The sequence below is a fragment of the Muscardinus avellanarius genome (assembly GCF_963383645.1).
Source record: "Muscardinus avellanarius genome assembly, chromosome: 1".
NCBI classification, from domain to species: domain Eukaryota; kingdom Metazoa; phylum Chordata; class Mammalia; order Rodentia; family Gliridae; genus Muscardinus; species Muscardinus avellanarius.
In genome coordinates this window covers 201,541,751-201,613,839 of record NC_137786.1, presented here as the reverse complement: position 1 = coordinate 201,613,839, position 72,089 = coordinate 201,541,751, and the positions used below count along the sequence as shown (strand labels likewise).

General features: G+C 41.5%; 1 protein-coding gene across 1 annotated transcript; it reads right to left on the bottom strand.

Moving 5' to 3' along the window:
- Positions 1 to 27,247: 27,247 nt before the first annotated feature.
- LOC308259478 (COP9 signalosome complex subunit 6-like) lies at positions 27,248 to 54,239 on the bottom strand (the record flags this gene model as incomplete). Its single annotated transcript, XM_080690504.1, is given in 9 exon segments — positions 27,248 to 27,684; positions 27,688 to 27,905; positions 27,908 to 28,423; positions 36,213 to 36,291; positions 38,904 to 38,963; positions 42,548 to 42,610; positions 46,131 to 46,183; positions 48,097 to 48,228; positions 54,134 to 54,239. Coding segments are annotated over 9 exon segments (1,509 nt in total). The 3' UTR covers positions 27,248 to 27,402.
- Between the last annotated feature and the right edge of the window lie 17,850 nt (positions 54,240 to 72,089).

The following is a 72,089-nucleotide window of genomic DNA, read 5'->3' as shown; positions in this document are numbered from 1 at the left end:
TGTACCCATTCACTTATAACATTTTTATAGCTCCTACCATGTGCAAAATTGGGGTGGTGCACTCCTGGGTATTTTTGCAAAGGGGTTGAACTCAGAGAACTACGGTAACATATGCATACCCATGTTCATAGCAGCACAATTCGTAATAGCCAAAATATGGAACCAACCCAGGACTCCATCTACAGATGAATGGATTGCAAAATTATGGGAAATACATACAATGAAATTCTATTCAGCCTTAAAGAAGAACAAAATCATGGCATTCACAAGAAGATGAAAAGTCCTGGAGAGCATTATGTTAAGTGAGATCAGCCAAGCATAGAATGAGAAGGGACATATATATGTTTTCTCTAATATGCCCAAACTAGGGAGCATTGGGGATACCAGAGGGACTCTGGATAATGGAAGGGAAATCTCAGCAAAGTTTGAATGGAAAGAGAGGAAGAAGGCTGAAATTGATTAATGGAGGAGCTACATTCAAATATGTGTAAAAGTATGAATATAGCATGGTTACCCTGGACACTCATTGTTGGGAGGGGGGGTAAGGGAAAACTAGGGTCCAGGGGAGAGGGTACCAAGCACAGTTTAAATGTATACCATTTATTTTCAATTAAAAAATTAAGTTAGAAAAAATCGGGGTGGTACAAAATCATGCTTTATGTCAATAATTTTCAGACTGCCCCTGGAGTAATATTTTGGAAATTATGGGAATTTTTTGGTTATAACAATGATTTGCGAGAGTGATACTGGCATTTATTGGACAAGGGCCAAGCATGTTAGCTACCTTGATATATGTGAGTCTAGTCCTGCCTGAGGATGCACAGCTATCCATATTCCATGTTAATTTCTAATGTCCCACCCATTATTCATATATGTGAGACAAAAACCTGTTTATATTTGTCTGCTATCTAATTACATTTTGCATATGCACGACTCCTGTTTATTTACAGGTTTTAATGTACACTAAATTTTCCAGGAATACAATTTCCATGAAATTACAAGTAGTTTGTATCTTTAAAAATAGCTCCACTGAAAGTTGGTTGTCATTTTGAGGAAATGGCATGATAGAAAGTGACATCACACATGGCATTTGAGACTGGCACCTGCACTGGCTGGATATATGAGGTTCCTGGAAAGTCCTCGAGTCGGTGCAAGTATTTGACTCTTCTATAATGCGTTCTAATATGATTGTGCCCAAACAACCACAAAGTGCATGGTGCCATAAAATCTTATACTTTCCTTTTAATTAATTTAATTTTCTGTTCATCCTTCCCTCACATTTACATTGCAATTATTTTTTTTGAAAGTGGAAGTATAGGCAGAATTTCAGTTTACAGTAGAGAAGGGCATGTTACAAAATATTATAAGAAGAATATTTTGGGTTTCATTAGTTGACAACAGCTACCCTACATATCCCAAACTCTCTGATAATAGTTGAAGATACAGGGATAAACAAGACAAAGGCCTGTCTTTGCTGTGTTTATGGTCTAGCAATGAAGATAGACATGAGCATATACTTATGCCAATGAAAAATTTTCTTTCTTTCTTTTGTACTGAAGATTGAATTTAGGGATAGTCTACATCCAAGTGATACCCCCAGCCTTTTTTATTTTTATCTTTTTAAATTTGAAACAGCATCTTGCTAACTTTATGAGGCTAGCCTTGAACCAGCAATTTTTATTTCTCATTCTCCCAAGTACTGGAATTACACACATGGGCTACCACACCCAGTAGATAATTTGGATTTAAATATGGTATCATAAAGGCAGGTGCAGGTACAAAGAAAGCAGATTATTGAGGGGCCTTGACTGGTTTTCAAACATCTTCTTTATATATTAATTTCCTGAGGAAATGATTATTTTAGCTGAGGCTGAAAAGATAAAAGAACCAAAGCATACAGGTGGGATGGGGCCTTCCAAAATAAGGAGACAGGACACATGAAAGCCCTATGATGCTCAGAAAGCAGGTAGAAAGCTGTGTGACTAGAGCATAGAGATTTAGTGAGATAAGGACTAGCATCAGCTGAAAGAATGCATGGGTTTAAATCAATTGTGAGACAATGAATGAATTTTAGACTAGAGCTACTAGAAACCTATGGAAGGTTTGGAAAACCAACTAGCTGATAAGGTTTGTGTCTCACAAAGATCACTCTGCATGTGGCCTGGATGATGGAAGAGAGGTGGGTGAGAGGGGATGACCTGTAGATAGGCTCTTAGAATGTTCAACAGGAGAGATAATGGAGTCTAAGAAATGGTGCTGGCATGTGATGGAAAGAAATGTCCAGCTTTGAACACCACTCAGGAGGTGGAATCAATGCAAGGTTGAGACTGATTAGAAGTGGAAGTGGGGGAGAGGTAATCATCAAAAATGTTTTCTGGAGTTGGCCACGAGTGCCTGAATGGGTACCCATCATTGACTTGGCAAACTCAGGTGGGCGAGCCAGATTGGCAGAGGAGATAAGGAGTTACATAAGTGACCATATCTACTTTCACCACAGAACTTCAGATGAGAAAAGTGAGACTCAGAAAAAATAAGTGACTTACAGAGAATCACAATTAAGAATAATCCCCTCTGGGTTATGAATTCAGAACTCCTGATTATAAATTCCAAAATTTTTCTCCTTTTCTTTTCTTCCTTTTTGCCTTCCTTCCTTTCTTCCTCCTCCCTCCCTCCTTTCTTTCTTTCTTTCTTTCTTTCTTTCTTTCTTTCTTTCTTTCTTTCTTTCTTTCTCTTTCTTTTGTTCTACATTTGTTGTAAAAATTTTTCCTATCTTCCAGGAAGATAAAATTGATAGTGACTTGGAATAAAGAAGCCAAAGACATTTGAACAACCAAATAGCAACCAAAGTAGAACTAAAATAACAAATGTATGAGACTAGTCATCACTCAATAACTGTGAGACCTCGAGAGGCAGGACAGAAACTGGTGAGGAAGATCACTTCACCTTGGTGAAGGAGGGCTTCACCAAGAAGGGGGTTCTATAGATGAGTGATGGAGGATGGGCAAAATGGTAAGGCATCTATGTGGAGGGTGGTCTCATGGAGGAAAACAAAGGCATCAATGGGAAGCAGTATAGATAAAGCATTTTTGTCATTTCTTAGTCCCTAGAACCTGGTAGGTGCTCAATAAATGTTTGTGGAACAGATGATGAATTCAGAACAATTTACAACAAACAACAAACATCTTCTTTATACATTAGCCTCCTGGAAGCACCTCAAGCAAAAATGCTTCTTAGAATCAAGTATTTTCTAAATCAGTCATTCTTCGTCCTGTCTCTGTGCCTTTTATTGCAGCATCCCAGAGCTCATGCACTCTCCCACTACCTGCTCCCCATTGGATTCCTCTCCCCACCCCGTTCCTCTTGAATGCAATTCTAAAGTAGCCTGACTCCATTTTCCCGTTTCAATATTTGCTCTTGCTTCTGCTGTACACTCCTAGCCATTCTTTCTCCCTAGTTTATGTTCTCAATGACTCATTTAAAATTTTACCTAAGTGAATAAATGAACATTTATGCTTCTGAGAAAATGGTGTAGGATGGCGAGTGCATTTGCTCATTAGAGAAGTTCTCTCTCTACAGACCCATTTTTCTAAATCTTGTGGCAATGACATCTGAAACTGCCCTCCTCCCCTTTTTTTTTTTAGCTGTTTGGACAATTTTTTACTTCTACCACTTTGTGTATAGGAGGACACAAATTACTTCAAAGTATCAGGAAAAGGAATGAGATGTCCAGTTAACTTGAGATTCCAGTTATATTATGGAAAATTCCAAATGCATTTTTGTTTTAAAAAATGTTTAAACTTAAACTAATGCTAAAGTTTGGCTTTCTACCTTAAGAGTAACACATAGTTGCCCCAGCTGAGTCCTAGAAGCTCAGATGACTGTGCCTTTCTCAACACCCTCTTTTATCATTCTGAGCACCAATGCCCCTTGCTCAAGAATGCAGCAATTTAAGAGATGAGCTGCTTATATATTGGCCTTGAGCCTTGTTTGGAAACATTACTTATTATTAGCAATATTTCTCTCTCTCTCTCTCTCTCTCTCTCTCTCTCTCTCTCTCTCTCTCTCTCATATTTTTTTTTTTTTTTTTTTGGTGGTACTAGGGTTCCTGGAAACCCTTCTACCTCCGGGCTACACTCCCAGACACCTATCTTTTACATTTTTATTTGGAAACAGGGTTTCTTAAGCCAGCAAGGCTGGCTTTGAACCTGCGCAATCCTCCTGTCTCTGCCTCCCAAGCACGGGGATTACAAAGGTGTGCCACCAAGCCCAGCATGTCTAATTTTTTGATACTTATCAGAGAAAAAAAATGCCTACACCTTGAAATTCCTGGAGTTTTCCTTTTAAATCATCACTGCATTCTAGTATTAAGGAGTTTCATTATTGCAGCTACTAAATATCAGCCCACAGACTCTCACCCACTCTTGTCCTGAAATCCACACTGGGTTTACTTACCATCTCCCAATCTTTGCAGAGGTCCAGAGTGGCACCTGTTGTTTCTGTTACTGATAGACACACTCATATATATGTTTGCTGCCAACAAGTTTCTCTGCTACAAAAAAAAAAAAAAAAAAAGGAGGAGTAAAGCAACCTGGGACCATTTAATATGAAATCTAGTGATTTCAGCATATCTCAGAGCAAAGACAATGGCTTCACTGCTGTTCTTCAGCAAAGATAACAGAGCAAAAAGATTAAGACTTGCACAGTCAAATCCAAACTCTACCATAACCTAGGTGTGTGTCCTTGGGCCATCACCTTGGTTCTCTTTGAGTCACCCCTTACATCTGTAAAATGAGAGGGTTGGATTATATCACTTGTAAGGGCCCTTCCTCACTAGCAGAGTCTAAATCTGAACTGCCTTATTCCTAATTTGGGGAACAATTTCTCATTGCCTCTTCCATTCCCAGCACCATCTTCCAAGGCACCTATATAAAGACTGATAGTATTTTGTCGTTGTTATTTTTTCCTTGCTTCAGCGCTATTAAGTGGGGTGACTCACAGGGCCAGGTTTCAGCTGGGGGCTCAGAAGCTATCCACTTTCTAAGATGGGGTGGGGGGAGCGCTGAGACTGTGAAGGAAGGAGAAAAACAAAGAACATCAATTTGCCACTCCCAACTAGTTGCTTCCTTTCCTGATTCCAATGAAACCAAGCAAAAATAGAAAGACCCTCTGAGCAAAGCGTGCCCTCTCTCCAAGTCCTCAGATCTTCCTGAGAAATAAGGATTTTTACCCCCAGGGAGCCAAGTGACATAGTGACAGAGGGTTCTTCAGAGAAATATCTAATGGTATTTTCATGTCAGGCACATGTTGTGAATCCTCTCTCCCTTGCACTCTGCTAATGAATCTGGGCCATTTTTACCCTGGAGGGGTCACTCTGCACCAACTGTCTCCTAATCTTTATTTATAATGGTTTTTATGATTATATTGCCAATACATATTTAACATAGAAAACAGAGAAAAGTTTAAAACAAAATTTTAAAAATTACCCACAGTGTTACCACCAAGTGTTTTTGTGCATTTCACTCCATTTTTATATGCATAATTATAACATTGGCTATTCCTTCTCCCTTTTTTTTTAAATTTTTGAGCTTGCAATAGGTACACAAAATCTTGGAAAGGAACAAAGTAAGTTGCAAAGAATGCATATATTAACACCATTGTATGTATAATTTTTGAAGGATGTACATAAATATAGTTCACAAATACATATTTATCTAAAGTGGAAAATGGAGGATTGGAAGAAATAAGCACCAAACTGAGGAGGGTGGTACAGAGATCAGGAAGTGAAAAGAATGCTTTCATTATGTCGGTGGCATTCTATTTCTTAGGTTGGTGGTGAGCATCCATCCAGGCTTTTGTTATACTAATTCCATACATGTTTTTAAATATGAATAAGTTCATGATATACATATCTATGTACTGGGGATTGAAACAAGGGGGGGGGGCATTTTACCCCCAAGCTACAGCCCTAACACTTTTATTCTAAAACAGGATCTCCCTAAATTGCTGAGGCTCTCACTGAATTACTGGAGCTGGCTTCGAACTTGCAATCACCCTGTCTCAGTGTCCCAAGTACTGGAATTACAGGCCTATACTACTACATCCTGCTGAATTTGTGATATATATTTTTAAGATCCCCTTTCTACCACCACCACAGTCACACTTACATATCAGACTCCAGAAAGGATCCAGCAATAACTCCAGCATCTGGCAAGACTGAGGGGAAATAGGAACTCTCATACACTGTTAGTGGGATTGTAAATTAGTACAACTATGGAGAGCAGTGTGGGGATTTCTCAAAAGACTAGAAATGGAAATATCATGTAACCCAAACATACCACTCCTCTGTATCATTCCAAAAGAATTAAAGTCAGAATGTTGTCGTGATACATGCATATCCATGTTTATAGCAGCACAATTTACAATAGCCACTATATAGAACCAACCTAGATGTCTGTCAACAAATGAATGGGTAAAGAAAATGTGGTCTGTATACACAATGGAATTTTACTCAGCTGTAAGGAAGAATGAAATTATGTCATTTGTAGGAAAACAGATGGAACAAGAACATGTTATGCAACCAGGCATGGTGGTGCACACCTAAGAAAGGAGGATCACAGGTTTGAAGCCAGTCTCGGCAACTTAGCAAGGCTCTCAGCAACTTAGCAAGACCATGCTTCCAGATAATAAAATCAGGGTGGGGTGTATCTCACAGGTAGAATGCCCCTGGCTTCGATCCCCAGATCTACAAAAAGACAATAAGACAGAAATGAAATGAGAATATCATTTTCAGATTAGCCAGTCTCAGAAATTCAAGAGTCCTATCTTTTATATGTGAAAGCTAGAAAGAAATTAAGAAATAAAAGGTACTTCAGATAAATGAAGAAAAATACTAGTAGGATAATTGAAGGGAATTGGAAAAGAATGTATGGAGGGGAAATAAAGAGGGTTGAGGAATAAAACACTTCAAATGATGTTATGACCACATATGAAGGTATCACTACTAATCTCACTAGCATGTGTAGGGAGGGAGGGTCAGGGCAGGATACAGAGGGACGTGTGCATGTCTGTTTGTATCACTTTGAAATTCACTGTGGTGTATAATTACAATGCACCGATAGAAGTATAAAAATAAAGAAACCTCCAGTATTGAGTACAGCTAAATCTCAGTCTCAGTGTGTCTCTTAGCTCTGTCTTCTGGGTTAGCTCCATGCACAGGCAATCTCCCTCCTTCCAGTGGCCAAGAGTGGGCACATCAGCCTTAGACTGATATCCTTACAATGCTTGCTGATGAACATTTTCCCTCTCACAAATCCATGATGGAAGGAGGAGGAGAGAGCGAGGATGCCACTCTTTCAACAGTCCCAATGGGACGCCACAGTTGTGCTCCCTGGGCTCACAGGCCCTTCCCTGAACTGCTTTCTTGGGGGAGGGGATTGTGATGCTCTCACTGGTCTGGTTTGAGTCATGGGCCTACCCTTGGATTTGAGGCTGGGCAGGTGGGTCTATAATACCCAAACCACACGGACTAGAAGAAAGGGATGGGTAGTCTCCCAAAAGAAACTAAGGTGTCAGAGCAGAAGATGAAATAGAGTCTGGATAGTCATAAACAAGAGATGACCACTCTAAATAATTAAGGATAATTTAGTAAGGATACCTTAGAGGACCTGGAAGAGAAGATGCACAACAAAAATTCAACAGCAAACAACTGAGGACACCATGTAAATGCTCCACCAAAGCCCCCTCCCCAGGGTGCTGCCCCTTCCCCCACACCCCAGTCTCCTTCCCTCTCCCCTCTCTCTCCCTGACTTCCTAGCTGCCCTCTCTCACTTATGCAAAGCGATACTGCTCTATGAGAAGGCTTGAGTTATTTCTTTTTCTGCTCAGCAAAGTCTACAGTCAATAGCATGCACCTATTTAGAGAGCAGGAATGTTTAGGGATTATTGTTTATTACTTGAGTATACCCTTGGGGGTCTTACACCCACCCAAGCAACTTACTAAACCACAGCTTCCAAATGTTTGCAGCACTTTAGCACAGAAAAATTGTAATACCAGCTGCTAGGATGACACATTTTCTCCCTATTATCACTTATATGCTTGTTTACAGAATTGAAATCATAATCATAATCATTTTGATAGTTTTGTACTATGTTTCTGAATTTTTCTCCAGTCGTTAATTATTCTACTAAAATCTTATTTTTAATGGTTATATAATATAATATTATATGATTGTATCATAATTTTTAGAGTAATAATCTAAAGTCAGGCACTTATGATGTTTCCATTTGTTATCATATTATAAGTAATGTTGACATTAACATATGTTCATAATTATTATACTTTTCTCTAAGCATTGCCTTAGGATCTATTCCTAGAACTGGAATTTCTTAGTCAATGGAGTGTGAACATTTTTATGGCTCTGGATACAGTTTGCCAAATAGCTCTACAGAAATACTATAACCACATTCCCTCCCCTGCTAGTGTAAAAGAATGGAATAAGGTCTTTCTTATTTTCCAAACATTTCTTCCAGTGCCCTTTGATGAAATATCTACCAAGCTCTAATAAACCATAGAGTTCAATTGCAAAGCAAAGATGCTAATATGGTACTTCTTGTATTATAGTAAGTGTTAAATCTTTGTAGGCAAAAGCATAATGTTTATATAGTATTGTTTTCTTTTTAATTTTACTTTTTACCTTCCCAATTTCTTAACCCCCAGACTTACAAATTATTCTTGATTCCTCTTTTTTCCCTCACCACCTCTATATTTAATCATGAATCTGTTCCACCCCCTTCTAGCATATAACCTGAATTTTCATGTCTCTTCTTATCCCCTTGGCTACCAAGTTAGATCAAGCCACTGTCAGCTTTAGCTTGGAATATGAAGATAGCTTTTTAACTGATTTCCAGTCTAGTCTCCAAGAAGGAGCCAAAATAATCTGTTCAAAATGTGAATCAATGGAGGCATCGCTTATTAGAAAGCTAGAGTTTCATAGAATAACAGGACTAGACTGTTCTTCCTTCCTCAGCCCCATCTGTATCACCTTCCTTCCTCTGCCAAGGCTGCAGCCTGGATCCCTTCTGCTCTGGAAGCACTCTGATTGCTTCCCTCCTTAGGGCCTTTGACTCCCAAGGTCTTTGGCCATTTCTTGCATGCTATTCATATCTCAGCCCAAATATCCCACCCATCATGAAACTTCCCTGGCCATCCAATCGAGTCTCCCAGATTGCTTTATCATTTAACCTGGCTTTGTTGACTTCATTGCACTTATTTTTGTATTAATCCTAATCTTTTGTTGTTGCTGCTGTTTACTTATTTATTATTTGTATTACCTACTAAAATGTAAACTACATGAAAGCCAGAGAGTTTTTCACCTGCTAGGCTCACTACTATACCCCAGAGCTCAGAGCAATGCCAGACAGACACACGATAGAGATATACTAGATACATCTTCATTTTCTCACTTCTTTCCTCCTTTCTTTCCTTTTTTCCTACTGCCACTATTTTGATTTAGACTCTGATTGTCTATTATCTACAATTTTTAAAATTCTTGTACCTCTCCCTCCATTTTCCTTATCCTTTCTGCCTTTTCTGTGTTCTACTGCCAAAACTGTTATTCTAAAACGCACCTGATGAACTAGGGATGTAGCCCAGTGGAAGGGCAAATGCCTAGTATGTGCGAGGCCCTGGCTCAATCCTCAGCACCACAAAAATCAGTAAATAAACAAGAACAAAAGTACTTGAGCATGATACCATATGGACTGTGAAAGTATGGATATCTTAACAGAATTATTCGAGGCTCTCTGTACTGAACCCATTTTAATTTCCTAGTCTTTGTTTTTCCGGGTCTATTCCCCATTCCCCACTGCACACACAGTCACAGGAGGTTGCTCTCATATCTAACTTTCTCTACTCTCTCAGCCTCACTCAAGGTAGAGATGGCTGTGGAGCTTCTGGTGTTAGAGAAAAAGAGCAAGCTGGACAAATTCTCTTCAGAAAGGATGCACAACACAAACCCAAATGATAACCCACAGCTTGGAATCTCAGAGCCCAGATTTAGCAATAAAAGATGACATTTATTTGAGTTTATTTTCCATACCACCAGGCACCTTGTTCAATGGGCCTCCTCTTTTCATAGACTAAATAGGCCACTATGCTACCTCAGTACATTCAGTTCCTCAAGGAAATTCCCCACCTGCCCATGAACAAGGCTCACCTGAGGCTCTGCACAGCCAAGAAAGAAGGGAGAGAGTAAAAATAGCACACATGCCAATCCATTTCCTGAAACCTCACCTCTGGAGCTCACATTACCTCTGAATTAGTCATAACTCTGTCACGCTTCACTTTCTGATCATAAGAATAAAGCCATTTCCATTTCCCACCTCTCTGCTGGACTTCTAATTAAAAAGAGAATACACACATACACACACTTTTCCCAAAAAGTGTCTGTTCTTGAATCAAAGTTTTTTTTTTTTTTTTTTTAGCTCTTTTATGCCTCAGACACAGGCCCTCCCCAGCCCCATGACCCAGGTGGTTTATCCAAGAGAGAGGCAGAATGGAGAAGAAATCCCAGTGGAGAGATGGAGGGAGTCTACGGGAGAGTGGGGTTGGTCAGGGAAAATGAAGGAATGACTTTCATTGACCTTATGTAGGTATGTGAGGATACCAGTGCCAATCTCAACATCCTGTATGGAGAGGAGGAGAGAGAGGGGAGCGAGCCTGGGGGAAGCCCACCAAGTATATATCATTATCACCGTTGACTACTTTATGACGCAAGACTCCAGTGCACCAATAAAAGTATAAAAAAGAGAGACTGAGAAAAGAAGTAGCTCTTATACCTGAGCAGCATGTACAGCTGAGTCTAATCCTCCAGATATTATTCCCAACTGCTTGCACTGTTTTTGAAAATCTGAGGCATAAAATGTAAGTTAGAGAAGGACCATGATGAGGAAGATCCTCACCAAGGTGAGACAGGAAACACAATATCAGATGAGCTTTCAGGTTCATTTATTTTCTCTTACACCATACACATAATCACATATCTATACTGCCCATTTGCACATGACTCTGCCTCAGAAAGGCAAAAGATTTGCTACTGACGTGGTACCAGTGGGTAAGACTGCCTGACTGCTTGCTAGCACACCAGTTTGCTTTTTGTGGGCTCTTTAATTTGATCCTTTGTCATTATCTCCATTTTGTACATGAAAGAGCTGAAGGCTAGAAAGGGAAGATCGCTTGTCAAGGGCAGGTAACTCTTCAGCTATAGGGGTGAAGTGGGATGGAACCCAGAAAACTTAACTTCAGAGGCCTAGTGGCAAAATGCTACTTATTCCTTTTTCCTTACTAGAAGACATTTACCAGTGGCTTACCCTTTAGGACCCAGGGAATGACTAGGTCCAGTGGAAACCAGGTAGTCCTGGAAGTCAAGGCCAGTGAGCAAGCTAGTCAGTATGGTTGGCATATTACCCAGGGATGCTAGCAGGCGAGTGCCGTCACCATTAGGAGGAGCAGAAAAGCTAGGTCCATGGTACTGCCCTGCACTAGAGCTATTCTCTGATATATGAGAGCAGAGAGCTAACTCCAACATGAGCCTAATTCAGCCCCAGGGTTTCCTTTGGTCATCCAGGGTAGCTTCCATGGCTGTGCCCAAGATTGCAGAAACTGCATCACCAAGATGCCCAGGCATCTGTCTTCTTTGTTTCTATATATGCTTTCTAGGGGAAGAACTGTTTTATCCCATCCATCTTTAGTCCATCCTGCCAATGGGCCTCGTCTTTCTTCAAACCATTTCCCCTCCTCCCATTAGACAACAAAGGTGTTCTTCTGGATAAATATATGCAGGGAGACAGAGTCCTGATTTGGCCTTGACAGTGCAGACTGGTTTTGCTGGGTTGGTGATTTGGGAGCCTGTGCTTCCCTCTTCCCTCTCTATCCTGTAACTTTTTCTCTCTGGGCATCAACTTTCTGATCTGTTAAAGAACAAAACAAGACAACAACAAATGTTAGCTAGGAGTGGTGGCACATGCTTGGAATTCCAGTACCTGGGAGGCTGAGATAGGAGGATTGCAGGTTTGAAGCCAGCCTTGGCAACTTAGTGAGGACTTCAGCAACTCATTGGGACCCTGTTTCACAATAAAAAATAAAGTAGGGCTGGAGGTATGGTTCAGAGGTTAAATGCCCCTGAGTTCAATCTGAAGTGCCAAAAATGGAGGAGCAGGCAGTGAGCTTCAGCAATGCTGCATCCAAGTTAGACATGCCCAGTGGCCATGCTGTGTAAGCCTCAAACTCTGGGTTTTGAATACAGGCTAGAGTAGGGGACCCAGGTACTGTACCTGTGGTTAAGGGAGAAGTAGAAGAGAATAGGTGAAGCCTTGAGGAAAGGCCTTGGAGAGGGGAGGCCATGCACAGGCTGAGGAGGAGCGCTGAGGAGTGGATTCTGCCATGAGACATTTTCTCCCAGATGAACTTCAGGGAAGGTGTAGACAGGGCTGGCAGGTCTTGCTTTCTATCCCCTTCAACCCACTTACATCCTATTTTCTCAAAAGCACCAAGAACATTTCTTCATTGACTCCACTGAGAAGAGTGAACAGTGAATATAAAATCCAAAGCTAGAGTTGGTAGTTTTGAATTTTGAAACACACACACACACACACACACACACACACACACACACACACACTGTCCTTCATGATGCTGCAACAAGAATATTACCTAATATCTTCGTTGTCTAAAATCACCTCTCCCTGGAGCAGTCAGAACAATGATTCCTACCTTAAGGGTAAGAATGCAAGTGGTATGTGCATGTATGTTTTTATCACTCTGAATCTTGCTATGATTATAATTATAATGCACCAAGAAAAGCATTTAAAAAAGGAGAAAAGGGTTTCTCCCTCTCGGGGACCCCCTTCCCTTTGGGGTGCTTTTCTCTCTCTCGCAGGTTGTGTTAGCCTTGAAAGAAAGTGGAGTGCAATGAAGGCATTTGGCCCGGGATGCTCTCGGGTAGTGACCTGAAGGCTTCTGCTGGACATCAAGGCCGACCAGGACCCCTAGGGGTGACCTGATCCTCTTTTCTGACAGATTGCGTGGACTCTGGAAGAAAGCTGCCTGTAATTGAAGGCACTCAGCTTGGGCTACTCCCAAGTAATGTCCTGAAGGCAGCAGCTGGACACTAGAGACCCGACAGCCCAAGAGGTGTTCTGCCACTTTCCCTATTCCTTTCTGGCAGATCATGTGGACTCTGGAAGAAAGCAGCCTGTAATTGAAGGCATTCGGCTTGGGCTACTCCCAAGTAATATCCTGAAGACAACTGCTGGACCCCAGAGTTCTGACAGCCCCTTTGGGGTGTTCAGCCATCTTTCCTTACTCCCTGCTGCTTCCAATAAACCATTTACTCCCCTTCAAAAGAATAAAAAATTAAAAAGGAGGAAAACCCCCAAAGTAGTTACACAATCTATAAAGGATGGCAGGAAGGAAAGGTAGCAGAGAATAATATGGAGTTTGACGTGCGGGTCCAAAAATCAAATTTTCCACCAAACAGAGCCCTCGCATCAGATCTGGGGGAAGGCTCTAGCATGTGCGGTAGCCCACAGTGCCACACACCAGCTTGGGCAGAGCTAATAGGAGAATGTTTGCACTTGTAAATCAGGCTGGCTTAGAAATGTTCAGAGATTGAATCCCATGCTACACAGAAGGCTCACATTAGCTTCTCAGATATGTGCTTCGACATACCTCCTTTTGAGGCCATCCAGAGTGCGGTGACAAGGACCTGCACAGATCTAGATTCAGTGTCAGGTTCAACCTATTAGCTTTCAAAACTTAGGCAAGTTACCTCTGAGGCCCTGTTTTTTAGTTGTCCCCAAATCCGCTTTCCTTGCCTGGCTGTTGCAAGTAATAAAGATAATGTATGGCCACACTTCTCGGATTAGGCTGGCAAATTCCTGGGAGAATTTGGCAGTAAGCTTGGGAGTATGGGAGGCCATGGCATAAACACAGGGCATGTTCCCAGGGTTTCTATTTTACTCAATGGCAAATCACTTGCAACCTATTTTTATATTAAGCTGAACAGGGAGCTTTTATTGAGTAGAAGGAAAAATCTGCTGCCATTTTTTAAGCTTAAACTGGTGAAGAAATTCCAAGAAAGCAGACAGCTTTTGTGTGGTCTATACCCCTAATTCCTTGGGAATGCACATCCAGTTTCTCTGTCTTAAGGGGACTTTGGCAGAAGATTTAAAAAGCTTTGGTGTACATAGAATACCTAGCATTAAGTAGGCACACAGTAAGTTGTAAATAATTAGTAAAGGCCACCATGTGGAATTTCTGGAATGGGATCACCCCTTTGGCCCTACACTGGTTAGATGATATACATGTATAGTATTCGATCCAGTGAGGCTCTCCAATGAAACTAGAGTGTGTCTATACTATAGGATGATAACCAGATTGCACAGAGATCTGAAACCCCACTATATGAGAAAATATTCTAGTAACTGTTTCTGAGAGGTTCTTTATCCTGGAGAAGAAAACATATGAGGTTCTTCCAACATATAAAGAGCTAACAGGAGGAAGAGAGAGAAAACATCCTGAATAAGAAGACTATGATAAACCAAGGTGGAATAAATATGGAAAAAAGGAACCCCTCATACAAATAAATAGTTTTAACATTTGAAACCTGGCATGGAAGCCAGTCTTGGTGGGACACACCTATAATCCCAGTACTTAGGGAGCTGAGACAGGAGGATTGCAAGTCTGAGGTCAGCCTCAGCCTCAGCAACTGAGCAAAGCCCTCAGCAACTTAGACCCTTTTTTAAACTAAAAAATAAAAAGGGCTGGGGGTGTAGCACAGAGGTCGAATGCCCCTGAGTTCAATCCTCAGATCCTCAGTCCGCCTGCCTCTCTCTCTCTCTCTCTCTCTCTCTCTCTCTCTCTCTCTCTCTCTCTCTCTCTCTCTGAGGTAGATGTTTTTGAAGTTGGTCCAGAGTTCAGTGATTATCATTCAGGAATCCAAGCTCTTTCTATTTTCTATTCTGTTATTTTTTCCATCCCCAGACTCATTGCCTCATGGTCTTGAGATGGCTGCCACAGCCCACACTTCATACCCTCAATCAACCATGTTCAGAGCTGGAAGATAAAGTAGGAACAGATGGTTTCACTTTGGGAGAGTCTGTCTTTTCATGTGGTTGAAAAAATAATTCTTTGAAGTCCTCCAGCAGATTAGTCCTTATGTCCTATTGACTATACCTGGCTCATAAGCAGATCACCAATGAAGGAAAACAGGATTAATACTCCTGCTTAGACCAACCAGGGTGTGGACCCCAGATCTGAGATGGAAGACTGCCTCCTCTTGAGCCAGTTGACCTCAGCCTAAGAGCTGAGCAAAATTTAGGAGCAATGATTATGGAGTAGCTGTCCCCTGTCACATTTGGGCAACATCAACATTTGGAAGTGTACGAGAAGGAAAGGAGACAGACAGAACAAGAGATTGAGAAGAAATGCTGTAGCTTGGAGGGGAAGCATCAAGGAAAGAACAAATGAGAAAGTTCTAAGGATGAAAGAAAGGGCGTCCCAGTAAAATGGGATGACAGTCTACAGGTTGACAGCAAGTGACAGAGCTGGAGCAGCTGAATTGACAGCTGAGAACAGGAGGGAGAGAAGCTTCAGGGAGAAGTAGGAGCCAGAGAGAAGGGTTATAAGAAGCTGAATAAAGTGAGGGAGTACAGTAAAAGGTAAAGGTTACTCTTTCTAGGCGCATGACTGTAAAAGAAAGGCTAACAATGGGTAGAAGAAACACAGTGACAGCCACACGCAGTGGCACCTGTCTTTGATCCTAGTAATCTGGAGGCTGAGACAGAAGTATCTGTAGGTTGGAGGCCAGCATCAGCAGCTTAGCCAGACTTTGTTTAAAAATAAAAAATAAAATAAAATAAAATAAAATATGACTGAGGGCATAGCCCATGATAGAGTGCCCCAGGTTTAATCTCAGTACCAAGAAAAAAGGAAACGGAGGGGGAGGGGAACGGGATGGAAGGGGGAGACAACACAGTGGCAAGAGATGAGAAAATTTGGGGGGAAAGGAGAAACTTTTGGTGCATTGATGGTCTGCAGATGTACAGAGATGGTGAAGAGTAGAAAAAGGAAGAAGAAGGAGGATACAGACAGAACATACAGGGAAGACAGGTCAAGTCCTAACCAGGAAACATGTCATCTATTCCTTTTAGTTGTCATGGCAGGGAGGGGTAGGGATAGGTTTAGATACAAATCAAAATTGTATTTTAGGCTCACGCAAGGTACTCTGAGGGGCCTGCAGCACAAACAGCATGGTAAAGGAGTGGGGAGGAGGTGTAGCTGATAAAAGCATTCCATGAAACACTAACCTCAGAATATACAGTTCCCTGCTCTGAACAAGGAGAGAAAAAGGAAAAGACCACCCACCCCCCATTTTTCTTGGGAAAGTTTAACATTAGTCTCAGGTTCTAATTGTGAATGGGCACCATGACCGTGGCCAGGAATATGGTAGCATTTTCTCTCCAGAAAAGGCCTCTGTGCCCAGCACTGCTTTTCCTCCCATCCAGCATTAACAGAAAAGACTGGCACTCCTTCTCTGCCCAAAAAGCCCTTGGCATTTTATCCAGGGGCAGCTCCTGGCACCCTCAGTACTGGCAAGTGTTTCAAATGATGGCTTTATTGCTTCCGGTAGGGGAAGACCCAGGAGGTTCCAATGAGCGGAGATCATTTCACATTCCATTCCCAGACATGTTTTAGGGAAAATGCCCAATCCATCCGAGTCAACACTGGCTCATCTTTCTCAGGAGAGAGGCCTTCAGCCCAGTGTTCCTATAAAACAGCCATAACTCAAACAAAATACTCCATCAGGGACAAAATGAACCACTGACAGAATTGGAATAAAAATGCAATTGGAAACCAATTTTGTTGAAAAGAACCCAATTTTTCCACATTGGCTTGGATATCCTTTGGGGTGGTTTTTGTTTGTTTTGGGGGTTTATTGTTATTTTGGCTGTTTGTTTTTCCTTAAAGATATAGTGAATTAAAAATATATGCAATTGTCTAGGGGGAAAAGTCACAATGATGATAACCATAAGGTATATTTTATAACCTCTAGATTATTTTGCCATATGTTTTATCCTCCCAAAAATCCTGGGAGAGAACTGGCCACTGCATCTCTTTCTAAGTCAACCAAATGAATACTCAGAGAGGTGAGGAAATTTACCCAAAGTCACAGAGCTTAGTATCACAGAAGATTCTTACTTATTTCTGTTAGCTCCAGTTTCCTCATATTTAAACACAGGAGGGAAGGTGATAGCCACCTTGCAAATGAAGATGAAGAAGGTAAAAGTGACTTCTGATTAGGAAAAAGATTGGAACAGGTCAAACAGAATTGTTTAGAAATTCTATCAGTGACACAGTGTGGGAAGGCACATGGGCTAAGAGTTTTTGGTAGAAAAAATATATAAATACATATGGATTCTGGCTATATAAGTTGATTCTTTCTAAGTGAAGCAGAAAAGAAAAAAAATTTGCCAGTAATTGATTCTGTGGAGACAGTGGAGAAACTGGTTTGGACAAGAGGTAAGAAATAAGAATCCGAGTGGCCCTTCCAGCACCAAGGGCACATCCCACAGTCTGATTAGACACTGAATACAACCTCCGCTCAGAGACCTCTGCACCACTGAGCCTTGGACGCCCTATTCCAATCATGGGGGTGAGAAGTTGGTGGATGAGATGCATGGTCCAGGTAGGAGTGTCTAATTGTTCACTGTGCCCATGCAACAGTTTCCAGAAGCAAGGAGAGTGAGTATCTATCTAGCTTCTTCCACCCCCATGGACTCCCACAGAGAAAATTTCCCCAATACAGAAAGGAACTTGGGATTCTGGGCAGCAAACAAGATGGTAAACGCTCACCGCAGGTGGTCTATTTAAATTACATGTTCTTAATCTGCCTCATTACCCTGGGAGCTCCTCTAGCACTTTCTTGCTTTAGTGGGCAGGCTCCCCACACTGGAAGACTTTCCTGTCCTGACACAGCGATCCCATTCTCATGTGTCTGCCTTTGGCAAATCTGTCTCTTTCTGAAAATACCATGGATTTGATTTGTGATTCCCCAACTGTCCAAATCCTACTCTGAGAACGAGGAGTCTGGGGTGTTGGTTGAATGTAGTTCTACCACCTTCTAAGAACCCTCATGAGTCTGCTCCTTGGTAATATCCTGACCCCACTGTGCCCGCCCACACCCAAAGCAAGGCATGGCATCTAGCTTACAGTGTGACTTGACGATGTATAATGCTGGTTCCTTTATTGATGAACATGAGAATATGAGCAGGGGACCAGGAAACAGCTTCTGGTATAATGCCAAAGCGATGTACTTCTCAGGGTAAGTCTCCAGTCTCTAGGCTGCTGCTTTTTAATGAATAGGATAAAGTCAGGCATGGTGGCACACGCTTGTAATCCTAGCATTCAGGAGGCTAAGTCCGGAGGATCGCGGTTTGTGGACAGCCTCGGCTACTTAGTGAGGCCTTCCACAACTTAATGAGACTGTGTTTCAAAATAAAGAATAAAAAACAGGGCAGGGGGTGTAGCTCGGACGTCAATGCCTCTGGGTTCCATCCCCAGACCTGTAAAAAATAAAAACTAATAAATAAGTAAATAAATAAATAAAGAGGATACAAGAGATCGCTGGTTTCCAAATTGTGTTGATTAGAATCACCTAAGGGGGTGGGAAAGGGCTTTCTGAAGACCCATTCAAGGATCTTCCATACTGGGCCCGAAATCTGTAGAGGTTTGTGGTTCTGCTTCTTTTTTCCATTCTAAGTTATTCTGATAATTGCCAGGTCTGGGTCATTTCTTGTCCCTTTTAGCTTTAGCAGTGAAGTGCTCTGTTTCTGGGGTCAGAAATCCTCTGGCTCTGATTCTGGCTCTGCACTCCCATAGGTCTGAAACTGTTCAGCATCTCTAAGCATCCGTTTCTTCTTTTCAAAAGTGGGGTTGATACATGGTGCTACCCCCTGGGGTCTACACAAGGATTAGATGTGATGAGGCCTGTGGTGCTCTGGGGCCAAGGCCTGGCCCAGGAACAGTGCTCAGCAGCTCTCTGTGGATGCGCATGAGGATAGAGGGAGGGGAGCTGAGGCACCCGGCTGCTGAGCCTGTGTTGGGGGAGGCTCGAGGAAAGCTGGTAGAAACATGACTTTCTTTTTTCTGTTTTTGTACTTGATTTAACTGTATAAAAATATAACTGATGAACTTAAAATGTTCAGGATGTTGGCGTTTTTCCCCCCCTTTTTTTGGCTGCGGCTTGACGCGTTCCCAATGAGGAACATCTCAGCAGCCCGAACCAGCAACTGACTCGCTGCTGTGTTGGCTTGGGCCCGAATGTGGTCCATCGTAAGCTGCTGCGCCTTAGTGACTCAGCGTAGTAGGCCCTTTTTAATTTCTCTCTCATTCCCCAGCCAAGAAACTCTCCCACCTCTCTCTGCCGTATGCTACTGAGAAGGCACTTCGTATCATCTACTGGGAGATAACTCGGTTAAATTGATGCTGGGAACCTTATAAGGGTATAAACACTTCTTTGCAGAATGGACGTCATAATAGCAAATCAAGGGCTAGTGCCAATAATAGATTTCCTCGGGTTTCTTTTTTCTTTTGCACATTCCTCGGGGCTCTTTGAGGGGGACTGAAATGACACGGCAGCCCCGAAATAGTCCAGGGAGTCAGACTAAAGAAGGAGTCTGGAGCAGGCAGGCACACCAAATACAGCCCACAGCTTCTCAGCCGGAATTTATCCCTCGGGCCTTTTTTCATGACCCTTGGTTGGAACAGCAGAAAAATCGGACAGCTCCGCAGTCTTATCACCTGCCCCCTATCACCTTCGTGACCTTGGGCAAGTTACCCTTTCTGAGCCCGTGTTCCTTGTCTGTAGAATGAGCAAGAGTGTAATGATAGAAATGAGCTAAGATTGTAAACCTACCTGATGCATAGTAGGGACTTGGACTGTGTTAGCTCCTTTAGGATTCTTTCTTTCCTAATATAGCTCCAAGTTGGCAGAATCAGTATATTTTAAATGTGCAAATTTTACAAAAGGGTGATTCTAGATTGTTCCAATGGAAAAGAATCTGCTTTCCCAAGAGAATCTCAGAACAGCCTGTATGGGTTGGTAAGAGTCAGACTCAAACTGCAATCGTTGTGATGCACCATCTTTGTGCCCCTGAACAAAGTATTTGGTTTCCACATTAACCAAGAACTTCCTCTGAGGTAGGCACTATACTGAATTCTTAGTATTCCTTATTTTACTTAATCTCAAAATAAACCTTACAGAGTAGAAAGGTGCATCCTCACTTTGTAGAAAAGAGAAAACAAAGGGAAATTCAATACCTTGCCCAAGGTCAGACAGGTAATTAAGGGTGAAGCTTGGGTTCGAACTCACTTCTACTAACCCCAGAGCCCAAGTTACTAATCATCATGACCCCTGGCTCTTACTTTCTGTTTGTGAGCTCGTTTCCCCCCACCAGCACTATATCAATCAATCCATCAATCAATAATTTATTCCTATTTTCAGAGAGGAACATGTGAAATTATGGACTAAAGAGGCTTTACACATCAAGTGGACAAAGAATTTTAATTTATATTATAAAGGGTGCATTGATTTCTTTGGTCCCTACAAAAGCAATCCTCATCTCCAAAGAAAACATAAACTGTAATGTGCACCGCTCTTGTCTGCGCTTGGCAATGTAAGACTGAGAACAAGGTGGCTTTTGCAGATACATGATCCTATATTGAGTAGGGTAGAGTACACACTAAATCTGTATTTATACTCGGGAAACCACGCTATGCTTAAATTAGCACTTGAAGAATAAAAGCTTCGCTAAGATAGGCTGCCCTTCTAAGCAACACAGACTAACATTTCTATCACTACAGAGAACGGTATTTTGAAAGCAGTAGTGAGAAGCCTTGGATTCCTCCTATCCCCTTACCCATCCCTCTGCAATCACACCCCCCAAACCCACACCCCCTGGCAACCAGCATCCATCTTAAATTGAATCTCTTTTCCAACATTTGTGGCCTAAACAATATATGAATAATAAAGATGATTAGAGGTTGTTCCAGCATTCCCTGGTGTGTTACACAGAAGTCACAGAGGGGCCCAGAGGCATTTCACTAATCAGAGATGCCCACGGCATCACTGCGCTGGAAAAAAATCAATTTATAAATTCGTGAGAGCCACAGAAATAGCATCCAGGCTGTCTCTGTCCTGAGTTTTATCCTAATTTACTAGGGTCACTTCTCCTCCTGCCTGGTGACCCCAAAATTCCACCTGGCTGCCTCCTTGGGCTTTGAGCAGATCAGCATTTGCTCTGAGGGGTTCTTGTTTGCCTGACCTTTTATTCTCTCTCTCTCTCTCTCTCTCACACACACACACACACACACACACACATTCATGCATATCACACACACACACACACACACACACACACACACTCACTCACTCACGCACACCATGCACACCACCAGCCACCAATTCCCATGGAAACCAAACAAGGGGGAAAATCGAAAGGCTGTTCAGAAACTACAGAAGTGCTATCTGCTCCCTGTTTCCTGATTTTCCCCAAGTATCTAGCTCTGAGAGCTGTCTCAGATTTCTGTGGGTCTGTGAGTGTTCTATATTATCATTTATAGATAAAGGGGGATGTATTTGAGACTAGGGAAGCAAATAATTGATTATTACGGTGAACAACCAAGAGAGATGCTAACTTAAAGCAACCATGCAGCCACTGGAGTGGACTTTCAATCTAAAAATCACTTCTGCTCAATAAAATATATACCTGTGGGGTGCAAGAAAAAGAGAGATTGAGGACAAACATAAAATTTAAAAACTTTCCTCACTTCTTAGTAGCTGTTACTGAGTACATAAATTAAGGTTTATATAATCAATGGAAAGCTGTGAAGTCTGTAAAGAATAAGAGTTTTACATACTGACAAGGGAAAATGCCTATGATATATTATTGTAAAAAATAATTGCAGAGCCATATTGTTGTATTAGTCCATTTAGGTGTGATATAATGTTAGTCAAGTGAGAATCTAACACATTGATAATCATAAAAATGATAAAGTTAAACAGAATTATCTTCTGCTTTCTGGGGACTGATAACTTTGAGGTTTAGGGGGCCCTGTACTGACCTTTACAATGGCATGCTCTGAGGTCTTTGTCTCCCTGTACAAGAAGATGTATCTGGAAATCCACATATGCCACATTATAGTCACATCGCTTTTTATCTATTTTTGAAAAACCAAAAAACCCACAGTGACTTATGTTCATCATTTCTAGTCCAGCAGTGGCCAAGTGGGTGGGTGGCAGAGTTCCAGGTCCTGATAGATGACAAGACTTCATTGGCCAAAATGTTAAAACCCTTCCTTCTTCTTCTCCTTTTGTGGGCTTTTTTTCTTCTTTTATGATGGCAAAATACATCTACTGAGTTATAATAATGGGTCATCTGTCATCATTCTGTAACATGGCCAAGAACCTGTCCTCCTGTCCAAGGTGGATGCTGGGCCTCAAAAGAGAATGCCATCTGAGGCGTATGAAATATTTTGACTAAGAAAAAGCAGAAGAGAGACACTTGGTTTGAGGTTTCCCTGAACCCAATCTCTTGGCAGAACATCTCACTAAAGAATCAGAGACCTCAACTTTGAACAGCCAAGAAGAGATTATGGGTTTAAAATGGAACTAAAAGTAGGCACACTGAGTGTTAAAGTCTTTTATTGTGAGCCCTATTTGTGGATCAACAGAAAACACACAATTCCCCTTCCCCTAGGACCACTGCATCTACGCCAGGCAACCGTGTCTGTTCCATAAGGTCTTTGTGCAGCCTCACTGTCCTAATCTCATACAGGATGAGCACTGAGCCACCACGGCCTATTAGATTGCCCTGAGAGCTGGTGGGTGGAATCCACATTCAGCAATGCAGTGTTTGAGGCTAGGACTGACAAGCACAGAGCCCAGGAGCTGGGAGCACTTCATATACACTGACTAACAAAGGAGGCCAGTCTTCAAAAGGGATAAACGCCAAGCAAAATCCAGAGAGAAGCAGCAGTGAGATAGATATGACCAGGGATCAGATATAGACACATATTGCCTTTCTATATATTATCTCTTGGGGTTGTTGAGCTCCTTCTATCTCCCTAACATCAACTCCCATTCCTCTTACCGTGAGTTTGAGTGGGCTTCTGTGTGTGTGTTCGGGGGGTTACTGGGGATTGAATATAGGGGCCTTCTACCACTGAGCTATATCTCCAGCCTTTTCTATTTTTATTTAGTTTGTTTTTTATTTCTTGTGGTACTAGAGATTGAATCAAGAGGCATTTTACCTCTGAGCTATACCCCCAGCCCTATGTTGTTTATTTATTTATTTATTTATTTATTTATTTATTTTGGTGGTACTGGGGATGAAACCCTTCTCAGGCTACACTCCCAGACCTATTTTATATATTTTTTTTAATTTGGAAACAGGGTCTCTTAAGCCAGAGAGGCTGGCTTTGAACCTGTGTGATCCTCCTGTCTCCGCCTCCCGAGCGCGGGGATTACAAGGGTGCGCCACCACGCCTGGCTGCCCTATGTTATTTTTAAACAAGGTCTCACTGAGTTGTGGAGGGCCTCACTAAGTAGCTAAGGCAGGCTGTGAACTTGTACTTCTCCTATCTCCATCTCCTATGTACCGAGATTACAGGCATGCGCTGCCATACCCCGTTTATTTTTTTAATTTTTGAAACAGGGTCTCACTAAGTTACTGCACATTGGTCACAAACCTGCAATCATCCTGTCTCAGCCTCCCAGGTACTGGAATTGCAGGAGTCTGCCACTGTGCCCAGCTTTTGAGTGATCTCCAGACCTGCAAAATAAATAAATAAATAAATAAATAAAGTAGAAACTAAAAGAATTTTAGCTAAGTCCACGTGTGACAAAATTGGGTATGAACTTTGTGTATGAAGGTAAATCCCTTCAGTATCTAAACACTTGTTTCCATACCACTGTTGCTCAAGCCAGTTTGAAACTTCCCCCTGAAAACAGCTTTCAAAGCCAGTCTCTGAGTACATCACATTGCTCACTATCATTATCGTATAATTTAATTGCTAGATTTATTGGACATTTACACTGTCAGGCCCTGTAGTGAGCACTTTTACCTGCACTATCCTATTAATTACCTCAACAACCAAAGATGTAGATTTTATTAATACCACCATTTTACAGAAAATGAAACTGAGATTCAGCCATGCAGATTTGCTAAAGACCTCATAATAAGCAGTGGTGACAATGTGCAGAAAATAGACCTGTGTGGCTTAGACCATGAACTTTGAGTCATGAGGCTGAGCTGACTTATATCTTTTTATTGAAGTGTCTCATGAGAGGCCTGATTGATTGTGATAGGCGAAGAGTGCCTTAATATCTGGTGGATGTTAAAACTCACGGTGGGCCTCCAAGATCTACCACTGGTGCAAGTCAAAATGTGCCAGTGGAGCCGGGCGTGGTGGCACACGCTTGTAATCCCAGCATTTTGGAGGCTGAGACCGGAGGATCGTGGTTCAAGAACAGCCTCAGCTACTTAAGTGAGGCCCTCCGCAACTTAGTAAGACTCAGTTTCAAAGTAAAGAATAAAAACTGGGCAGGAGGTGTAGCTCAGAAGTCAAATGCCCCTGTGTTCCATCCCCAGACCCATAAAATAAAAAATTAAAATGTGCCACTGGTATAGCCACTTAAGAAAACAATATGACATTTCCTTAAAAATTTAAACATACAAACTATATAATCCAGCAATTCTACTTCTTGTATATACAAAAGACTTGAAAGCAGGGACTTGAATAGGTATTTTACACCAAAGTTTATGGCAGTTTTATTCATAATAGTAAAAAATGGAGACTGGCATGAAGGCATATGATAATAGTGGGAGACAAGAGGATTTCCGGTTCAAGGCCAGCCTCAGCAATGTAGTGAGACTCTCAGCAACCTAGTAAGACCCTGTTTCAAAAACAAAAACTAAACTACAAAGGGCTAGGGGTGTAGCTTCGAGATAGAACATACCCAGGTTCAATTCCCAGTAACCACCCCCACTACACACAAAATAATCTAAGGACCCATCAATGAATGTGTGAGTGAGTCAAATGTGGTGTATGATAATGGAATGAAATTCTGACACATGCTATGACACAAATGAGCCTTAAGAACATTGTGTCTAGTGAAATAAACCAGACATGAAGGTGTAAATACATGATTCTTCTCATATCAGATATCAAGAGTAGTCAAATTCATAGACACAAAAAATAGAATGGCGGTTGCTAGGGCTTGTGGGAGGAGGGAATTGGAAGTTACTGATTAATAAATAGAGTAAAATTTCAATTTGGAAACTTAAAAAGTTCTAGAGATGAATGGTGAAAATGGTTGTATGACAACAAAATGCACTCAATGCCACTGAACTGTATACCTAAAAATGGCTGAAACGGTAAAAGCAACGTTGTGCCTATTTTACCATAATAAAAAAGAGACTGTACCTTGAGCTTTGCCCAACATTGGACACCCAGGGTAGCAGTTTTAAACAAAATGCATTCCATTCAACCCCATAGCTACTTCCTGGGTGCCTCATGCGTGTCGGGCTTGCTCAAAGGTGGCATAGAGGATTTGGAGATTAACAAGACCTAGCCTGAATGGTCAGGAGTTTACACTCCATAGAGATTCCAGAATGTGTGCAAGGACAAGACCAAGTGTGATATGAAATGGGTACCCTGGAGGACTGGCTCAGAAGAGACTTCACTGTAAATCTGACTGATGTCTGAGGTGGGCCTTTGGGTGTCAGGAGCATTGCATTAGGAAGAGGACCTTCTAAAGGCTGTGCGTCAGTTTGAGAACTAGTGGTGGAGAAAGGGATTAAAATCAGGGCAGAAAAGGTAGCATTGAACATTTATTTGAGACTTATATCTGCCAGGAGTCAGACACAGTATTTTACACACAGCTCATTTTCTCTTCACAGTAGTCTTGAGTAATATCACAGAAGGCTCTCCTGGCCACCTACCCAATAGCCCCCCTCCCCCTTCTCCATTCTTGCCACCAAGCCCTGATTTAGTTTTGAACACTTTACCTGTCCTGGTAAAGTGTCCCCTTCCCAGCTTCAGAGGGCAAGTCTTCATTAATCTAAACTTGTACTAGTGATTCTGTTCCTGTTGGTGCACATTGTTTGAGGTCAAGGCAACACAGATCTGAACAGAAAAGAAACCCTCCCCTGGATGTCTGCAGGAGACTTGTATAAAGACATTTTTTTTTCTTGAATAAAGTAAACAAAACCTCACAAGGAGAAAGACCCATCTTTTTGCCTTTGGGAGCATCTATTTAAGAGTGCAAAGCCTAGCCGGGCGTGGTGGAGCATGCTTGTAATCCCAGCACTTGGAGGCTGAGACAGAAGGATCGCACAGGTTCGAAGCCAGCCTCAGCTACTTAGTGAGGCTCTCGGCAACTCAGTGAGACCCTGTTTCCAAATAAAATATAAAATAGGTCTGGGAGTATAGCCCGGAGGTAGAAAGCCCCTGGATTCCACCCCTAGTACCACCAAAAAAAAAAAAAAAAAAAAAAAAAGAGTGCAAAGCCTGGGGTTGTGGCAGCTTTCTTGGGACCCATAAATATGAGTGTAAAGATAAGAACAGCCCTCTAAAAACAACAATAGAGAAAGATGGGGGACCTTGCTGACTTGAAACCTCTCAGTGAACCAACCTTCCCTATCTCTTATTTAAAACTCACCAAGTTTGCTGGGTGTGGTGGCATATGCTTGTAATCTCAGCATTTGGGAAACTAGAGACAGGAGGATCATGGTTCACACACAGCCTCAACTACTTAGTGAGGTCCTTTGCAACTCAGTGAGACCCTGTTTCAAAATTAAAAAAAAAAATTGAGGTAGAATGCCCCTGGGTTTCATCCCCAGTACCAAAAAAATAAATGAATAAATAAAAAATAAAACTCACTAAGTTCCAAATTTTAAACTTTGTGACTATTTCAAGAAAATTGATACAGGTATATTAAATAGGTTGAAAATCATAATTTAAAACTAACATATTCTTTATAGATATTGAAAATATACATAATTTTAAATGCTTTAACCATTTACTTATTACTTTTCTCAAAGACATAGACCTCAAGACATTTGTCTTGATTTGTTGTTGTTGTTTGTGGTATTGGGGATTAAACCCAGGGGGGTTCTACCTCTGAGCTATACCTCTAGCCCTATTTTATTTTATTTTATTTTATTTTATTTTTGAGGGGCTGCTCCTTTTATTAATGACAGCAGTTTCTAAAGGGCGTGTAGTTTCTGGCCTCCTTGGGACAGTTGTCTGACCCCTGCGCATGATCCCTTCGAGTACCCTCATCAGAAGAAGAGCCCCCGCATTCGTCTGCCGATGCCTTGCCGATCATAGAGGACGTTAAACTTGTTCACGAACTGGTTCATGGTGTTGCAAGTTTTGGTGATGGTGCCGAGGTAGGCTATGAGCCCCACATCATTGCATTGATCATAAAAGTCTGTCTTGAACTTGTCTGTGCTGAGCAATGGGAGACAATGACACAGAGCATAGGCTTCCCGCAGGATCTCATGGTTAAAGGGGACTTCTCCTGCTTCAGAGGCCTTGACATATTCCAGGATAAGCTTGACTCAACTGTGCAGCATCTTGATGGCACTGTGCTGTGCTATCAGGTGTTCAGCCACAGTGGAATTCTCTCCACTCCCTGTTGCTGTCATTCGAGCCACGTGGTCTACACCAATGCGTTCAGCTTCTTCTTTGGCCAAAGTGTAGATCAGCTCAGCAAACAGCATGGTGGCCTCTCCATTAATTATATTGCTGACAGACTCAAAAACGCTGACAGGAATATCCTATGCTTGGTCATGGGGTTCAACTTAAGAAAGAGGGGGCTCTCGATTATTTCGCACACCTGCTTATGAACGTAGATGTCGGAGGGGTCAGGCGGCCCCCCAGTGGTATACCAACCCAGAAACTCCAGCTCCTTGAATAATTTAAACTCCTTGAGCAGTTTAAACTGCTCCTCCTGGGTGTAATAATATTCCTTGTCAATGATAATCTCTTCCACGGCGTGGGACAGCAGCTCAAAGGAGTTCATCACCTCCATATTTCGGCCCTCCTGCTTCGGGATCAGAGCCCCAATCACCTGCACAGGTCGTCCCTCCTGTGAGCGCCTACGGATCCAGTGGTCTGAGATGTTGAGAATGACGAGGGGATGCAGAGCGACTGAAACACTCCCAGTCATCACTCCAGAGGCCATCACGCTGGGGACTACTGCTGCGGCGTCCACCTCCATCCCGCTGCTCCCTCCAGTCCAGTCCTCTGCCGCTGCCACCCCCCCCACCCCCGCGCCCGCCAGCTCGGCCCCGCCCCCTTATTTTTTATTTTAAAACAGCCTCATTAAGTTGTGAGGGCTCCATTTATTTGTTGAGGGTAGCCTCATACCTCTCATACCTCTGATCTTCCTGTCTCAGCCTCCCAAGTCCCGGAATTACATGCATGCACCACCAATACCAGATTTAATTATTTCAAGGTTACCATGAGTAACTTTTTTTTTTTTTTTTTTTTTTGCGGGTCTGGAGATGGAACCCAGAGGCATTTGACCTCTGAGCTATACCCCCTGCCCTATTTTTTTATTCTTTATTTTGAAACAGGGTCTCGCTAAGTTGTGGAGGGCCTCATTAAGTAGCTGAGGCTGTCCACGAACCGAGATCCTCTGGTCTCAGCCTTCCAAATGCTGGGAATGCAAGCGTGCGCCACCACGCCCGGCTCTCCATGAGTAACATATTTATGGCTCAATTTAAATTTGTATAGGTGTCCCACATCTGGGAACATAAAAAAGCTAGTTAAAATACTCTTTAAAAAAATCTGAGCCATTTTTCTCTTGGGTCTTCCATGAATTGCAGGTGAAATTTGACATATGAATATCTGAATAGGTAAAAATTGCCTGTGAGTTAAAGATCAAGGTGTCTGATTTCAGCTTAGAAGAGCTCTGGACATAAATGTTGAGGTTAAAACATAAGTTAGAACCTTGAATGTTAAAGTGAAGAGGTTGTGGGCAAGTCATTTGGCCAAAGGGGCAATCCTCCTGCAGCTGTGTGAGCAGCTCAGGGCTGCAAGTCATCAGTCATATTATTTTAGAGTCACACCTCAGTGGTATATGCGCTGGGGGTGGGGGATGATGGTGTTTCCATGGTGACTCAGCCCTTCCCCTCGAAAACTCAAGGAAATGTCAAGTATGTCCTTGTGGGCAACCTTCGCTCCGTCAGCCCTGTGTTTATATAGGGCCATGCTTGGAAAGTCTCTTCCTTTACGCTTCACTTGTTCCAGTGTCTCCCTCCTCCTGGATGCTCACCATGAGGGGTGCTAAGTGTCATTCCACCCCTCTCCCTCTGCCTCCCACACATTTCTAGGCCTTAGAAGCAGCCACCAAGGTGAAGTGACCTCCCTCACTAGTATTTTTACCACCCATGGATTGGTGACTAAAATCGTCTTATATAAAAATACAACTCTCCGTGCTGGGAGAGGTTAGATGAAGGTTTCCACACATATGAGGCAGCCATGGGAGTCAACTTATTTCATGGCATTTAACCCTTAGGCTCTCAGCCACAAAGCAAAACTTTTACAGCAATATCTTAGATCTTTGGGAAATCTGAGCATACCCATGCATCTTTGAAGGTATCAATTAGAAGTAGAAACTAATCCAACACTGGTTTTGTCTACATTGATGACTCGAGAGCCTATCTGTGTAATGAATGCTTCCCTCTCTATTATAAAAGAACTAAAAAATGGGAAATGGATTGATGTTGCTATAAAAACCAAACACAGAAAGGAATAAGAAGGAATTGAAAGGCCAGTTGACGTAATTTCCCCATCAATATTCATGGTGAAATTGACCAGATTGTGGTAGCATAATTTTAGGAGTTTGCTGTTGGGGGTTTTGTCTGTATGTGTTCAGGGTGTGCAGTTCTAAGAACAACTGTGACTCGACTTCAGAAGTGTATATATTTATATATTTCCATCATTGTCTTTTCTATCACCGTCAAATGTCAGTTCTCTTCCACGAAGGCTGTGAGGCCAGTGTGATTTGCTGAGCCCACAATTATTCACACTTCCTGCTGCTCAAGCCAGGCTCCTGCGAGCTCATACCCCAAGTCTACACAGCCCTTGTTTCCAAGGTGGAAGAAGGTAGGGCTCATCAAGGTCAGCTTGGGCCAGTTTCTCTGAGTTAAAATCACCAGGCTGAAAGAGCATCTACTTTCCCATCTGAGGGTTCCCTGATGTCGAGACCCACAATTCATCATTCCCAAATGTGGAAACTTGGCATTTGTTTTAGAAAATGCCAAATGTGTTTTCCTTACATACTGCTGCCACATCAGTGATCTGTCCTTAGTTAGAGCTCCTTGAAAAAGGAAAGAAACAAGCAAGCAAGAAAATCTTTCTGTCTCTTGATTACTGAATCATCTTGGGAAAATTACTTAACTGTTTAAGCCTCAATACATTTATATAAATAATAGAAGCATTAATACCTACTGAGCAGAATTATTCAGAAGATCAAATGCAACAGCTAGTGCATCATAGGTAATAATGCAATAATGAATATTATTAATGTTATTTATTGAGTGCTTAACAATTGGTCATTAGATAATACAGCAGTTCTTACTAAGTTGTCTGAACTACATTATCTTCCCCAAATAACTTTTGTACTTATACAACAAGCCTGATAATATTTTACACTGTTAGGATTTGTACCTGGTATGTCTCTCAAAGTCTTGTGTTGAAAGCATGGTTCCCAGTGCAGCAAGGTTCAAAGGTGGGGCTTTAGGTAGTGATTGGATCATGAAGGCTCTAATCTCATCATTGAATTAATCTATTAATAGCTGAATGGACTCACTCAGGTCCTGGATTCACTAGTACCAAGAACTCGTCAGAGGAAGAGCTTACTCAGGTCATGCCCTGGAAAGAGTTTTCTCTCTCTCTCTCTCTCTCTCTCTCTCTCTCTCCCTCTCTCCCTCTCCCTCTCCCTCTCCCTCTCTCCCCCTCTCTTTTTCTCCCCCTCTCTCTCCCTGCCTCCCTCCCTGCCTCCCCCATCTCTCTGCTTTCTAGCTGCCATGAGCTGAGATCTCATTCTCTCTCTGCTTTCTAGCTGCCATGAGAAAGATCTCTCTCTCTTCCTCTCCCTCCTCTCCCTCCTCCCCACACCCCCTCTCTCTTTCTCTCTCTCCTTTCTATCTGTTATGAGCTGAGCAGCTCTCCCCCATCACATCCTTGCACCATGACGGTCTGCTTCAGCATCAGCCCCACAGAGATGAAGTCAGCCCACCATGGACTGAATTTTCTAAAACTGTAAGCCAAAATAACAAACCTTTCCTCCTCTAAGTTGTTGAGGTATTTTTTGGACCCAGTGATACAAAAGCTGACTAACACATACACATTGGATTTAAGTAGCAGTGTTCAAACTTGAGCTTGCATCCAAATCCTTAGGAGAGCTTCTTAAAACCCAACACTTTAACTGGTGGGGTCTACTCTTTCAGCATATTTCACTAAGTAGCTCTGAGTTAGAAACCAAGAATTTTAATTTATAAAAATTTCCCAATTGTTTCTGAAGCTAATGGTCCCTACTCTAGAGATTAAACCCTAGGGCAGAGAACACCTACCTTGACTAAATTTATTGGGACAAATAAACAAATATTTACTGAGTACATACCATGTGCTAACAAGTAGAAAAGGAAAAATAATGAACAAGACAAAGCTCCTGCCTTCATGAGGTGTGCATTCTAGTGGGAGTGAGATAATAAACCCATAAATAAATAAGACATTTAAGATGATGGTAAGTACTTTAATAAAACAGGTGACAGGAATGATGAGTATTTTAGATATAGTAGTTGAAACAAGCATCTCTGAGGAAGTGATATTCAATTAAAAATGATAAGAGGGAGAAAGACATCTGGCCTAGGGGAATAACATTCCAGTAGGAAAGAACAAACAGCAAGTGCAAAGATTTCTAAGAAAGAAATAGATTTGGAGATTTTCAGAGACATCCAAAATGGCTAGCATGGCCAATGTCCAATGAGCTAAGAAGGATAATGAGGCGCCAGCATCACAGGAGACAGCGGGGCCAGACTGTGCAGGCCTCACAGGCCATCTTAAGCAGGCTGCATCTTATTTGAAGTGATGGGAAGCCCCTGGAGGGTCTTAAGTAGGCAAGTGACAAAATCTGACTTGCATTTTTCAAGCAGCACTCTGGCAGGTGGTAGAAGCAGGTGGTAGAGTTAGGAGGCTGCTGAGATTCTCCCAGTGAGAGACGATGAGGTTTGGCCTAAAGTGGTAGCAGAGCAGGTGCTGACAGTGATCAGACTCATTATACAGGTTGAGAATCTGAAATGCTTGAGACCAGATGTGCTTCAGATTTCAAATTTTTTCAAATTTTAGAATATTGTTATATACATAATGAGATATCTTGGGGATAGGACACAAGTGTAATCTTGAAAGTCATTTATGTTTCATATATGTCCTATGCACATACCCTGGAGGTGATTTTATTCAATTTCCACAGTGAACCTGTATTTTGGTTACAACCCATCACATAAAGTCAGGTCTATAATTTTCCACTGTGGCATCAGGTTGGTGTTCCAAAAGTTTTGAATTTGGGATTTGGGGCCTAGGGCTATTCAATCTGTACTTTAAAAGTCAAGCTAAAGTTGATACGGTGGCACATGCCTGTATTCCAGTACTTGGGAGGCTAATACAGGAGGACTGTAGGTTTAAGACCAGCCTCTGCAAATTGGTGAGGCCGTCAGCAACTTAGCAAGAGCCTGTTTCAACATAAAAGAGGGCTGGGGGTGTAGCTTGGAGGTAGAAGACCTCTGGGTTCAACCCCCAGTACAAATAAATAAATAAATAAATAAATAAATGTATGTTAAAAAATAAATAATCAAGCTGCCAGGACTTACTATTGAGTTGGGGTAAAATAAGGGGAAGAGGAAATCAAGGCTCAGTCCTGGGATTTGGGGACAGATTTTGTAAACCAAGTTTATCTGTAACAAAGTATTTGCCACATAATAAGTGTTCAACTACTTATGTATTTGGAATTGGGATGCTTTCATTTTGGGATGCTGCCAAAAGTGATCACAAAGCCAATATGATCCCAGTGCACAACCCCATAGCAGTATTGCATAGACTGTGCTCTAAAGTAGAGTTAAGAGATTTCTTTAGGAAAGTTCTGACTTCCAGAACTCTTTCATTCTTTGTCAATAGTATCCTCTAAGTCCTCCCCACCCCCCGCACTGCCACCTTTCTGAAATCAAATATAATAACTCCAGTAAACTGAGTTGAGTGTCTAGGGTAAAAACCACTGTGCCAGGGACTGAGAATGTGTCATCCATTTGGGATATTCTAAAACTCTGGGGATTACCTTTGGAGTTTGAGTTTGTACCCAAACAAGCAAACAGTCATCTGTTATCAGTGATCAATGCTAATGCCCAAGCCCTCTTTCTTAGCATTTCTCTGATTCCTTACTCAAGGATTTTGATCCACTCCTACCCTTTACTCTGGGGGTGGCATTGGAGTCCTTGTGATTTGTAACCTAGTAAAGGACAACAAGCCTGGAAGCCCACCCCCTAGCTGAGCAGGACTGGCAAGCTAGAGATGCCTGCATTCTGTGGGAACAGTCATGTCTGGACCCTACATCTCTCCAAATATCATCAAGAGAGACATATGACTCATTGAATTCATTTGTATTTTTTAAGAAGTTTATTCTCCTTGTTTATCACGGGGGAAATTCAGTTTGTGTTGTTCATGCTCCAAAATTAGGAAGAAGGCGAAGTGTGTCGCCATCGGCCTTGTCGCCTACTTTGCTTCCTGTGCCTGCTTTGTGGATTGACTCTGAGATGTCCACAGTCCTCGATGATACAGACATCAGCTCCCCACTCTGCTCCTCCCTCGACTTACCAGATGCCCCTGACCCAGACCTGAGCTTACCAACCACTATTAGCAGTTTTCTACTCATGAAGTATTAATAGATCATGCTATATGGGCTTTATGAAGCACCCCCTCTAGGTACTGCTCCAGTTTATAATAGCCAACATTTATTGAGAGCTTATTATTTGTCAGGCACTGCGCCAAATGCTTTCAGTAAATTATCTCATTTAATCGTCCCAGCAATCCCGTGGCTTTAGTACTATTATTATCTCCATGTGCAAATGAGGAATGCACCAAGAAATGAACTCATGTCCCCTGATCGCCCAGGAAGCTGATAGCAGAGTGGGATTCCAGCCCAAACCTCTGTAATTCACAGCTCATACTCTCAAAGACCACCGTGTAGTCATTTTAAAATGCCAACTAAAAGCTCAATATATTTACATAATAGCTTATTTTTATTTGAATCACATCTGTATATTCAGAAACTTCAGAAATATGTGTAATTTTATATTCTTACAAATCTCCTTAGTGTCTGTCCTAACAGAAGACTATTGCATTCTCAAAACCGATTTTACATTCAACCTACTAAACTATCACATACAGTTTAGCTTCAGCCATTCCACTCTATCCTCCTGAGATAATAACAGTGAAAAAGACAAATAAGATCTTAGTATTGTGGAAATGGTATTAAACTTTTAGATACCTGAAAGGTAGGGGCATCTTCAGAGTTTCTAGGATCACATTTTTTCAGCTAGACACTGACATGGAAGTTCCTGGGTAGATCCAGGTTCAGGCCTGGTTGTACCAGGGCTCAGGCGATATCAGCCAGCATCTGTCTCTGTCTTTTGACTCTGCTTTACTCTGTGCTAGCTTTGCTCTCACGCAGATGCTCTCTCATTAGCAGCAAAAATGGCTATCAGCAGCTTCACGTTTCTATCGGAGTGAATTAGCTAGCATTTCCAGCGCAAATACCACATGGTTTTCCAGGAGCGTTATCAAAAATCCTAAGTCTGACTCTCACTGGGCTAACTTGAGGCATGTGACCATCCTCCAAGCACAGTCACAATGGAATGGAGAGCCAGGCATGGTGGTGCACACCTGTAATCCTAGTACTTGGGAGACTAAGAAAGGAGAATTGCAGGTTCATGGCCAGCCTCAGCAATTTAGTGAGGCCCTCTGTAACTTAGTGAGACTCTCTAAACAAAAAATAATTTTAAAAAACATAGGGCTCAAGGTGTAATTGGATGTAGAATGACCCTGGGTCCCATCCCTACTACCACAAACAAAACAAAACAAAACACGATGGACTGGCAATAGGATATACTGAGTGACCAAACCTATACTGTTTGCTCACTCTGAAGCTGAGGGAAAGAGTTTAGTATCTTCCAGACCCCATGTACACAGAGAGACAGCTCCTCATAAGAAAACAGAGTTATTGTCACCATAAAAAGAAAGATGAAAATAATAGAGGCCAGTTGCACTGATATTGTTTCTAAGAAGCTCAGCTACTGGTACTGAGAAGAAAAGCATGTGTATTTTCCTCCCTCCTGTTCTTATTTATGCAGCCCACATGCATGAGGAATTGCATTGTTTAAGACCCTGTGCTGGGCACTAATAATAATCATCATTAAAGTAATAACATAGCTAATAAAGCTCATGGAACACTTCCTGCATGCTAGGTACTCCTTGGGAAGCTCTGCAGGTATGAACTCACTGAATCATCACAATAGCCCCCAAGATAGGCACTGCTTTGATCTAGGGTAAAAGACAGACATGAATGAGACACTGCCTCTTCTGTTGGCGGGAGGAAGTACTTTAGTGCTAGAACACTTCCAGCACCGGGGACTTCCAGCACAAGGGACTTCCAGCACAAGGGAGACGTGTCATGGGAGTGAAACCCAGGAAGGGCTGTGGATACCTAGAGAATGGAGGGGCTCACTCTGACAGCACTGGGGAAGGAACAGTATATACCACAGCACAAGAGCTTGAAGACATGTTGCAAACGTGAAGAATCCAGTGTGGCCAAAGGGAAACCAAAACAACTCTCATCATGGTCATCTTGAACTGTGCCAGGGACCATGCTGAACATTTTACACATATTGTCTACTGACTTTTTCCTGTGGTATATTATAGGCCCTTAGAGTAGGAAACCAGCTCTGCTATTTGAATTCAGATAGAGTGAGCTACGATTGAAACCAGGTCTTTCTGAAGAGTGGGGTCTCTCAGAGGTGAGTATGGGTACCAGGGAGGAGAGGAAAGATTGTAGAGGCGGGGGGAACATCGTTGCCTTTACATGGCTGCTGGAGAAAGAGAAAACTTCTCTATATGCAGCAACAGAATTTGCCAAACCAGAATGATTCAGTTATATATAGTTGTATAGCTTGACAAAGGATTTTTTTAAGTTTGTGCATTTATACCTTTGAAATTTCTAAAAGTGAATTTCCATTTAGGGAAACATTTAAACAAAGCTGATATAGAAAAATATAAAATTATCCAAAATCCTAACTTTACTGAGTAATCTAGGATCTGTTTAGGGCAAACACATTGATATTCTGGCTTTCTCCCAATTAAGTCTGGAAAATGTGATTGATTGGGGCTTTTTGTTGATGAAAGGGTCCTTTCTGGCATATTCAATTTACGAAAGATACAGTTAGAGACAGTACTCTATGGTTAACAACAAAAGTGGCTATTTCTAGAAAGTAAAATCACAAGTATTGAAGAAAGAGAAGTAAGGTGTAATGGTGTACACCTATAAACTTAGTGAGACTCGGTTTTAAAAATAAAAAATAAAATTAGGCTAGGAATGTAGCTCAGGGGTAGACTGCCTTTGTGTTCAATATCCAGTACCATCATCAAAAAATACAGAGAGAGAGAGAATACATCTTTTTTCATTTTTGAATAGGGGATAGAACCCAGAGGCACTCCATCTCTAAATAACACCCCCCAGCTCTAGTCCTATTTTATTTTATTTTGAAACAGGGTCTCACTAAGTTGCTCAGGGGATCACTAATTTGCTGAGGCTGGCCTTGAACTTTAGTGAGACCCTGTTTCAAAATAAAATGTAAAATAGGTCTGGGAGTATAGCCCAGAGGTAGAAAGCCTCTGGGTTCCACCCCAGTACCACCAAAAAAAAAAAAAAAAAAAAAAAAAAAATCAAGTTTTCTAGATTTTGCTCATACAGGAAGTATTGTCGAGATTAAGACCAGAGGAGAAGAGCTAATCGGTGAAGAAGAGGATGATGAGTGTCCTAGGCAGACAAAATCCAAGAGAGCCACGCATTCCAGAAACTGAACAAAGTCCAGAAGGGCTGATGCATGACTCCGTGGAGGTGATGAAGATCAGTGAGATGGGAGAAGCAGACAGCACACAGATCATGCCCCTGCGGCTTTGAAGGCAGGTATACTAGTTTAGACTTCAACTCAAGAGCTTCAGGAATTCACTGAAGGGCACTGGCATGATCAAATTTATGCTTAAGAAAGATCATCTGGCTACCACCTGGGGAAAGGATTCCTCACCTCTGGCTGTGGTCTTTAGGGCAAAAAATATGTATTTCTACAAAATAGCTCATCTCTGCATAAACTTTCCTAGCTAGAAAATATCTTTCTTTGCCCACTAATTTGTTTTTCTTGGACAAAAAAAGAAAAGAAAATATGGGATCAAAATAATGGGGATCTCTCAAAAGTTGCAAAGAAAAAGGAAGATTGCATATGCCTAGATTGAATTGCTTGGTAGATAAGAGCATAAATTAGTACGATTATCTAAAATTAAACAGTATCTGGGAGTGGTGACACTTGCCTGTAATCACACTACTTGGTAGGCTGAAACAGAAGGACCACAGGCTCAAGGCCAGCCTCAGCAACTTAGCAAGACTCCCAGCAAACTAACAAGGTTAGCAAACTAACCTTGTTTCAAAATAAAAAGGACTTGGGGGTGTAGCTCAGTAGAATGCTTTTGGGTTCAACCCCCAGTATCCAAATTAAAAGGACTCTAATGATAGCAAGCATTTTTCTGGATGCAAAAGCCAATAAAAAAAATTGATTTGGTTATCCTTATCACCTCAGACAAAGGAAAGAGATCAAAACAAGTCTTGGAGATGTGATTCCAGGCACCATCCAGAAGAGAAGGAGTCTTACCCTGTAAATTTTGAGAAATATAGTGCCATTGGAAAACCATTCCTATTATGGAGACAAACATTCAAGATCAATGGTCTTAATCCCAATTGACCAAGAAAAATATCACATGTAGAAACCTTAAGAAAAAATAGCACTGTCTGGTCTTAATCTTAGGTCTGAGTTGTGTCCCAAGCTTCTGAGCATTTTGTAAACCCAAATGATCCCAGAGACACAGCCAGGATGGAGAAACACTACTACATTAGTCTAACACTGGAATCTGTTTAGTCCCCTTTATATAGATGCTGTGATCATGGACAATCTGCTAGTTAAAATTTTGTTTCATATGTAGGTCTTTATTAAGGGAAAGAAGGTGCTGATTCTTGTCACATAAGTATTCCAGAGCAAGTATTCCAGTTTATCATTTTGTGAACTGATAAACTGTTACTGGTGATGTACACAACAATCTTAAAACGCCCAGTTAGTATAAATCTGTTTCTGAGGGAACAATTCTTCTCTCAGGGTAATGACAAGTCAGGTTCTGGAGAGTGGAAGCCAAGTTAGATTGTCAACCCTCTAACCTCACCAAGGTACCGTCATCTTAGGAGGCTGTGTGGGGACAGATAATAGGTGTTACTAATTGTTATAAACTTTACACAAATGGTTGATCTCTCTTTGACCATCCCCCAGAAATAATCAAGGAATGATATTTTAAACTCAGGAGCATATAGCAGTGTTTTAGATGTGAGAAATCAGGTACTGAAACATTGAGCACAGTCCTTAACGAGTCCCTTGATTATACTTAAACTAAAAGCCCCACTTACCTGAAAAAATATTGTTTTCATCATCAAGGGAAAGTATTCCCCACAGTGTATTAAGCTGCTCTGGGGTGAGAGGGAAAATATTAGAATTTAAACGTGAAAATGAACGTAAAAGATGCATGATAGATTTTACAGACCCAGCAGCAGGTACTAAAAGGTCTTTATTTTATTAAAATATTAAACGACTATTCAACTGAGTAAGTGGGACAAAGCTGAGCTCCAGTGGGTATTGTTCTGGCTCTGTAATAGCAGCCAGCTACCCTTTTTCAAATGTAAATGGAGGGTATCTTTTGTCATCAACAAAAGTTACAGGGAACAATGGAGAATGGAAGAAATGTCATAAAAGCGAATGGAAGAAAGCACAGAGGTGGATAATTCAGCTGCAACATCCTTGAAAACATGCCAAAAATCTTTATCTACAGAGTAAGGGAGCTACATGGGGAAGGAGCAATCTCTTATCCCAGAAAGGAAGGCGTCTTGTTTTCCTGTGGGGATGGCATTGGGCCAGAGTAGCCATCCAGAGGAAAGTGGAAAAATAGGGTTTACTAGAAGGAGGCCCAGGTGAAAGCAGAGAGAGCTGAGAGTGAAAGGAAGGAAAACAATTGCTGGCTGTTTTGCACAGCCTGCGAAGGCAGGACAGTGCCCGACGCAAGCTGGGCGCCTGCGGGTCCCTGGGGCTTCTCTAGGAGACACCCCCAGTAGATAAAAGAAAAGCTGACGCCTCTGTGCTGGCTCAGACAGCAAAAAGATGCCCGACTTCTTAACATTCCAGCAATCGCACCCCCTGAGCTCACAGTCCAGGACTAAGCCTACAGGAACATTCACCTTGCAACACCAATCTGTACACACTCTCCACTTAACCTTATGTTAGAAGTATAGAAATCAAGAAGGAAGAGGGTGTGGCAGTGTTTGCTCCACATGCATCTCTCTGGGATGGCAACAGGGTAGTGAACAAGTGGTTAAGTAAATGGATTTGGAAGTTAGAAAGCACTAAGTTTAGTGCAGCCACTATGGAAATCAGTGTGGTGATGCCTCAGAAACCTGGGAACAGAACCACAAAATGATCCAGCTATACTATACTCCTAGGTATCTTTCCAAAGGAACCAAAATTGGAATATTAGTTATTATACATGTATATTTGTGTGCTTTCACAAAAGCTGAATCATGGAACCAGCCTAGGTGTCCATCAATGGACGAATGGATTACAAAATTATGGGACATACACACAATGGAATTTTACTCAGTAATAAAAAAGAACAAAATTATGTCATTGCAGAAAAATGGATAGATCTAGAGAACATTATGCTAAGTGAAATTAGCCAGTCACAGAAAGTAAGGGGTCATATGTTTTCTCTCATATGTGGGAGCTAGTGAATAATTGGGATCCAAGAGGGACTTCAGACAGTGGAGGCAAAATCCCAGTGGGTAGACGGAGAAGGAGTTCTAGGGGAGGGTGATGGTGGTGAGGAACAAGAATTAATGAAGAAAGCACTACCACTGACACTATATACATACACAAAATAGTCAATGCCAATCTCAATGCCATGTACAGGGAATGGGTGGGAGCCTGTGGGAAGTTCACCAAGTGCTGTGTGCATGTGTGTCTATCACTTTGAACTTCATGGTGGTGTAAGACTTCAATGCACCCATAAAAGTATATTTTAAAGGATCAAAAAAGCCTTACCTTTTTATGTCACTTCTGTGGCTTACCAATTTTATGATTTGTACATGTTACTTAACTGCTTTGGGCATTCTTTACTTCATTTATTAAGTCAGAAAACAATACCTTTTCCACAGGGCTGGTATAAATGTTAAAAAAAAAATGTGTCCAAAAAGGTTTGAGCACAGTGTTTGGAATAGAACATCTTAACCAGCAAATTAATCATCATAGTGCAAGAGAACATTTTGAACTGTGGCCCTCTGTCTTCCCCACTCCAGTTGCTTCTCAATCCTCATTCTCTATCTTCACATGAGCTCTTATAACCCCTTTCTCAGCCAAGAAAGCTGCAAAGGAGTCCCTCTCTGCCTTAAAGTAGTGTGTCAGTGAAGAATCAAGGAAAGAATGCATGAGAGTGTTTGACTCTTGAATTTCAAGAACTGTTATCCACGTATCAGTCAGAAAAGATTTATATGAATAAATGATCAAGTTTTATTTTTTTTCCACATCAAATTATAACTCCAGGAATCAAAAGAGAGAGGAACTATTGAGAGATGAAGGGATAGATTAGCATATGGAGAGATTGCAGAAGTTGGCTAGAGTATTATGAGCCAACTCTGTGCCAGCAGAGAACTGGCTTACCACCCACATATATTTCCCTTTTCATTCCTGTGAAACACCTGACTTGACTACCTATATTATTTTCTCCTCATCACCTGGTGAGGATCAATAACAGAAGCCAACAGGCCACCCAGAGATCATGAGTTGAATGTGACCCCTCTCCCATTTGATCTCTAAGACTTTGTTAAGATCCTTTCAACCTACTGTGCAACTGCTCTTCAGCATGCTAACTGTTAAGGTTTGGATCTTGTCTATCCCTCAAAGCTCATGTGTCAACAAGAATGTGGCAATGTCCAGAGGCAGAGTTTTAGAAAATGATTACTTTGCAAGGACTCTAACCTCATCACTGGATGAATCCATTTGATGCATTAATAATTTTAATTAACTACTAAATGGTGAACCGTAGCAGGTGGAATGTGGCTGGGCTTACTTGTCCTCTAGAACAATCCTCTATGTGCTGTTCTTGGGCCTACAATAGACACACTACTGAAGCAGATCAGCTTCAGATCTGGAAGCAGAGAAACAGATTGAGGGTCTGATAACATAATACAGGTAATGATAGCATGGGCCAAGGGAATAGGGGAGAGTGATAGGAAGTTTTCAGGTTCTAGTTTTATTTCAAAGATAGAAAACAGGATTTGATAATGGATTGAAAATGGGATGTGAGGGAAAGAGAAGAGTCAGGGAAGACACCAAAGTTTTATCTTGAGTAGACAAATACCGATACTGGAAGACCATGGGGAAGCAGGCTTTAGAAGCAAGGGGCAGGAATCCACAGTACAGGTAGGGACATGTTAAAGTTGAGTTAATTCATAGACACCAAGCCTATTGAGCAGGCAGTAAGCTATTGCTAGTCTAGTACCAGGGTGGGAGGGCTGAGATGAAAGTGTAATTTTGGAGTCAACATCATATAAAAAAGTCTTGAGACTTGGTAACTCAGTTGGAAAATGATTGTAAGTAGAAAAACACCAAGAACTAAAACTTAGAACTAAAATCATGACTTAAAAATTCTTTGTGATTGAGAAATAACCAGAAAACTGAGACTGAAAAGAGGTAGCCAGTGATATAAGAAAACATAATGATTCCAAAAATAATTTTTTATTGAAAGTGAATTTATAAATTAATGGATGAGATTAGGGAGTTCTGGAGGAAAAAAAAAAACCTTGGTCATTCTTGTGCTCCTACTAAAATATAGACTTGAAAAGGATGAATATAATTATGAAGGCAGATAATCCTAGTAGTAATGTTTCGAGAGGAACCATCCCAGGAAACCCAGTGTACCTATTCTGCAGCTTAATTTTCAACTGAGACTATAAAGGAGTATTAGTTAAGAGCAAACACTGGGACCAAATAATAATAATTCTCTTACCAGCTTGGCTTTATCTGCCTTCATTTTATCATCTAAAAATTTGGTATAATAAAAGTAACCACCCTGTAGGACATTTAAGACGAACAAATCTTAAGACACATAAACTAAACTCTCAGAACAGTTCCTAGCACTCAGAAAGTTTTTTTTTCTTTTTTGTTGTTGTTGTTATAGTTGGGCACATAATAGGTGATCAACAACTCATCCAAAATTGCTTTTAAGTCCCAAATTATCTCCAAAAAAAAATGAGCTTTAAACAAAAGTTATTTTGAATTGAACTGAATAGAAACATTACAAAAGAAAAAATACAAATGTCAACTAAATATATAAAAATGGTGAATACTATTAGTAATCAGGGAAATGTAAATCAAAACTACACTGAGATTTCATATAACCCCAGTTAGAATAATAATTGTCAAGGATACAAGTAATTGGTCAGGTGTGGTGGGACACACCTGTAAATCCTAGTATTTGGGAGGCTAAGAAAGGAGGTTTGCAGATTTGGAGCCAGTCTCAACAGCTTAGTGTGAGCCTGCTTCAAAATAAAATAACATATGGATGGAAGTCTAGCTTTGCAGTACACCACTCCTGGGTTCAATCCCCCAAATACAATCACAAATGCTGAAAATGCTGGTGAGGATGTGGGGAAATAGAAATTCTTACACATTGTTGGTGGAATTGTAAATTAATACAAACACTATGGAATTCAGCATGGAAGTTCCTCATAAGACTAAAAATGGAACCCCCACATGACCCTGCTATACTAATGCTCATTGTCCTTCCAAATGAATTAAAGTCAAAACACTATGGGGATGCATGCATAACCACGTATATAGCAGCATAACTCACAAAAGTCAAATTATGGAACCAAGCTAGTTGTCTGTCAACAGATGAACGGATAGAGAAAATATGGTACATACATACAATGAAATTTTCCTTAAACATAAAGAATAAAATTATGTCATTGCAATAAACAAAATAAATGGAACTAAAAAGTACTATGGAAAGTGAGATCAGCCGGCCTCAGAAAGTAGCTAAGCAGTAAAATACTCTTGGGTTCAAACCTGGGTTCAATCCCCCAAATATAATGATCAAAATGCTGTAAGTACTGCTAAAGTTGTGGGGAGACAGAAACTCATATACTATTCATGGAATTTTATTTATTTTTAATTTATTTATTTTTGCGGTACCAGAGATGGAACCCAGGGGCATTCTACCTCCAAACAACCACCCCCAGCCCTACTTTTTATTTTTTATTTATTAATTAATTAATTTATTTTTTTGTGTGGTACTGGGGGTGGGACCCAGAGACTTTCTACCTCTGGGCTATACTCCCAGACCTTTTTTATATTTTATTTGGAAACAGGGTCTCACTAAGTTGCTGAAAGCCTCACTAAGTAGCTGAGGCTAGGTTTGAACCCATGTGATCCTCCTGTCTCAGCCTCCCAAGCACGGGGACTACAAGCGTGCGCCACCACGCCTGGCTTTATTCTTTATTTTGAAACAGGGTTTCAGAGTTGCAAAGAGCCTCACTAAGTGGCGGAGGCTGTCCATGTACCGCAGTCCTCCTCTCTCAGCCTCCCGGATGCTGAGATGACAAGCATGAGCCACCACATCCAGCTGTGGAATTTTAAATCAGTACAAACACTATGGAGATTGTATGTTTTCTCTCAGATGTGGAAACTAGAGATAAATTGTGAAACAAAAGAGACTTCAGATAAATGAGGAGAGAGATCAAGTAGGATAGTGAAAGGGGCTTAAGGGTACAGATGGGGAGAGGAAAAGGAAGCACTGATGAAGGAAGCAGATCAAATCATGCTATGTTGTATATGAAGCTATCCCTACAAATTTACTAATAGTAATGGGAAGGGTGAATAAGAGGATATTATCTGAAGAGAATCCCACCAAGTGTCCTGTGCATGAACAAATGTATCACTTGAAATATCACTATGATTTGTAATTACAGTGCACTAGTGAAAGTATTAAAAATAAAAATAAATTTGATTTAAAAAAAAAGCCATTTTGGGGGCCTTTCAGTGGAATTCAAGCTTGTCTTTTTGTGTGTGTGTGTGTGGTACTGGGGATGGAACCCAGGGGCATTCTACATTCAAGCTACACCTCCAGCCCTATTTTATTCTTTTATTTTGAAACAGTGTCTCACTAAGTTTCAGGTGGCCTCACTAAGTTGCTGAGGCTGGCCTCCAACCTTTGATCCTTCTGTCTTAGTCTCCTAAGCCTTTTATTTTTTTTTAACAAATGCTATACCTAAGGATTTTATGCTGATACAATATTTTTCTTTGCATTTTGTGTATACTCATTACCTTTTAAAATTGTTTATGGATTATAAAGAAAATTCTTATTAAATTGAAATGCTTCATTTTTAAAATAATGTTTGGTGCTTTGCTAAAATATTAAAGATTGGATGTTCTTAAGAAAGTTAATCAAAAGGCACTAGATATTTGATTCAATTAGGGAAGAAAATGAGCTTTTTATGTCAAATGGAAGAGAGAAGAGATCCATATAGAATTTCCATTTCCATATTTCCATTTACTCCCAAGTGCTTGAATTTTGCTTTTCTACTTTGAATTGTTTTTCCTTGCAAAACTACTCCTTTCTACTTGATGTCTTTCATCTCATTCTCCAGTGAAAGAAATTGATATTGAACCCTATTTTCTTTCTTAGGTGTGTGGTACACAAAGAAAATCCAATACACCGTTGATCTCATCAAACAGATCAATCAGAGGATGATGATTTGTTTTTAGAATGATTCTTTGCTTTTCAAAGGGAGGCCTCAATAAGATTTCTTTAAGTAGTTTTCATCTGCAGGACACTGCCACTACAATATGTTATCAAGAACTTGATTCAGCAGATAGTAAATATTTAAGGAATATCCATTTTTATTGATAATCACGTTCTTTCTTATACATAGACATTTGTGTATATATCTGTCCTTCCTCTTAGATTCAGGATGGCAAATGGATTTTATTGCTTGTTCCAACTAAGATTAATTGGAAAGGGCTGTCCAGAGCATTCTGTTTAAAAAGACTGAGATTGAATGTAGGGTTGGACAGAAAGAGCACCAAGACTGATAAGAAAAGTCTGATGTGGAAGCAAGGGAGGAGACTGCCTGCACAAGTGCTTTACAAACAGCACTGGTGGTAAACTTCTTCAGAAAAGATGGTATGCCTACTGGAGTCACTCAGCACAACATAACTATGGCCTGTGTAAGCGCTGTGTATTCACTGAGATCAATGAAAGGGAAAGACAGTGACTCAAGATTATTTGCAATAAACCAGGTGGCTTCCTTGTTCCTTTGTTACTCAACTAATGGAATTATTGAGCACCTATCAGTTGAAACAAATTCCCTCAGAAGTTGTCAGATTTCCTCTTTTTCTTCTAGAGGGAACTAAAACTCTCTCTCTCTCTCTCTCTCTCTCTCTCACACACACACACACACACACACACACACACACACACACACACACACACACACCTTCTTCCTCATTTATAAGCCCATGATAACAGGGACTTGGTGTTTGTCTTGTTTTACCTGTATGCCTCTAGAAATCTGCCTACAGTTACCTACCTTATGTTCATGATTATCCAGAGCCATTTCTGCTTTTCTAGGGTCTCTCTTTGCTAGAATCATACCAGTAGGCAGAATCAGTAAAGAAGAGCAGCCTGGAAATTGTACAAATACCATGTAATAACTCTGCCTTTGGTTTTGTTTTTAGTCTGGGGATTGAATGCAGGGGTATTCTACCTGCATTCACCCCCAGCTTTATTTTATTTTTCAATTTGAAACAGGGCCTTCCTAAGTTGCTGAGGGCCTCACTGAATTTCTGAGACTTGTCTTTGAACATGCAATCCTCCTGTCCCAGCCATTCAAGTACTGTGATTACAGATGTGTGCCATCACACCCGGCTTGCCTACCACTTAAAGACTAAGTGAAAGCCAGGCAAGATGGAGCATACCTATAATCATAGTGCTGGGGAGGCTGAGATAGAAGGATTGCATTTTAAAAAACAGCCTCAGCAGTACAGCAAGAATCTCAAAACAACCTAGAGAAACTCTGTTTTAAAACAAAAAATAAAAAGTGGCTATGGGTGTAGCTCAGAGATAGAACTCCCTGGGATCAATCCCAGTACAATTAATTAATTAATTAATTAAATGTTAAGTATTAATAATGTTTTAGCCAAATTAAATCATAATAACTGAAAAAGAAAAGAATCCAAAGGCTTCATAACCACCATAAAAAAAATGGTCACAAAACTAAGAGCATTTTGACTAAGGGGAGTAGTGACAATAAACCTAAAATCATAAACACATTCTAGTCTTTTAACAGGGAGCTCCTGTCTTGGCCTGGCATGGGTGAGCAAAGCATACAGCTTTGCAGCTAGGTCAACATGCACCCGGAAACCTCTACATGTGGTACATTGTGTGTTTTGTATATTAACTTAAACATTTTCTCAGTTTTACCCAAATATCCTGTTATGAAGCTGGGTTGCATGGAGGGGATCCTGTAATCTGTAAATGCTTTAAAGTTATAAGTGAATTTTGGAAAGTGGATACATCTTTCTGAGAAGACATTTCAGAAACAGCCCAGAAATAATGCAGGTGGCTTCCTACAAGGCCCTTAGTTTATAATTCATGACCTCCACCTGCTTTCCTCTTCTCCACGACCCATCCTCATTTATCTTAACTCCAGACACAATTTGTGAGATTGTTAATTTTTTCCAAGGTAAATACTATCCGTTTTAAGGTGGAGCAAAGTAAAAGTGTCTTATGTAGACTAGCAACAATCTTTTTATTACCTGTACTTAGCCAAAGGAAGTGCTCAGTAAACATTTGACGATAGAAGGAATGAACCATCTATTAATAACAGCAGAATCATTAAGCTGTTAAGCAAGATTATTATAGGCCTTAAGTTTGGGTTTGATTTGGTGTCATTGTATTCACAACTTGAATTTTTTAAAGAACTACAGATGAAGGAAGGAACTAATTCTGATTCTGAACTTAAATATTACAATAGATAGCAATTAGCACAGACATCAAAGGAGAGGAGAAAATTTCATCATTATGAGAATAAGGATGTTATTATTGTAACCAGAAAGATGATTAGATGCAAACCTATTATAGCAGCTTTTAATAAAATAAAGACTCCTAACATGAGTTAAATTATATTCTTAATATTAAACAAATGGTTTTAGAGAGGTATCTTACAGGAACTGAATATGAGGGCAAGTCATGGTACATTAGCTCTCCTGTTACCGCATTTCATGACAAAGAAAATAAACACATGTACTCATGATCACACCCATATTATGGAGCTACCTTGTTTTTCAGTATTTTTATTCCTTTATTAGATTGAAAAGTGTACCAAGTCAGGTTTGGGATATTTGAGCCTCAAATGTATAACCCATTGGGATCTGAATTTATTTTACTGACTAGGTAACGCACAGGACCCCTGACAATTTCCAGAACCAAGATCGTGTGTCTATATGAAGGGGAGCTCAAATCCTCATCTCATTTCATTCTCCTTCCATAAATACAGGGATCAATCACAGTGAAGGAATTTTCGTATCTGTCAAAGTGTCTGCCTTTAGCAGTAGAGGGCGAAAAAGAAGGTTCTAAAATAGTTCTGATAGAGTACTCAGGAACAGCTTTCCTTCCATGGGAATTACCTGAAATCATACACAGTCTTAAATGGTCACAATGATTATTAAACCTCATCAAAAGTTATAACCCTTCAAAAGAGAGAACAGAATGGCGTACAGATGGGATGACATCTCTGTTTAATAGCTGAGAACAGCAGTTCAAAATAATTTGGGATGGGAAGAGAAGCTTACCTTATCCAATTGAAGGATGCAGGGGACCTCGAAGTTATCAGAATGCAATTATCCCTGCTAGAATTTGGTCAGGCCAGAATCTGACACTTTCAAGCAAAGCCTTGGGCCTTCTTAATGAACATAAGGCTTCAGATTGGATTTCACCTCGATTCAAGGTATAAAACCTGCACTCTGAGAGTACAAAGTGCAGAGATGTTAATTAGGTCACTACTGGCAGGTTCTGAATTGCCTTCCTAGAGATCAATATGCTTAACTCTCATTTCGCAGAAGGAAACTGAGGCCTGGAAAACATCACACAACAAAGGAGTGAGTTAGTAACTCTGCTTTTTGACACTCAACTTTATGTTTCTGAGCCCACAGATTTCTCAGTCCAGCTTAAGTCACCAACTAGTCTTTAGCTCCTGTTCTGTACCAGCAGACCCTTGGCTGGAGTCATGGGAATTATTTATGAAGATGATGGAGGCCTGGTTTCTGCTTTCTAAGTACTGCTACTTTGGCTGGAGAGTCTGGTAGGGATGCAAGCAGTTCACTCAGAAGGCAAAGTGTGTGTGTGTATGTATGTATGTATGTATATGTGTGTGTGTGTGTGTGTGTGTGTGTGTGTGTGTGTGTGTGTTTTCCATGACCATAACTAACACCTGAAATGGTCAACTTTCAAAGAGAAAAGTTTATTTTGGCTAACAGTTATAGAGATTTCAACTGTTTTGAGCCTGTGATGGCACACCATGGTAAGTATGTGGGGCAGAAAAGTACATCACCAGTGATCCAGGAGCCTCCTGTTAGAACCTCCTGATGGTTCCACCACCTCTCAACAGGTAACAAATCTTTAACACATGGGCCTTTGGTGGACACTACAGATATAAACTATAGCAGTGTGCTGCGGACTGGAGAGAAGAACAGATTCAGGGCCATGGAAACATGACAGAGGAAGGGAGTCCCTCCCCTGGAAGAATCTGGCAGTGACCCCTGGGTGAGGCCTGCCTTCTTAGGTTTCCGAACCCTTACCATAGCCTTCCATGGGGTTTACCTTCCTGATCTGAGACCCTGCTTTGCAATTTCTCAGACATAATCTTTCATTCCAAACTTCTCTCAAACTCATTTTTTTGTGCTTTACTAATTGTGTCTCAAGAACAAAGGTAGGTCCAAATTTAGTGAGGTCTGAAGACTACAAAATGTATGTGGCCCTCTTTAAGAAAATAATACATTGTAATGAACACAACTTTAAGTCCAAAAGCAAATACTTATTTATTTAAAATAAGAAGTACCAACAGTTAGAGCTTTGGAGGTGAGGTACACTTCTTCTTGCATGTATTTTTTACTTTGTCAGGAATATTTACATAGTCTTCCTGAATGGTCCCCAGTTTCCACCCCCTCATCCCATTCCCAGTGCTCTGCTGCTTCTCAAACTTCTATCTGTTGAGGGTTTGTGCAAGTTTTACAGTAAATCTGCTTTTTCTTGGGAAAAGGACTGACTCAAAACCACATAGTGTATACACTGGACACGCTAGGCCTGAAATCAGGATTGCTTGAGTGGAATGAGCACAGACTTTAAAGTTGTCCAGAGCTGTGCCCATTGCTGGCCCTGGCATTAACAGCTGTAGGATGTTGTGCAAGTCAGTTTTCAGCTTCACTTTCTCTCTTTTATCTGGGGATAATCATGTTGGCTCTCATAGGGCTGGCAATTGTTTTAGTTGCCCAGCACTGTTTCTAAATCAAAATAGTACTTGAGGAAAGATAACTGTAAATAAATATGGTGTTGCACACCTGTAATCGTAGTACATGGGGGACTGAGACAGGAGGGTTTCAGATTTGAGGATAGCCTCAGCAGTGTAACAAGACTCTTAGTAACCTAGAGAGACCCTGTTTCATAACAAACAAACAATAAATAAATAAATAAGTAGGACTGGGGATATAGCTCAGAGGTAGACTGCCTCAATGTTCAGTGTCCAGTAACAATAAATAAATAAATAAATAAGATAACTGCCACAAAGACTGCTTCCTTTCCCCTCACAGTCTTCTTCCATGGCAATAGAATTCCTAACATTTAGTTAGGCATATGCATGTTCTGGATCAAGTGTATATTTTCTAGCCTACATTATCAGCTAGATTTTGGCATGTGACTAAATTTTGGCCAGTGGTGAATAAGCAAAATCAACGTGTCCAACTTCTAGGAGGTGCTCTTAAAAGATCTGATATATGCCCATCTCCAACCATTTCTTCTTTCCTGATGATGGCCATATAATAGGATGAGGTGTCTTGGAGAATAAGACCAAATGGTGTCACACATCCATAATTCCAGCTATTTAGGAGGCTGAGGCAGGAGGACCACAGGTTCCAGGCCAGCCTGGGCAATTAAGATTCTGTCTCAAAATAAAAATTAAATTAAATTAAAAAGAGCCAGTCGTGGTCACGCACACCTGTAATCCCCGTGCTTGGGAGGCGGAGGCAGGAGGATCACACAGGTTCGAAGCCAGCCAGCCTTGCTGGCTTAAGAGACCCTGTTTCCAAATAAAAAAATATAAAATAGGCCTGGGAGTGTAGCCCGGAGGTAGAACGGCTTCCGGGAACCCCAGTACCACCAAAAATTAAAAATAAAAAAAATAAAATAAAATAATTGAATTAAAAAGACTGAGAGTATGGCTCTGTAGTAAAGCACTTGTTTTGCATATACAGAGCCCTGGGTTCAACCCCCAGGACTGAATGAATGAATAAATAAATAAATAAATAAATAAATACATAAATAAATACATAAATAAATACATAAATAAATAAATAAATAAAAGAGTCTTGACCCCCTACCACCATAGAAAATTGTATGACTTAGAACTACCTATTTTTACTTTAACATAGGATTCAATTTCCTAAAGAGTTAATCCTGCTGTTGTTTTTTCACTCTTTCTCTCTGTGGTGCTGGGATTGAACCCAGGGCCTCAGGCATGCTAGGCAAATGCTTTTCCACTAAAACACATCCTGAGACCACACTGTTATTATCTCCCTTGAGCCACTTGCTCATTAATTAAATTAATGAATTTAATTCCAAAATTCATTAAATTCTATGCTCTTTTTATTTTGCTACACTGCTTCCAGTTTGGTACAACGGTTCTGGTTTGTAATGTATTTGTGTGCATTAATTTTTGCCAAGTGTAAGTGGATATTTAAAGAATTTAAAATCCTTAAACTGAAATGCTGTAATTCAAGGAACCAATGTGAAATCTCAGCCTTGTCACAGCCCAACAAGAATTGCTTGTTTGGGAAAGGACACTTCATCCAATCCCACTGGCAGCCATAGGTAAAATCAAGTAGGCAAAATGACCTGGTTTCAGCAGGGTATGGTGGCCCATACTTGTAGTCCCAGTATTTGAGAGATTGAAACAAGAGGATTACAGGTTCAAGGCCAGCTTTGGCAACTTAGGGAGACTCTTAACAACCTAGCAAGACCCTGTTTCAAAATTAAAAATAAAAAGGTCTCAGGATGTACTTCAGAGGTAGAATGCCCCTGGGTTCAGTCCCCAGTAAAACACACACACACAGACACACACACACACACACACACACACACACACACACAAACACACACCTGGTTTTATCATCATAATCAGCAGCAGCAATAGCATTACTAGTGTAGTAATAGTGACTAATAGTAACCATGGACACTCAGTAATTGCCTTGCAATATGGCATTTAATTAATACATTAATCACAAAACTGCACACAGCAGGTATGTTTATCCCTATTTTACTGACAAGGAAACATGCTATGAGATGTCAAGCGATTTGTCTGAAACAACAGTAGTGATTTGTCAATGGCAAAGCTTACCAGAATCCTAATCTCAGTTCAAATCCCAGTCTCTTAAATCACACCTTGCTTTCTCGCTGAGCACAGCACAAGACCTGGTAAAAATGCAACACATCAGCCAGACATAGTGGCACATGCCTTAATACTAGTATTTGAGAGGTTGAGATGAAGGGTTGCAGGTATAAGGCCAGCGTGCAGGTAACTTAGCAAGACCATGTTTCAAAATAAAAAGTAAAAATGGCTGGGGGGTATAGCTCAGAAGTAGAATTCCCTTGGGTTCAATTCTCCCATACTACACATACACACACACACACACACACACACACACACACACACACAAAATGTGCCACATAGAATTTATATAACCATAAACATTATGTAAATCAGTTAAAAGATTTATTACATCATCATAACAAAGTACTCCAAAGTTCAATGGCTTTCATAGATGACCACATTAGATCAGGTGCTTTTGTGGGTTCAGAATCCAGGCAGATATTGGCTAGACAATTCTTTCACTCATGGTGTCATTGACAGAGGTTGCTTTGTGACCTTCACCTGGTGCTGGTCTTGCTGGAAGGTCCAAGACAGCTTTACTCAGCACCCTGGTAGGATGAATGGGCTCAGCTGGATTTTCCTCTTTTGCAGTCTCATGGCCTCTTTACATGCTGTCTCCAAGAAGGCAGTTGGACTTCCTACATGGTGGCCTAGAACGCCAGGAGCAAGTGTCCAAGAGAAAGAGAGAAGACACTAAGTGTTTTTCAAGGCTTGTGACCTAAAAATTGGCACAATGACCATTGTGCCACACTCTTAGTCAACGTGGTCACAGAGCCTTCCCAGATTTAGAGAAGCATATAACTCCCATCTCTTGATGAGAAAACTGTCAAAGAATTTGAGATTAACTTTAATCCATCCCAATGCTAAAGCAATTGAAGGAAATTTCACAGAAAATAGAAATTTGGCCACTTGAAAACAGTATGACTTTAAAGCTGCAGAAATTAAGACCACTCTGGTGTATTCAACAACAGAAATGTATTATCCACAGTTCTGAAAACTGGACATCAGGATATCAGTGTTTGTAGCGTTGGCTCTCTCTGAGGTCTCTCTTGAGGGTCTGCATATGGCCACCCTTTTTTCTGCCCTCAGCTAGCTCTTCCTCTATTCACACATCCCCCTGAGTCTCTCTTCCTATAAGAAACCAGTCATAGTGTATTATAGCCCACATAAACATCCTCATTTTAAATTAATTACCTCTTTAAAAACCAGTTCTGAATATGGTTACATTCCAAGGTACTGGATATTAGGACTTCAACATATGAAATTTGGGGACCCAATTTGGTCCACAATAAATGTCAAATCTAATGCCATTAGAAAGTGTGGAAACTAAGGTCCATAGAAAGAAAATAGTTTTCCAAGGTTAGGCAATGCAACCTATAATACGGGTTGAGAACTCTTTTTCAGGACAACCCCTTTCCAACATATCAGACTATAATTCCAAGAGACAAGGAACAGAGGCCCAGTGTGGGGGTCGGAGATTTCTCCTTCTTTTGAAATTCCAACTTTCTATAATTGTCCTTATTGTAGGTCATTGGGTTCATGGGCCTCTCAGCAAACTCAGATCTCTGGCCTATTCATTCTTTTTCCCATTTCTTGGCTGACATTTCTAGCACTCAGGTCACTATTTAGATTCTGAATCACAGTAATATTGGAGAATATGATGTCCTTGATTCTGTCTTAACATAGATCTGTCAAGACTTTGGGAACATCTCCACAGTAATTTGCAAACTCAAACCCATTCTGGAACTCTGAGTCATCGCATTAGTGCCCCCTAATTTGCAGTGTATACCCCATCTTTGATTTGCAGCTCTTTGGATTTCAAGAATAACCTGCATCTTAGAAAGGAATTGGCTTATGCTCTGACTAGGCCTCTTCTAGGAGACATCTGCTACCTTCTAGGATGGAGCGGCGGGGGTTGCGGGGGGGAGGCTCCAGCAGTGGCTGAAGCCTTCTCAGAATGTAGGACAAGTGGTGTTCACTACTAATCTTCCAACTCATCTTTCATTGCAAACTATGTTTCTATGTTGGAAAGCAAATCTTCCACAAGATAAAAGGAGTGTTTAATTTCAACTTCTCTAGTAAAATTATATTATGCTTCTATTACATACAAGTCATGGTGTTGGGGTGAAGGAAAAGAAGTATAGTTGCTTGATATTGTCTTGTTTCAAAACTCTAACATAAAATAAATTACAAAGAGAGCCAAAATGTATGTAGTAAGAGAGAGAGAGAAGGCAAGAAAGGGTTAATGTAGTCTAGTGCCCCAAAACAAAAACTGTAAAATCCAAATTCCCAAGTTTTGACTCTTATTCTACCACTTAGGAGCTATGTGACCTCGGCTAATTTAAACTCTCCATGCCTAAGTTATAATAGTCACACTCATTAGAGGATTAAAAGAAAAAAAGATGTAGGTAATGTCCCAAATACAGGGCTTGGCACAGAGTTAGTGGAGAGTAGACAATAGCCATCATTTTAAGCTGCTTTCTGATATGGCTGTGATAATTAAATGATCTATTTCACCTTTTCAGCCCCTAACCTGCACTGTAAATCTGATTTTTTCTCGACTTCCCCGTTCAATATATGATTTCTTCAAACATGTATTTGGCCAAGCCAGAACCTCTCCCCCCTTTTAATTCTCAATGAATTAATCAATAAACAAATCTCTTTGCTAAGTCATATCTCATATTTGAATCTAAGCCTCTGTCCTCTCTCAGCTGACACCTGTAGTAGACTCCAAACCTAGGCTCTTCTAATCCCAATCCGGAGAGAGCAGTCAGTCAAGTCTGCAGATGATTACAACTTTGGCTAAAACTTCAACATCCTAAAAGAACAACACTCTTTCATCTCTAAGTCAGAATTGCTGAGATAAACTGATTAAGAATTTCTGGCCCACAGGAATCCTGGCTATAACAAATACGTAACTTTGTTTAATTTACTAAATTTTGGAGTGATTTCTAACACAGGCATTGCTAACTAAAACACCATCTTGGAGCTGGCCATTGTGGCACATGCCTATTATCCTAGTACTTGGGAGGCTGAGACAGGAGGATTATAGGTTCAAGGACAATCTCCGTAAGTAGTGAAATTCTCAACAACCTAGCAAGACCCTGTTTCAAAATAAAAATAAAATAGGGCTAGGAATGTAGCTTGGAGGTAGAATGCCCCTGAAGTTCTCTAATGTACATAATGTACGTTTACAAACATATCAAAGTAAATCCCTAAACCAAACATGAGAAGGAGAGAGTAGGAAGGAATGGGATGGGAATTGGGAAAGGGCTAAAAGAGTGATGTGTGTATGTATGCCTCTACCATCTTGTTTCCTATTAAGATGTATTACTACAATACACAGATTTTTTTAAAAAATAAAATAAAATAAAATGCTACTTTGGTGGCTTGCTGGAGGCATTTTTTTTTTCTGCTAGAACATTCTTTTTCCCTTGTTTCCTCAGGCTCTTACTGAGAAGCAGAATAAGGCAAGGTTGTATGAAAGTAGGGATGCACTACCCCATTTTATCTTGATGGAAGGAAAACAAGACTAACATTCACATGAGCATCATGTGTTTCTAAGGAGGCGTTAGAGAGCTGCCTCTTTCTCCCACCTGCTTCCTGCATTATCAACTACTCATAGCAGCTGGAGACCATCTAAAGTGGTGTACCTAGAACAATTCCTTCCAAGGGTTGTCCTATTGAAAAGACAGAGCTGAAAATGAATTTTGACAGAGGACCAGAATTTTGAGATAACTCATGGAATGACTAACATTTTCCAGAGAGTTCATGAAGAAATTTCAAAGTTTCTGGAAAGCATACATATTCTAATTCCATACAGATGAACCTGTATGATTGTCAACTCTATGAGCTCTCCATTAACCTCCAGCAAAATGATGGGTTTGGCCAAGATGGCCTGCAAGTCCTTCCATCCTTGAACTTCACAAAACTAATGAAGATGTTGTGAACTCATATGCAAAGTCATGAACAATACTCTTCCCTCAGCTGAAAAAGAGAATGTCTTCCAGGATTGATGTGGAAGAAAAGGTAACTTTGAGAGAGAACCCTGGATATTGTAACTATTTACATGTCTTTGCTGAATGAATAAAAGTGTCATTTGAGGATGGAGAAATGGCAGAAATGTGAGACGCTACAGAAACAGAGCCCACGAGCCTGGAGACTGTTGGTAAAGTTCACCATATGCTATGAGTTCGGAGCTTCTATACAATTAATAAATGCCCATTTGAAAATGTTTTCAATGAATAAAGAGACACTTCCTAATTTTCTCTCACTTATTTCCTGATCTCAATCCAGTGTTCACCCTGCCTTTTGTGAGTGGTGGAGTTTTGCCAGTAGGAACACTGCTAACTGAGGGCCTTTAGAAAAGCTACTGCCTTTCTTCTGGCCCTCATTCCTTGCCAGAATCCTTCTACTCTTGTTTCCATAAGGCACTCTTGTCGCTTCCTATTACTTCCACTGCTTTTGGAATGATATCACCACAGTGAGGTACCATCTTTTCTCTCCTTACGAAAGAAAACAGACCTAGTTTCTTTAACCTTTTAGCAGAAGCAAATTCCCCAAATCCCTCTGTCATTTTGGTTGCCTTCTGCTATGCCTTCTCTAGTTCCAAAATATCCTATTTACAGAAAGAAACCCAGAATGAGCTCAGGACTCATAATATGACCTAACCAATCCCTTTTACATGACCAGAATAATTTTCTCTCACTTCTCTTCCATTTACCAATGGGCTCAATACATCTCAAACTGTTTTTCTTTTCTCTTATCCCAGCACATACAAAAGGACAAATATTCAAAATATAGCCAATGCTATTGATAATGAGAGGTTGATGTTCACAGTGTCAGGAACTTTCTAGAATTTAAGTTCAGGAACAAATTAGAACTCTGTGGCTTTTGTAGCAGGAAGTTTAGAAAGAAAATTCTTTTCCTTGGATTAATTTTTTTTTGTTATAGGGCATTTACTCCAGTTACTGAAGACATTAGCTAGTTGTCAATCAAGCCATAAAGCAAACAAAACCATAGCCCGGAGCAGCATGCTTTAGCTCTTTGCTGTGTAAAGTGGAGTGAAACCCCATCACCTGGGGATCTATTGAAAATGCCATTTCTTGATCCCTACCCTAGACTCAATCTGCTTGTTAACACACTGCCAAGAAAATTCATGTGCACACTAAACTATGAGAAACGTAGTTTAGCACCTGTGCAAGTTTCCCTCCAGATGTTGTAGGCAGGTTAGATCTGTCACATACCTTGCAAAGCCCCACCAAAATATAGACTCTATTACTCTCACATGTCTTTCCATGATCCTAAATTTGGTGATTCCTTGGAGATTTGATTTATTGTTTTATTCAGTATCTGAAATGAGCTTATATTTAGTTGAGCATAATTTGCAAGTCGTAACCTGACATATTCTTGACCTGTCTTAATCTCCTATCATTTTCTTATGTTAACACTGTCACTTTTTACTGGCCATCCATAGTTCCTCTTCTGTCTCATGCTTACTTGTCAATCATGAGTTTCTCAAGGCTCTCTCCTCTCTCTCTCTCTCTCTCTCTCTCTCTCTCTCTCTCTCTTTAATGCGGTACTAAGGGTGGAACCCAGGAGCTTCTACATTTGGGCTATACCCCCAGCCTTATTTTATTTTATTTTTATTTGAAAATAGGACCTTGCTAAGTTGCTGAGGCTGTCCTTGAACCTGCGATCCTCTTATCTCAGTCTCCCAAGTACTGGAATTATAAGTGTGTGTCATTAACACCCCGCTTCAAGGTTTTCTCTTGCTTGATTCTTTTCAATGCTCTGACAGTTCACTTTCTAACTAAACTAGGTTTGGTAAATGGAAGATTCCTTGAGTTCTTTTTTAAATATGAGCTCAACACCAGTTCTTGGCAATCATTGCCTATTCTTGTTTTTAGAAAGCTCTTCAAATGGTGAATCGTGATTCTTTGACTTTCCTCCTATTGCCTGTAGAGAAACATTAGAGATCAGGAAGTGACTAAGAAAGCCAATCTTTCTTCCTACCTGGTCAGCATCACTTCTTATAAGTAGAAATTGTGTTACCTGTTTCTTCAGGCTCTGAGACAGCAATTATGCCACCATCTGAAGCTTCTCTGTGAATGATCTTTTTCATTGATTATAACAAATTATACAGAGAGAATGACCAGAAAGGAAGGTTGATATAGGGGGAAAGGCACTATTAACATCTTCTCAATAATGTGTTTAACTCTGCAAGTCTGGAATGTTTTAGAAAATTGTTGATATATGGATCACTATTCCTTATCAAATAACCTGGCATAGAAAAAATACTGAAGAGGAAGGAGAGGAAGTAGTAGCAGGAGAGAAGGAAAAATATAATGTGTCAAATACAAGTGATAGAGAGAGCTTTGGTGATTGACTACAACTAAATGGATTTGATAAGAAGAGTCAAGAGGAGAGAACAGGAGTACCATTGCATTCATATCTATCTGCCTTGATATATAAGTAGGAGTACCCACAGAATCCTTTAAAAGCACTATGCTCTTATTTCCAAATATCTCCCTAGCTTCCACATATAAGAGAGGGGAGGAATTGATGTAGAATGCAATAGTTGAAGCAATGCTATAAATATATACAAAATTATTAATTCCAGTTCCAAAGGCATGTAGAGGGGAGAGGGGAGAAGAGGGGAGGGGGAACCCAGTGGGGAGGACATTAAGTGAGTTTGTGTACATGTATTTTTCTGACACTGTGTATTCCTATTCTGATGTGATGTAAAGTTACAATGCATCAAATTAGAAATTAGGAAAATAGTCTTTGTCTCAAGAGATATTTCAAGTATCACTTAATTCTTTAAGCAAAAGGAGTTCTTTGATTTCTTATTTTGTAAACTCCAGTCTTGTTACCTCTGTCTCACTAATTCCGAGATACTTGCCCATCAATTTAATTATGTTCTTATGGTCCCTACACTCAATGAGCCCTTTGTCATTAATTTTTGTACCTATCTTTATAAAGATACAGGCAGAGGGCAAGCTTTATAACTGTGGTGTTGGTAGGAACTATATGAACACCAAACAAAGCAAAAATCCTCCTAGGTTATGGTAATACATTTTGCTTTAAGTCTGGCTACATTGTTAGGTAGTGATTTTTAAGGCACAAGATTTGTTTACCATTCACTTTGAAATGTTCTTACCTTTGCTAAAAAGGAATGGGGTCAGATGACCCTAGAGAAGTGTGATATTCATATCACAGCTGACAAGGGTTGTGTGGGGAAAAAATGATATAACCTCAGGAATAAGTACTCCCAAGATTAAAATTATGGCAGGTACATTGCTTGACATCTATCTTAACAAATAAAATGACTACAACCTTTGCTTATATTAGGCACTAGATTTTTGCAGATGGGGGGAAAAAAAGAAAATATGTGAGTGAATGGAGATAAAAGGCTGATAATGTACCAAAAAAGAAAATTCTCCTGAGTCACCAAGAAATCAAGACAGGAAAATTGTGTGTGTGTGTGTGTGTGTGTGTGTGTGTGTGTGTGTTTACGTGTGTAATATCAATTCTTCCTCCTTCTCCACAAATCCAGATAGCAAGTCTCATTATGTAGCAACTCACACTCTTTATCTTCATACATAACTTAATGGATTTTGGTAATGGCTCTAAGAAATAGAGCAAAGGTAAAAAAATATATATATTCCTTGGAAAATATCTTCTGTACTATTATGTGCTGTCTAGATAATTCCAACCTAATCAGGCATTCATATTCTGAAACTTCAAGCACCTTAGCCAATAATTCAGAGTTTTCTCCTAGGAAATAAAATATGGTATTAATTTTCTGGATAAAGATCCATCAGAGAAACAGCTGATAGTAGCTATCTAGCTCACAAGCTATTGACAAAGTCAGATAAATGTATCGTGTGGATGACAACAGGGAATAAATATATTCATATCATGATAATCTCTCTGTGCCATTTGAAGATTTTGGATTGGTACCACAGTCACTAAATATGTCAACAGGCAAGATAACTTACAGCATTATTAATTACATTCTCAGAAAATCAGTTTTGCCCACAAAGCCTGTACCCCAAGACCTCGGAGGATAGTTTGTGCCAACTGTCCCAGTCTTAGGGCAGCATCTGCTGGCTAATTCATGGATGGACAAAAAGTGGCAGTTTGTGACAATAGGAATGAGCCTTTTAGTTGGAGGGAACTGTTGCCTTGGTGACTCTGAGGGTATCTGACATCCTTTTATGATGCCCCACCTCAGATCTCTAGGAGACTGTTAAGTCTGGAATTGTCCCCAAGGAGGTACAGAAAGCATTCCTACCTTGTATACCTTGGCTGAGTTGACTTTGGAAATAGATATTAGGTTATAGTAATATATCTCTATTGAGATATGTGTGGACTCAACATTGGACTTACTGCTAATATTAATAATCTACTACCAATGGAGGTTCCAAGAAACAGAGGCCCACGCACAGAACCAGGATGTAAAGCTTATTATCCATAAGCAAGGCATTTCTAGGATGGGGGGGAGGGCAGGGAGTAAGACCTTTAAGCGGCCACTCAATACAAATGTTGTGTTGCTTCTAAATCATCCCATCGCATAATCCGGCTTGTGTACATCAGGAAACGCGAAGGACATTCACACACAGCACTTCTGATTGGAATAAAGAAACTGGAAATCGGCAAGAACCAGGTGGTCTGAAACTCCAGAGCCATCCACCATCTTCTGCAGCATTTCTCTGCCTCATCCCTGCAGTCAATAGCGCCGCGGTCAGGGCCTGTGACGCCGATGATGGGCACCCGTTGGTGGGAGTTCTGGGAGGAGAGTAAAATCATGGTGTCGGTGCCAAACGGCGAAACCTGAAAAGCGCCTGGGGACTTCCCAGGGCACTGGCGCTCCTCAGAGCGACCGCATCTCCATAACAACTGCTTTACATTCATCCTCAGTTCCTGGGCTGGCCTTGCGGCTGATAGCTGGGGCGAGGTGGGGGAGGAAGCCAAGGATAGCTTCGGTGGAAAGATACCTTGGGCTAGCGCCTCCCTACGCTGGGGGATGTTGCCAACGCTCGAGTTATTATTTCCTGAGATTTTTCCGGAGTTCTCCCCAGGTTCCCAGCAGAGAGCGGCGTCCCTCCCCCACCCGCTCTCCTTCCCACGGGGAGGGGGGGTGCTGCTTTATTATTATTATTATTATTATTATTATTAATTATTATTTCCTTCTTCTCGAAGTTCATCCTTTCCCTTCCAACTTACTTTCCGCCAGCACGTGACCTCTCCACTTTGCAGCCTGCGCAGCCACTGGTGGGGATGTGCGGGTGCCAACCGCGGGGCTTACAGGGAGGGCCCCCTCCAGAGGCTCACAAACGCACCCCCAGCTCCAGGTGCTCGTAGCTGCGCTCGCCGAGCCCCCCCCCCCCCCCCGGCAGCCGGGAGCCCCCGGATCCTGCGGAAGCGACTCCCTCCGGGGAAGAAGCACCGGGTGGACGCGCAGCGCCGAGCAGGGAGCCTGCGGCGGCTCCCAGCCTCAGCCCGCAGCTCGCTTCTCCGCGGCTCGCCGGGCCGACCTAGCTGCGCGCAGGGGCTATTAACTCCCATTTGAGAAGCCATAACCCATTAGAGCAGACGCAGTCACAACTTCATTCAACTCGGCCGCTCGAGAGCTTTGGTTTACACCGTTCCTGTGGGCAACTAGTGGCTCGCCCCGGCGCCTCTCGCCTAGTCATCAGCCCCTAAGAGGAAAAGGGAAAGTTGCCGGGGCTGATGCGCGCTTCCACGCAGGCACTGGCTCCCAAGGACAAGTCACCGACGGCCCCCCCCGCCCATCCCCCACCCCACATTGGCTCATCACTCACGACCTCATCGGCTGGAGACCCTTAGTCATGGTGGGGGAGGGGGTGGGGCAGGAACTTTTCTAAGAAGTTTCCTTTTTACCCAGGGAGTCACAGTGAGTTGGTCACGTAAACAGCACCGATAGTCGTCGTCGTTGCCACCCCCTTCGCCCCCTCCCCGCTGCGCTTTTCTGGGATTCTTATTAAAGCGGTAGCCTGCTGGCGCTGATAAGCAACAAGTTCCCCAGCGGTCTTCCCGCCCTAGCCTGACAAGGCGAAGGTTTTCTTACCTGGAGACAGGGAAATCTCCCGAGCCGAGCTCAGCTTTGTCAGAGCCCCAGGTGTGACCTGGGCGGAGGGCAAGAGAGAGGTGTGCAAGCTGGGTTATTTTTATCGGGGTACCCTGAAACTCCTCACTTTCTCTGGGAACTTTGTGTGCCAGGATCCAGTGAGTGGCGTAAGGAGGCAGCCTCAGGAAGCATCCGCTATATAGCAAGGCAGTTGGGCAGTCATTGGTAACCTCGCTCATTCATTAGAATCACGTAAGAACTCAAAGGGAAACGTGTCTCCCGGAGTGAGGGCGTTTGCGTAAATCTATAGGTTTTTCAACCTCGGTGCCAGTCGCTTTGTCTTCTGTAGTCGCCAAGGTGGTTGAGAGTTTAAGCTTGCGGATATTGCAAAGGGTTATTAGATTCATAAGTCACACCAAGTGGTGGGCGATCCACTGAGCAAAGCCGAACTTCTCACATGATGACTTCAAACAAGACACATTACCTTCCAGCATCTGTTGGGGAGACGAGATTTTAAGACACTTGAGTCTCCAGGACAGCAAAGGCACAATGGTGAGTAGCCATAAACCCTGAATTATAATTGAAAAATCTTGACATGTTGCTTAACAACGGGCATATCACGGCTCTTCTTAGCACTTCACACGCCAAAAAACAGCAGCTACTCAGGCCAGGGGGATCGGGTTTTTACACAGTGCAACTTTAATTGGAATCATTTGAGATTGAACACATCAATGTAGAACTGCGTGGAACAAACTTAGAACTGGAGGGGGTGTGTGTGTATGTTATATTGGCTGTTCAAGGCTGATGCTTGTCTCCCAGCCGTCTTGTATCTCATTCTTTGCTTTTACGTGTATGGTGTATGAGTATATTCTATGATTTGTATGTGGGCATGCAATTAACATCGGAAGGGGGTTAATTTCTATTTAAAAACAGTAATGCTGGTAGAGGATGGGTTAGGGTGTTGAGTGGGGGTAAGGGTTGGGGTAGAAGACAAGAGTTTAGTGAGGATGGGGGTGGGGTTGGGGGGAGAGAAATAATTCAGAAGTGCATATCATTGGTAATGAAATGGGTAATCTTGTCATAGAAAAAAAAAAGGGTCTCATCAACATGTGATCAACTATTAACAGGGTGGCTCTGGCAAAGCCATCCGCACGTGACAAAACGTAAGGAAGTGGAAGAAGCCGTCTAGAGCAATATCAAGTGTCACTTAATTAGAGATTTTTTAGCCTTTTCCTCCTGCTGCGCCGCGTGTGTGATCGGAGCGAGCAGAGTCCATTCAGCACCTTGGACAGAGCCAACGGATTTGTCCGAGGTGGAGGTACCCCAGGTAGTCTTCTGCTTACTGCTGTCAAGCCAACCCCGTGTCGCCCTTAAAAAGCGTCTTTTCTGAGGTTCAGCTCACACTGAGATCGGGGTTGGAGAGAGAGTCAGATTTTGGAGCGGAGCGTTTGGAAAGCGAGCCCCAGTTTGGTCCCCTCATTGAGCTCGCCGAAGTTGGCTTCCTAGCGGTGTAGGCTGGAATAGACTCTTGGCAAGCTCCGGGTTGGTATACTGGGTTAACTTTGGGAAATGCAAGTGTTTATCTCCAGGATCTAGCCACCGGGGTGGTGTAAGCCGCAGAGAAGGTAAGCACCGGGGCGGAGACCCCTGCATTCCCAATTCCTGAGCTATTTTGGTTCTCAGTCTTCCGCAAAGGACGTGTGGTGGACGGGAGGAAGTAGGGGGACACAACGAGAGAGGGTTGTTTCTTGATATTTGCCCAGTTTAAATTGCCCTAGGTGACAACACGGGGCAAAGCCGAGGGGGTGTTCAGTCTTCCTGCGGATATAATGAGTTTAGTTAACTTGGACCTGCAATTGTCTGATTTAAATATAAGATTTCTTTTTCTCCCCTTCTCTCTTTTCCGTTCTTTTTGCTGGTGTGTGTGTGTGTGTGTGTGTGTGTGTGTGTGTGTGTATACACGCGCGCGTACAGTATATTCATTACTAATTATGAAGCTTTTGCACAACATTCGATTTCCTGAGATTTGACTTTGTACCATTTGGAATCAGGCGGTGGAGGTGGTGTGCGATGGGGAACGGGGAGGCGGAGGTTGGGGAGAGGAAAGGAGATAACGCTAAAATCTCCAACACAAAATGAATCAAGGTAATTTCAGCTCTTCTAGTGAGAAGGATTCATTCTCTCTGTATCCCTCCCTCCCTCTCCTCCCTCCCTCCCTCCTTCCCGCCCCCCTTCTTCCACCCCGCCCCCTCCTCCTGCCTCCATCCCTCCCTCATTCTATCTCTTCCTCTCCGTCGCCTTCGTTCCTCCCTGGATGTTTCTTTCTGGGGTGCCTTTCCCCCCTCTTTCTGTCGTCCCTCCTCCCTGCGAGTTTCGGGCGCTGGCTGAGAGGGCTCCGGCTTTCTCAAGGGAAGGGGAGCCTCCGAGACCTCGCTCCGCTCCCCCGCCGGGCCGGATGCTCACTAAGCCCAGGTCCGAGTCAGTCGGGGGAACTCAGGGGAAAGGTGGGCCTCCACTTGGGAGTAGAAGGTCCTTTCCGGACCAACGAGCCAGGGAACAGGCCGGGAAAGGGGGCCTGGGCGGCTGGAGGTGGTGGAGAAGAACCCTCGTAGTTCCTCTGATCCGCGCGGTGGCTGGACAGAGCCGCCAATCAGCCGGGAGCGCAGACCGCCCAGCCGGGGCGAGGTGGCGTCCGGAGGCGCGGGCGGAGGGCGACCGGCTGGCCCCGGAGCCGCGGGTGGGCTGCGAGGCTGGCAGGGGTGGAGATGGGGGGCCTCGGCGGGTGAGGCAGGCGCGAGCTCGGAGCAGCCCAACCTTCCTTCCACCTCCCCCGCATGCTGCGCCCCCCGGGGCCGGCGCGCAGGAGCGTGCGACTGCGCCGAGCTCCCGCCTCTCCTCCGGGAGCCCCGGGACTGGAGCGCCCCTGGGCGGGGGCCACCGACCTCTCCAGGCTCCCACAACCCTCACCCCACCCGCTCCTCGGGCCCTTTGTTCCGGCCCTGGAACTCGGCGGGAGCGCAGTTTTTGCCCCCGGCCTAGGTCATTCTGATCTCCGCCCCAGATCAGATCTTCTTAATTAAAAGGCTAGTGCTTGGGGTGGGGAGTTAGGGGAAAACCCACTCGCGAAACTCAAGACTCAAAAGATTATTTTAGTCAACGAAAGAAAGAATCCCAACTCTGCGCAGGTGGATATGACGGATTCATAGGCAACGCGAGGATATTGTGGAAATTTAGAAGGAGGAGAAAAAAAAAAAAAAAAACAGGCACTCAGATCAGATGACGGCGATAGGCTGCTCCGCACACAAAGGGAGCGCCGGGCCGGGTCTACGGAGCGAGCCTGCAGCGAATGGGGCACAGATTGTTCCGAGATCCAGTCGTTTTCCCAGTCAGATCTACGCGAGCGGGGCGGGGCGGGGCGGGGAGCCGAGCGTGGCGGGAGGGGCCGGGCCTGGGGGCGGGGGGATTTCTGATCAGTCTGATGCAATTCCAAGCGTGCTGCAAAGGAACTCCAAGGCGCGCGCATCACCATCGCCACCCACCCTTCCCAGATGGTGCTGTTTTAAATACGGATCTGCAGGGCTGAACGCAGAACTGGGAGATTTATTGCAAAATCCTGAAGGGGGGGGCGGGACAGGGAATGGAAGGGCAGAATTTAAAGGTGCAACGCCTGCTTCCCCCCCCACCCCTCATCAAGCCACAAACGGTCGGATTTTTTTTTTTCTCCCTTTCTGTCTACTTGTCTCTGGATTCTAATTCACCAAGGAAGAGGTGTAAATATTGTGACATTTTGAAGCGGCTTGATGGATGGGAAAAAAATCATCTGTCACTCTAAATTGCAGAGTTTCCTCTCCCCGCGCCATGCCTTGCTAGCGAATACTCGCTGCCGCCTAATACAGTTGCTAGGGCTTCAAATGAATGCACCGTTAAGGGAATATTATCCTTTTAGTCGACTTGCCAATTTATCTGACAGTTGAACTGAGAAAATTGTAGATTTCGTATCTGTGGGAGGCAAAGAGGGAAAATACTTAACAGTCTAAATCTTGTAACCTCGAGATTTTTAACTTAAATAAACCTCAAAAGTGTCACGTCATCCTCTCACACGCCCTCATCCTCTACTTGAAGATGAAATGGTTTCGCCTAAAGTGTCATGGAAATGAATGTCACTTTAAGAATGGTGCACCTGGTATTCACGGTGTATGTGTATTTACATAGAGCTCTTCCGCATAAAGGCAAGAAATTTCAATGGCCCTGTTTGAAACCAGCCAGAAGATTCTCAGGTGATAGAGAGACAAAGGGGTGGGGGGAGGAAACATAATTTTTAACCTAAAATATTTAACAGTTAACCTAACCTACTTTTGCGCCTCCTGGTCTTGCATATTAATATTTCTCTAGGGGAGATTTTAGCTTGGTCTAGCTCCCCCAATGGGATATGTATTGGTATTGATTCAGATGAAAATATGTGGGTCCTGCCCATAGCTTTTTCAGTGTCATTGATAGTAAGACCTACAACGCAGCAATTTGGGGTGGATAGAAGAGATCCTCTGAAAGGGCTTTGCAAACTGGGAAGCAGACACTCCATAAATGGAAGGTCTCTTTATGACATTTTTGCACACGGCATTTTTATTTGATTGACCAGAGTACTAGGTAATTAAAAACATAGTCTAATTTGTACAAGCAAGACAATAAAGGAGAATTTTAAAACCAAGTGATTAGTTGGCTTACAAAATATTATTTGTCAGTTGTTTACCAGTGTAAATTGGAAAGCAGTCTTTGGAAAGATTTTAAATAAGCATCCATAAGCTTTCTCTTAAACTTGCCAGACTCTTTCCCTATTAAATCACAAATCTAAATTCTTAATAAGAAAAGAAGCTAGTGAATTTAGTTTCTTTCCTTTTCCTGGCCTGTCCTCTAGGGGAAGCTTTAGTAAGACACAACACACCAAAACCACACAGTGAGAGAGAAGGCAAGGGATTTGCTGACCACAACACAGATAACCAGCCACAAAAACCAGCAAGTAGAAATGAGAAAACCCACATTACAGTGAGACTTACAAAGGGTTTTCATTTTTTAATTCTATGATCTTGGGACCAAGCTCCAACTTGCTCAAATAACATTCACTTGATCATATTGCTTACAATCTGTCAGTTAAAATGATGTCCAACTGAATTTATTTTTAAATAAATACACTTCTACCAGAGGCCAGTGAAGCTAATTTTTGCTTTTAATTAGGACCAACTAGTCAAGGCATTGAGGTGATGCTAATGAATATGAGCTGATATCATCTGATTTTAAAACTCTGCTTAAAACTAAATTTGTTCTGAACAGCACTGACTTGCCAGAAAAATATCTATTTTTGTAGCTTTCTTTTCACTCTATGGATAATTTAATGAGTTGCTTATTTTAATTTTACAACTGCTACCTCAGAAGTATCTCAAATTATCTTTCCATTGCTGGTGTCTTTCTCTGCTGATCTGCTACTGCTGTGTGTGTGTGTGTGTGTGTGTGTGTGTGTGTGTGTGTGTGTGTTTGTGTGTGTGTGTGCGCGCGCGCACGCGTGCACGCGCCTAGTGAGAATTTAACAAGCAATGAGTTTCTTAGCTTTACGTGGTATAGCCCATATAAAGAACAGTGTATGGTACTTAATTATAAAGATAAACATTAGTATTTATTGAAAGTTTACGATTATTCAATAGGAGGAAGTTTGTTGCTTAAAATATCATTAAACAATAAAAAGAAAACGTCTCCCCCTCTTTGGTTTCAGAGTGACCATAATTTCAAAGCTATGAAATTTTTCATCTTAGATTTTGGAATGTTGGTCTGTTACTATAATAAGTGTCTCTTGAGAAAGAGACATGTTCCATAAATAATAGTATCCCCCAAACACCATAGTACAGGTATCAAAATATTGAATTATAGCCCTGGTTTCACTCTGATTTGGTAATTTTGGAGGTGTTCATTTTGAGTCTTTTTCAAATTTAGAAAGACCTTTTACCCCTTTCTCTTTCATCCTAACATTCTAAAAGAGTCCTGTAAGAAATTCTTTCTGCTATAGTATAGACAATTTGTATTTTCTAGTCATAGTATTTCATATCTACATGGTGCTTTGAATGTTCTTTTACTACCTGATTCCCTTATCAGTTGTATGAGATAAGCATTATCAACCATCCTTTACAGAGGAAACCCCAGGGTAGAGTTGCCCAAGACCACATTGACCAGTAAGAGGTAAAGTAACTCAGAGTCTTTCTTCAGATTTCAAGGATTGTGCTTGTTTCTCTCTAGGCCATGCTGCTTCAAACCCAGCTAAGGCATCTCAAAGAGTTTTAGGCATTTTTCCTCCTTTTTTTTTTTTTTACATATTTAAAAAACTTGGTCTACAAACTATTTTTAAAATTCTCTAGGACTACTGGGAAGTTTTAACCAGCTGTGACCTTCTCCTCAGAAGCCATTCATTCCTTTCTCCGCAGTTGGAGGCTCAAAGAAGGCAGGAATTTTCCTGGATCTGACACACTGTCTAGGTCATTCATAGTCACTAATTCCCCCCAAACAAACATGGAAAATAGGCCAACGCCAAGAAGTACATTACTTTTACTCGTGAGTCATAGAATTTGAGTGCTGGGAAGGTTCTTGGAGGTCACTTAGCCCTGCCCATATCTGATGCACGGATTCATGCTGCTTATTTTCTTTCAACCCTCTGGAATTTCATCCCAGTCTTGGATATCTGGGTATTCGTTTATCCTGGTAGATATTCTGTGAATATCTCGTGAGGGTCATGAGCTTGACTGGCCATTTCCAACTTTACCTCAAATTATACCTTCTAGAGAGACTCTTAACATTCATAATTTTATTCTATAATTACGCATTGGCCATTCATCATGTGCCATAAATTACACTGGAATCTTGAGATTCAGCCATGAGCAAGAGTGAATGTATTCTATCTTGCTGGAACTTAATAGACTAGAGAAAAGTCCTGCCCCTTTATTTGCTCTGATCCCTAAGAGAGGACAGGTTCCTGGGTTCTCACCTATTTCAAGAGAACATGATGAACCACATTAAAAGCCTGAGTTCAAGTTTTACTCCTAACTAGTTGTCAATAGTGAGAACAGCCAATCAGAGCTAGGCATGGTTGTGCATGCTTGGTAATCTCAGTACTTGGGAGGCTGAGACAGGAAGACCACAGTGTCAGGACCAGCATCAGCAACTTAGTGAGGCCTTCTACAACTTAGTGAGAGCCTGTTTCAAAATTAATAAGTAAAATAGGGCTGGGGATGTAACTCAGAAGTAGAATACCCCTGGGTTTAATACACACACACACACACACACACACACACACACACACACACGCACGCGTGCACACCCCCACACACACACATATGCACACAACACACAGGAAAAGGCAATCACTTGATCTCTATTTCTTCCTACATGAAACAAAGAGGATCTTCTTTAAAAAAAAAACAACTCTAAATTTTATTTCAGCTCCAAGTCTGAGTGATACAAAAGATATTTCTTACTGGGAAGTAGGGCCTAAGTTACTTTAACCTTCAAAGATGTACAAGTTTAGACACCACCAATTTTTAACTATTAAGAAGTATATTATAAAAAATTGAAGCGACCTATGTGAACCCTGCCTAGAAGAAATCTAGGTGTTGAGCCTGTCATTTTCTCAGGAATAATGCATGTAAAAAATTTAATTTGAACAATGATCTCAAACTTCAGAAGATGTGTTTTGAAAGGGAGCTGAGTTGTAGAGAACCCACTATCAAATTGCCTGCTATTTCCTCTGTTGCAAAAAGAAGTTCTAATTTTTCACGTCATTCTTTTTAAAATAAAAATATTACATGCTTAAATTTTAGGGGGTTCATTAAAAATGCATTATATGCACACAATAATAGATAATTAGATGGGCCAATCAGTAGAAACATGAAAGGCAGCGGGTAGCCCAAGGATTGCAGAAGGTGTGTGGGCATTTTGACATCCAGGAAATGCTATAGATCTGTCCTTAGCTAACTCAGCCTGGTGGAGATAATTAAGAAAAAAATGTGGGTGTAGAAAGACTGTAAGCCATTCCCTGGGATTGGCTAGATCACTGCAGTAGTTCAAAAACAATTGGCACAGCCACCCACACTGGACATGATTGCCCTTTGATGAGGCAGCTATTGACTTTTATAAAGATGCCATATTTAAAATAACTTCTGATGCACTAGAGATGACAGACATCATTCCTGAATTCTATTTTAGACAAGGGGCAAAATAGATTCCAAAGTATTAGTTAAGAGGAAACTCTTTAAAGTCCAGCTTTTTAAAAAACAGAGTTTAGGAACATGTGACCTCTGAATTTAACAATTCAGTCTGAGGTTGGTAGAAACGTGTAGTTATCTGAGACATTTTATCCAGGGGTGGGCATGCTCTGGACCACTACAGGAAATAGAAAGTACTTTGCCAACGTTTTAAAATTCCAAGTGAATGCCAAATGCACTTCAAAACCATTCACACATTGGAAAAGAAGGTCCCACAGCTGCCCTAAACAGCAGAAGAAAATACTAAGAGTCTTCTATCCCTGAGTGCATGTTACAGTGTTAAGGGATCTAGAAATCACAACACAATATGCTAAACCCCATACTCATTGGTAACAGGAAGCTCTGCAACTGGTTTATCTACAGCCTCAAGGAAATATATCAATGATCTACTATCCCTAAATATCAAGGCTTCCTGGGGAGAAGAAGAACCCAAATTAAATGACTTCAGGAAGATTCCACAAACATCTAAATCTGTGGGTCAGGACACTACAGGGTGAGTGAACTGAAGAGAGGAACATGTAGAAAATGGAATAGACAAATAGAAAAGGGATCTAAGATAGGTTGAGGACTAAGCAGGAGCTTTGGTGTCGCCTCTGAGCATTTCTCAGTCCATTTGTCCACCGAGACTGACCTCCACCTTCTATGCGTATTACTGGTCTATTCACTCTAGAAGAAAACTGATTTCTTTACCTTTCATCTTTGTCTTCCACTAAGGGCTTCTTTCTCTTCAGCAACTTCTGTAATCAGTATTTGAAAATGGTTCCCTCATTATTCCTTTACCACATGTTGAACAAACATGGGGGTAGGAGCCACTTTTGTGTCATAGATTCTTGGCAGTCTGGTAAATCAATATGAACTCTTTTCAGAATAATATTTCCAAATGAATAAAATATAAAGTACTAGGTTACAAAGGAAGCCAATTACATCTATATAGTGTTATAAAATATTTTAAAGAATATCTTATCTTATATGTAGTAATAGATGCACTCTTTATGCATAAATTAAATTTAGTAGCGAGTTAATACCATAATTTTTAAGTAGCCATAATTAAGGTATTTTGAAATCGCTATAATAACTGACATGACATAAAAGTGTCTGGTTTCTATTCTTAATAAAGTCTGCAAACATTACTGAATAACAATTCCTACACATTTTTGACAGCAGAACATGCTAGGGGACACATCTTAAACATCACATAGATTCAGAAATATTAATTTAGACAATGTCAACATTAGCCATTTGGATATCCTTCCTGGCAAAAGAAATTGGAAGAAAACTTTCAAGATTCACTTTTCCCATTAGACAAGTTGCAAAGTAGGAGAAAGACGAAATGCTGGGATAGCCAGGGTGTGGTGGGCATGTTTCCACTGACTGAGTTTGATGCTACCCTAATGTTTATTTTTAGTATCAGTAGCACAACTCCATTGCCCTAGGAGCCTATCACTCCATTGCCCC